At 33.7% G+C, this 72,089-nt stretch overlaps 1 long non-coding RNA gene across 1 annotated transcript; it reads right to left on the bottom strand.

The window, feature by feature from the left end:
- Positions 1–50,709: 50,709 nt before the first annotated feature.
- Positions 50,710–52,093, bottom strand: LOC112723877 (uncharacterized). The gene is made up of 3 exons (XR_011868135.1): positions 51,991–52,093; positions 51,358–51,554; positions 50,710–51,249 (listed from the first exon to the last, which is right to left on the bottom strand). It is a non-coding gene; the product is annotated as an uncharacterized lncRNA (long non-coding RNA).
- Between the last annotated feature and the right edge of the window lie 19,996 nt (positions 52,094–72,089).

The following is a 72,089-nucleotide window of genomic DNA, read 5'->3' as shown; positions in this document are numbered from 1 at the left end:
GAGAAAATGCATGTTGTGATATATGCTTGATGAATGATTAAGGTTGAATTGGTGGGTGGTACCATGTTGATGGTGAGTATGATGTTGATTATGTATAATGATGGTTGATTGGAAATGGTATTATTGGAAATTTGAATGAGAGAGGATATATGACATGATATTGTGTTTGTCCTTTAGCCATTTGAATGAGAAGTGTTAAAAGGGTTGGATGGTGATTTTGGAAAATTTGGTAAAATGTCAATGTGTGAGTTGAGGATGGCTTGATGTTGATTTTGGTATATTTTGATTGATTTCAAAGAAAAGGGATGAAATTGGCATGTTTTGATTGATTTTAAAAAGAGTTGAAAGTGGCTTGTTTTGAAAATGGCACTTTATGGTTTTGTATGAAAACATGGTTTTTGGGCATACTTTGACGAGACATAACTTGGACTACAGATCTTTTATTTGTGCCAAACCTGTTTAGAAATGAAATTGGATCCGGGATGTCCATGCCGTTCGAAGAACGGGTGAAAAACGATTTAAAATGAGAAAGTTATGTCCGTCGAAAGATTGGGGGTTGAATCTGTAAATTCTGCAGCTTTTAACTTAGAAAATTGTTAGCAGAATGACCCTTCGCGCGTAGGCGCACATGGCGCGTACGCGCCGATCTTCAAGAAAGCACCATCCACGCGTGCACGTGGTGTACGCGAGCGCGTCGATGCGCTGCACCAAATGCCCAGCCATTTTCCAGAGAGTTGTGCCAGAGTTGTGCCAGTTTTGTGCATGGGGCGCAAGAGCACCCACGCGTACGCGTGGTTGACGCTCGCACGTCGTTTGGCTATTTTTCAACCCACGCGTCCGTGCGTATGACGCTTGCGCGTCGATGAGATTTTGTGGCCATCCACGCGTGCGCGTGGAGTGCGCGTACACGTGGCCCTGTTTTCATCCCAAAGTTGATTTTTGAGTTTTAAAAGCCAAATTTCATACTTCTAAGCCTCCGATCTCACCACTTATGTCTTAAATCATTTTGACATGCCTAGCAATGAGAGAAGGGTCTAGTGAATGTGGTTACTTGCGAGTGAAGCAAGGGAAAATGGATGATCATTGAGGATCAAAGATGATTATGTGAGATGCGGAGAATGGCGGTGGAAGTGCTTGTTATGCCATGGGCCGAAGGGCCGTAATTGTTAATGAATTGGCTGGTTATGGATTTAACCGTAAGCCGGATGGCTGGATTATCGCCGTGTTATGGCAGAGCCATGTTTATGGCTAAGTATAAATGCATATATGTTGTTGAATGAATTGTGAATGTTTGCACTTCCACCATCGGAGATGAGAGTTTCCCTGGGAGGAAGCAGTGGCTAGCCACCACGTGCTCCAGGTTGAGACTCGAAGCTTTTTTGACCCTATGTCGTAAGTGTGGCCGGGCACTGTGAAAGGCCCAGATGAGCTCGCCCCCGTAAATATTCACCAGTGAGGGTGATGGATATGGATCATGATTATGATCAAGTTTATAATGAGTATAACTCGAGTTGGGGATGCGCGACAGAGGGACAGTCTAATGGTTAGCTACCAGGACTTGTCGGGTTGGCTCTATAACCGACAGATGATATCATTAGCCACTAGGGACAGGCATTCATCATATGCATACTATATGAATTGTTTGAGATTGCCTATTTGACTGCATATTACTTGCTAATTGTCTAAATGCCTTATCTGTTCCTATTTGTAAATCTCTTGTCTGATATAACTGTGTTTGCTATATTATACTCCTGCTGGTGATAGGGAGGTCTGAAGGAATTGGAAAGGGAAGTATTAGTTAGACTGAAGAATCTTTAGTCAGTTGCCACTTACGGTTTAGTTTTTTTATAAGCTTTGATATTGTCTGGAGGAAGTTCTAGGATTGCCTTCGGCTTTCCTCTATTATGATGTATTATATATGTGGAAGCTGTTACCATGCTGGGGACCTCTGGTTCTCACCCATGCGGATTTTGTGGTTTTCAGATGCACGACGTGAGGTTTCTCGTTGAGGCATGCTGGAGACTTCTGGATTAGCGAAGATCCTTTATTCTCGGGACTCTGTTTTGGTTTATATGTTTTGCTTAGATACTTTTATCTCCACTAAATAATACAAACTGTGATGACTCCTCTTATAAGAGATTTTTGGAGAATAGGGTTCTGTATTTGTGTCCCTTTGGGTTTCCTTTGGGGTTTCCTTATTTTATTATATGTATATATATGTTGCTATGCTCGGACCGGTTATCTTCGCATCCGGATTTGAGTTTTGATATTCCCGTTTTTGACACTCTTTTGTATATATATAATCTCGCGTTAGCTTATCCTTTGTTCGTTGCGTTATCGATCGGAGGGTTGCGCTTTCGAGTTGCGATTTTCGTTTACCCCTTTTTCTACAAAGGCTCCTAGTTATAATCAATCATTCAAACTACTATACGTACTAATTTTTTTTGTTTTAGAGGTCGTAATACCTTGCCATCTCTGAATTATGACTTAAGCATAAGACTCTGTATGGTAGGGTGTTACATTATGATATCAGAGCAGTTCGTTCCTGTAGAGCCTGAGGGACGGACTGACTATGCTTCTGTGCATTCTCTGTATGTGTGTTATGTGCCATTAGTATATCTGCTTGATATAATTGGCATAAATATTCATGAGCATGCATTTGGGACTTTGAAGCACTAGACTTCCGATATTGAGACTGATCAACTTAATATCGATTGTTTGGTGTGTATAGGAACCAGATGGCGCCTCGTGGACGCGGTAGAGGTCGTAGGAGCGGTCATACAAATGCTCGTGCACCGGAGATTAACCCTAATGACCCGGTGAACTTTATGACTACATTGGAGAACATGGCTGCTGCTATACAAGCCACTACTGAGGCTCTTGGTCAACAGATGAACAACCATGGTAATGACGGAGGTGGAGTTCAGGGCCCGATGACACTGGCAAACTTTTTGAAGGTTAATCCACCTAAGTTCAAGGGAACCACTAGCCCGACTGAGGCCGATACATGGTTTCAGGCCATGGAACGAGCACTGCAAGCGCAGGTGGTACCTGAAGAGCAGCGTGTGGAGTTCGCTACCTATTTGCTCACTGGGAAAGCGTCACATTGGTGGCAAGGAATCCGACGCCTCCTGCAGCAGGGTGATGATTATATCACCTGGGATGTCTTCCAAGAGAAGTTCTATAAGAAGTACTTTCTGACTTCTGCCAGGACGGCCAAGGAGCTTGAATTGTTGCAGCTGAAGTAGGGTACTATGTCCGTATCTGAGTACACTGACAAGTTTGATGAGCTGTTCAGATTCTCTCGTATATGTCAAGGGACTCCGGTGGAATATGAGGAATGGAAGTGTGTTAAGTACGAAGGAGGACTCCGGAGCGATATTTTCGGTTCGGTGGGGCCAATGGAGATTAGGACTTTCTCCGAGTTGGTGAACAAGTGTAGGGTTGCTGAAGAGTGTGTGAAGAGGGAAGCCACTGAGAAAGGAAGTCACAAAGGATCATTTCCACAGAACCGAGGGAAGATTTTTGCACCTAGAGGTCTGCCTTTCAAGAGGGGAGGTTCCTTTAGGAGGCCCAACAACAACTACTCCCAAGGGAAAAGATTTGGGAAGCAGCCTCAGAATGATCAAGCTTGTACTAGGTGTGGGAGTCACCATCCGGGAGTACCATGCAAGGCCGGATGGGGTTTGTGCTACAATTGTGGAAAGGCGGGGCATAGAGCCGCAAGTTGTTCGGAGCAGCAGAAGCAAGGTGCTGGGAAAGCACAACAGACCGGTCGGGTGTTCACCACCTCAGCTAGGGGTGCAGAGGGATCTGAGACACTCATTTGAGGTAACTGTGAAATGGCTGGTTAAACTTTAAATGCTTTATTTGATTCGGGAGCATCGCATTCATTCATTGCATTTGAGAAAGCCCATGAGTTAGGATTGAAGATCATAACCTTAGGTTATGACCTAAAAGTATATAATGCTACCCATGAAGCCATGGTAACTAGGCTAGGATGCCCGAAAGTTTCGTTTAGGTTCAAGCAGCGTGATTTTGTCCATAATTTACTCTGCTTACCAATGATCGGTCTCGATCTTATCTTGGGATTGGACTGGTTATCGGAGAACTATGTCCTGCTTGATTGTTCTACAAAGTCGGTGTACTTTATGCCGGAAGATACAGAAGGACCGGTTGTGGTGAATAATTATTACTTGAATTCGATGATGGTGAACTGTTCCGGAATCGAATGTCAGGGTATCCTGTTGTTAACCGCGGGTGTTTCGGGTGATGACCAAAGGTTGGATCAGATTCTGGTAGTGTGTGTGAGTTTCCGGACGTGTTTCCCGATGATATTGAGGAATTTCCACCTAATCGAGAGGTCGAGTTTGCTATTGAATTGGTGAATGGGGTGGGACCAATCTCAAGTGCTCCTTATAGAATGTCACCGTTAGAGATGGCCGAGCTAGAGTCTCAGTTAGAGGAATTGTTGGGTAAGAACTTTATCCGACAAAGTGTTTCTCCGTGGGGTGCTCCAGTGTTACTGGTAAAGAAGAAAGATGGAAGTATGCGACTCTGTGTGGATTACAGGCAGCTGAACAAGGTCACCATAAAGAATAAGTACCCATTGCCAAGGATTGATGATCTCATGGATCAGTTACAAGGAGCTGGGGTTTTCTCCAAGATCGATTTGCAATACGGTTATCACCAGATAAGGGTGAGGGGTGAAGATATCCCTAAGACCGCTTTTAGGACTCGTTATGGTCATTACGAGTACACTGTAATGTCCTTTGGGTTGACGAACGCTCCTGCGGTATTCATGGATTACATGAATAGAGTGTTCCGTCTGTTTCTGGATAAATTCGTTGTTGTCTTCATTGACGACATACTAATTTACTCCAAGACTGAAGAGGAGCATGCGGAACACTTGCGGACCGTGTTGCAGATTTTAAAGGAGAAGAAACTCTATGCGAAATTGTCTAAGTGTGAGTTCTGGAAGAGTGAGGTGAAGTTTTTGGGTCACGTGGTGAGTAAGAAGGGAATAGCCGTAGATCCAACTAAGGTGGAAGATGTGATGGATTGGAGGCAACCAACCACAGTAACTGAGATAAGGAGTTTTCTGGGTTTAGCTGGCTATTATCGAAGGTTCATCAAAGGCTTTTCGCAATTAGCTTTGCCGTTGACAAAGTTAACCCACAAAGACACTCCGTTTGTTTGGACTCCTGAGTGCGAGGAGAGCTTTCAGACATTGAAGGAAAAGTTGACCACTGCACCTGTGTTAGTGTTACCTGAGCCGAACGAACCATTTGAGGTGTACTGTGATGCCTCACTAAAGGGTCTAGGATGCGTGCTGATGCAGCATCATAAAGTGGTGGCGTATGCCTCACGACAGTTGAGACCTCATGAAGTTAGTTACCCTACGCACGATTTGGAACTCGCTGCGGTCGTGTTTGCCTTGAAGGTGTGGAGGCATTATCTCTATGGGGTTAAGTTCCAAGTCTTCTCCGATCACAAGAGCTTGAAATATCTCTTTGATCAGAAAGAGCTTAATATGAGGCAAAGGAGGTGGATGGAATTGTTGAAGGACTACGACTTTGAGTTGAATTTCCATCCGGGAAAGGCAAATATAGTGGCAGATGCGTTAAGTCGGAAGTCGTTTTATGCGGCTTGGATGATGCTTCAAGAGGAGAAGTTGCTCAAGGGATTCGAGAGTCTAAAAATTGGTGCTCGAGAAGTATCTGGAACCTTGTGTTTGAGCCGATTAGAAATCTCGAGTGATTTTAAGTCCGAGCTCCTAAAGGCTCATGAGAATGATGAAGCGTTATGGAAGGTGTTACCGGCTATCGAGCAAGGAAAACAGTGGATAGTGTCGGAAGAAAAAGATGGGTTATGGAGATTCAAGGGTAGGGTCATTGTGCCGGATGTTGACACTTTGAGGCAAGATATCTTAAAGGAGGCACACAAAAGCGGATTCTCCATTCACCCGGGAAGTACTAAGATGTACCATGATTTAAAGGCGATGTTTTGGTGGCCAGGTATGAAGAATGATGTGGCGGAATATGTTTCAAAGTGCTTAACTTGCCAAAAGGTAAAGATTGAACATCAAAGACCTTCTGGGATGTTGCAACCTTTAGAGGTTCTGCAATGGAAGTGGAAAAGTATTGCAATGGACTTTGTGTCGGGATTGCCAAGGACTAGGACTGGTTTTGATGCTATCTGGGTGATTGTGGACCGACTGACGAAGTCAGCTCACTTTTTGCCCATTCGGATGACTTACACCCTTGAGGAGCTAGCTCGGTTATACATAAAGGAGATTGTGAGACTCCATGGTGTACCTGCTACTATAATCTCTGATAGAGATCCTCGTTTCACTTTGAGGTTCTGGGGTGCATTTCAGAAAGCTTTTGGAACCCGATTAAGCTTGAGTACAGCGTACCATCCTCAAACAGATGGTCAATCCAAGAGGACGATCCAAACACTAGAGGATATATTGAGAGCTTATGTTTTGGATCAACCAGCGAGTTGGGATCGGTATATGCCGTTAGTGGAGTTTGCATACAATAATAGTTACCATGCGAGCATCGGAATGGCTCCATATGAGGCATTGTATGGGAGGAAATGTCAATCTCTGCTATGTTGGTATGAAGCTGGAGAGAAAAGGCTTGTTGGGGCCGGAGATGATAGCTGAGACCACTGAACAAGTCAAGAAAATCTGAGATAGGATGCTTACGGCGCAGAGTCGCCAGAAGAGTTACGCCGATCAGAGGCGGAAGCCCTTGGAATTTGAAGAAGGAGATCATGTTTTCCTGAAGGTTACTCCAACCACAGGAGTAGGTAGGGCGTTTAAAGCGAAGAAGTTGAATCCTCGATACATTGATCCATTTCAGATCCTGGAGAGGATTGGACCGGTAGCGTATCGGATGGCTCTACCATCTCATCTTTCGAACTTGTACGATGTGTTTCACGTGTCACAGCTTCGGAAGTACACTCCTGATGCTAGCCATGTATTAGAACCTGAGTCGGTTCAGTTAAGAGAAGATTTGACGCTTCCAGCGGCTCCAGTTAGAATTGACGATACTAGTATCAAACGGTTGTGTGGAAAAGAGGTTTCATTAGTCAAAGTGGCTTGGAGTCGAGGCAGTGTTGAGGAACACACTTGGGAACTTGAGTCGGAGATGCGAATGGATTATCCGCACTTATTCTCAGGTAATTGAATTCGAATTTTGTGGGCAAAATTCCCAATTAGGTGGGTAGGATGTAAGACCCGGTTAATTAAAGGCTAATTAACCCATAAATGAGAATTTATTCTAGAAAGCCAAAAATGTTATTTTTATGGCTAAATGTGATAGAGGAGAGTGAGACGAGAATTTCGGTACCAATTTTATAGAAATCGGACCAAGATTGGACCGAACGGGCCAAACCGGTCCAACCGGATCCAAAGTGGGCCCTTGGCCCAACTAAACTAAACCTAATACACTCATTTCAGCACTCTCTCTCCTCACTACACTCAAGAAACACGCTGAAATGGAGTAAGGGAGGGGAAGAACACTCTCTCAAGTTCTCTCCCTTGGTTGATCTTCAAACCACCATAACTTTTGATCTAGAGCTCCAATTGCCGCACCGTTTGCGGCCACGCGTTCACCGCGGAGAGCTCTACAAAACCCATACAATCAATCTTGAGGTAAGCCACATTTTTCTGTTCGAAATTTCAGCCCTTGTTTTCGAGTTTCATGGATGAAATGTTGAGATTTTGGGCTCTTTGATGTTATAGGACCCAACTCTCTTGAAGGAGAAGGTTAATCTTGTCTCTTTGAACCTTGGGTGTGGTAAAATTCTCAACCCTAGTGTAATTTGTTATTCTATGATGTTGGGTATTGAGATGTTGTGTATGGGTATGATGATTGTGGCTTAGGTTGTGTATATGTGAATATTGGAGCTTGATTGGTGATTTTGGAAAGCTTGGGAGAGGGTTTTGTGTGATAAAATCTGTTCTTGGAGGTGTTGAGACCTTGAGAGCTTGTGGACATGTGGTTTGGAAGTGCTCCGGTTGAGCTTGGGAAATCGGCTAAGGTATGGTCTCGGTTTCCCGTATCTAATATGTAATGTGGTAGGAAATACTTAGGCTAGAGGCCCTAAGATAGGCATTGAATGGTTGATGTTGTTAAATGGTTGAGATATATGATGTGATCATATATGTGATTATGAATATTGATGCCTTGATTTTGTGATATATGAGAAAATGCATGTTGTGATATATGCTTGATGAATGATTAAGGTTGAATTGGTGGGTGGTACCATGTTGATGGTGAGTATGATGTTGATTATGTATAATGATGGTTGATTGGAAATGGTATTATTGGAAATTGGAATGAGAGAAGATGTATGACATGATATTGTGTTTGTCCTTTAGCCATTTGAATGAGAAGTGTTAAAAGGGTTGGATGGTGATTTTGGAAATTTTGGTAAAATGTCAATGTGTGAGTTGAGGATGGCTTGATGTTGATTTTGGTACATTTTGATTGATTTCAAATAAAAGGGATGAAATTGGCATGTTTTGATTGATTTTGAAAAGAGTTGAAAGTGGCTTGTTTTGAAAATGGCACTTTATGGTTTTGTATGAAAACATGGTTTTTGGGCATACTTTGACGGGACATAACTTGGACTACAGATCTCTGATTTGTGCCAAACCTGTTTAGAAATGAAATTGGATCCGGGATGTCCATGCCGTTCGAAGAACGGGTGAAAAACGATTTAAAATGATAAAGTTATGTCCGTCAGAAGATTGGGGGTTGAATTTGTAAATTCTGCAGCTTTTAACTTAGAAAATTGTTAGCAGAATGACCCTTCGCGCATAGGCACACTTGGCGCGTACGCGCCGATCTTCAAGAAAGCACCATCCACGCGTGCGCGTGGTGTGCGCGAGCGTGTCGATGCGCTGCACCAAATGCCCAGCCATTTTCCAGAGAGTTGTGCCAGAGTTGTGCCAGTTTTGTGCCTCGGGCGCAAGAGCACCCACGCGTACGCGTGGTTGACGCTCGCATGTCGTTTGGTTATTTTTCAACCCGCGCGTCCGCGCGTATAACGCTTGCGCCTCGATGAGATTTTGTGGCCATCCACACGTGCGTGTGGAGTGCGCGTACGTGTGGCCCTGTTTTCATCCCAAAGTTGATTTTTGAGTTTTAAAAGCCAAATTTCATACTTCTAAGCCTCCGATCTCACCACTTATGTCTTAAATCATTATGATATGCCTAGCAATGAGAGAAGGGGCTAGTAAATTTTTTTCTTAACTCTCCCAATTCATTAACAATTACGGCCCTTCGGCCCATGGCATAACAAGCACTTCCACCGCCATTCTCCGCATCTCACATAATCATCTTTGATCCTCAATGATCATCCATTTTCCCTTGCTTCACTCGCAAGTTACCACATTCACTATGGTCATCCAAAGATACTTATATATTTTTTTTCTTACAATCAAAATTATTTATTCTAAAAATTTTAACAAATATAAAGATATATAAATAATTACATCTTTAACAAATTTTGATAAAAGAAAAAAACTAATAATAAACAAAAAGATAAAGACACAGTAAACAAAAACATAAAAAATTAAATTAAAAATACAAAGTAGAAAACAAAAATGACATATTATAATTGAATAAAAAAATTATTCTATTTTTTATTCAATTTTTTTATGCAACACGAAAATGACTCATTCAACCTAACTTGTAAATACTATAATTTGAAAATCCCATAGAAGGGAATCACTCAACCTTCTACTCAATTTTTCGATATAACAAGAAAGGAGCTAACTCAACCTCACTTGTTTACATCATATTTTCATTGTGAAAGTAAAAAGTGTTTTAATATTCTTCTAATTTTTCTATGACGGCTACAATAATTTAATACATATTTATAATCTCTTATTAGGTCAAAATAAAAAAATTATAAATTTACTAATATAAAAGTCAATGTAATAACTAAATAAATAAAATCAAAATATATAAAATTAAATTGAACATTTTAATACTTAAAAATACAAACTACATTGAATACCTAATTTATTTTTCTTCCTCTTTCTCACATGCTTTATTTTTTTATTTTTTTATTTTTGAAATAGCATCACCAAATCAAATCAACTAACAAAAGTCTCTCACACTAATTTTTTTACAAAGCCCATATCCAAAAAGATTCACATAGACCACCGTAAAACAAAATTAATCAAGCCCAACAAGAGTGAAAAAAGGTCCCACCACCAAAAAAAGTCCATTCTTTTTGCATAACCTTTGAAATTAGGGGAGTTCTATGGTGTGGATGCATTAAACATCCATACCTGTGGATATTATGTGGATGCCTTGTTCAATGAACAAGTTTTGGTTGCCCATGCTCACAAGTGCAGCTGAAGGGACAACATGTCAGGGAGAAGCAGTGGTTTTGCAGATGTACTGCACAATGTAGGAAAATTAATAAGTGTAATGAGATGCTAATTATTTTTGGCGAGTTGGGGCTATTGGAGAAGTTGTAATTTTTTTTGTGTATGTGGCCATGACTGGGTTTTAGGCTTGGATCACCATTTTTTATGCAACTGTGCAGAAACAAGTTTTCTTGTGGATAAAAACAAGACAAAGATAACATTAAAAAGGTTATGTGCTAATGTGATTTTGGATTTGTTTGGGTAATCTGGTTTTTTAATTTTTAGAAAATGTGGTTAAGCCTCTGTAAGTTCTGAAAATCCTTCCGGGCCAGTCCACTGTGTAAGACCGTCCAATTGAAACCCATTAAGAATAGCTAAAGTGAATCGGTCTGTTGGACCGAATCTGAACCCGGCCGGTTTACAGAATACAACGTCGTTTCCTTCCTTGAATGGGAAAAATGGATTGCACATGTTATCCCCCCTTCTCCAACTCCTTCATGCAGCAAAGAGAAACTTGCCATAGCCTCCACTGAAGAAAGCAAACCCTAGCCGCCACCAATACTTGTCGCCGTCTGTGGGAGTGGGAGACTGTAGCTGCCGTCCCTCCCACTCAAGGAATTTCATCGTCGTGCTCTCGGGCATATCGCTGGTTCCTCGGCGTCCTGTGGTCGCTTCTCGAATTTCTCTGTGGTAGGCTGCTCGCGCCTCCCTTTGCCAGTGAGTGCTAGAGCTTTGCATGCTAGTTGCTGCTCGTCGTCTATGGTTGTATGTTGTCGATTCTGCCTCCTAGTCTCACTTGAGTCTCGTCTCAGTTACTGGCTTCTCGTGGTTCGTCTGTGTCGTCGCCGGTGGGAGAAAGAACTCGTGGGGACTCTTGCTTCGTCGCCTTCCGTGGGGTGGTCGCCGAGTCGCAGTCGACCATTGGTGAGTCTCTGCACCATCACTTCCCTGTTCCCTATTTTTCAGATTTTCCTTCTCCTCATATATTTGCATGTTGCTAAATTTCTATTCAATAAATTTGGCATGTTGCTGATCTAAATGTTGCTGTAAATTGGGACTTTACTGGGGTTTGTTAAATTTGTTGCTGTAACTTGAATTTGTTGCTGAATTTGTTGCTTCCCAATTACAGAATCAGAACATAATGCTCAGTCAGTGCTTGGTTGATTGGCTTTGCACACTGATTATATTTGATTATAAATTCTAAATTGATAACCTTTAAATTTTAAATTTGCACTGCCTATATAACTGATTCACTATTCGTTCTGTATTTTTTGTTGTTGTTAATCATTATGATGAGCTTAGTTAAAATTGGGGTGAAAACGGTTGAGTGTTTCTTCATTTTTCGTTGTTCGTAACTTCTATTCTTATTAAAAAATTTGCAATTGGTGTTCTTTTGATTTATTATAGGCTTCATATTTTTAATTTCACTCTGCTTCTAGGCTTTGAAATCAGTTTATGATAACTATGGTGCAATTATTTGGTTGAATAACTAATGTAATTATTGAGTTCAAGAGATTGAGTTTTTCTGTTCTTATTATTAGTAAGACATGGATAGTTTTTTCACTACTTTGGCACATTTATTTATGAGTTTGCTGTGGAATTCGGTGCTGTGTGGCAATTAGCACTAGTCACTTTTGATGGAGTTCCTTTGATAGCTGTCATTGGAGGCATTCACATAACCACTTTGGTCAAGGCCATGCAAATTTGTAGAAAGTAGTAAAGCATTACTTGCCTAGTCCAGCATGTATGCTCTCTGGTTCCTAGAGTAAATATTTTGTGAATTCATGAATATTATAATGTTTCTTGGAGACAAATCCACAGGGGAGCATTGTATAATGTCATGTTAACAAAGGAGAAAAAAATTCAACTCACCACACTATATAATCATGCATCTAAGCTCATTAATCATGCTAAGTGGGTAGAGTTCGATGTTGTTAATTCTCTAAGTTAGCCAGGGTCTGTTTTAGTTTTGAGTTAACAGGGATCTGTGTTTGTTGAGTTAATAGAGTTGATTTTCCTTTGTTGATTAATTGATGCTCGCTTTGTTTTGGCATGGTTTAAGGTTAAGGTAATTTGTGCGGGTAACAAAAAATAATTCAGTTAATGAAAACTGATAGGAAAAAATTATTAGTGAAGAAAGTTTACGTTTATAATCTGAGCCGTTTAATAAACGATGAAATATGATATTCATGTAATTATTAAAGTGTTGGGTACAGAACGCGAATCATGATGTATTTCAGGGTATTGTTGCATGTTTTTAAGATAACAAAATGGTATATTGTGGTGGGTTTATAGAGCAAACAACATAATATTTTATTTGGGGGCCACGAGATTTATGTGGTTGGTTTTGTGCAATAACGTTGGATGTTTTTTTTCGTTTCATCTTAATTTGTAGGCCTGATTTAAGAATTTGGCACTGTGTTGTGAATATTGCAATGGACATCCCTCAGGTTATTGACATTAATAAAATATGTGACGATGAGGTTGGTCTGACGGGCGCAGTTGATTTTGGAGATGTTGCCGATATAAGGGAAAATGATATTTTAAGGAAGGTGTTTCATAGCGAAGATGATGCATACGAGTTTTATAAAAAAATTAGGAAAATTCTACGGGTTTGGTATTAGAAGGGGAGAGATGTTCAAGGATGAGAAGGAAAATTTGGTTTGGAGAAGATTTTCTTGCAATAGAGAGGGACAGAAAGATAAGAAATGTTATAACAGGATCGATAGGAAGAGGCCTCACAAGCCAGAGACAAGGACGAATTGTGAAGCAAGAATGTGTATATATTTATACAAGGAAAGCTCGTTGTGGAGGGTCAAGAAAATCATTTTGAACCACAACCACGACATGACTCATCTTGGAATGGTTCATCTAATTCCAAGTTTTCGTTCCATAACAGATACTGCGAAAGCCCAAATAGATGGGTTTCATGGTTGTGGCATCTCAACGGCGAAGACAATGCGGTATATGGCTGGAGTATCTGGAGGGTATTCATTGGTAGGTTTTTTGAAGAAAGATGCTTACAACTACGTCGATAAAAGGCATCGTGCAAAGATAGTTGATGGAGACGCGAACGCAGCTATAGTGTACTTGGAGGGTAAAGTTGATGCAGACCCGACTTCGATAGCAAGGTATAATGTGACGGAGGACGATATGCTAGCGAATTTACTCTGGGCCGACGGTGGCAACAGGATAGATTACCAATACTTTGGAGACGTACTTGCATTCGACTCAACCTATAAGAAGAACAAATACACGAGGCCGCTGGTGATTTTCTCAGGATGAAATAACCACAAGCAAACATGTATTTTTGGGTTTGGTTTGGTGTTAGATGAGAGTATTGCATCATATACATGGATGTTGGAGAATTTTTTGGAGGTCATGTGCAGCAAGCAGCCGTCTATTGTTGTCACAGACGGTGATGATTCAATTCGAGAAGCCATACGAGCAGTTTTTTCAAACGCGACGCATAGGTTATGTGCTTGGCACTTTGAGAAGAATGTCACGTCAAACGTGAAGGATGAAAATTTACGTCGGCTATTTAATCGGTGGATTTATTCTGATATGATGGTTGAATACTTTGAGGTGGAGTAGGCCCAGGCTGCAGCCGATTATGGCTTCAGGACGCACTGTGGTGGAACCAAGTGTATGGGAAAAAGGAGATGTGGGCAAATGCTTTCCTGTACGAGAAATTTTGTGCCGGGTATCAGACAACATCACGGTGCGAAGGGATAAATTCGGTGTGCAAGAATTTCCTTGAATTAAAACACAGTATGTTGGAGCTTGTTCAGAATCTAGAACTTCTTGTGCGGGAGTATAGGAACAATGAATTGCTGGCACAGTTCAGGTCTATTTATAGTAAACCGGTGCTGACAACCTCGCCGGACTCCCTTGAGCGTCATGCAGCTTTGCTTTACACAAGAGCGGTATTTGGAGATGTTAAAAGGGAGATTGAGAGTGTATCTTCAGTTAATTTTGTTGGGGTGAGGAGGTCATTGACCACGAAGGTGTACATAGTTGAGGAGTACGGTCATCCAGGCCGTCATATTATAGTTTTATATGATAAGAATATGGGTAAATTAGAATGTTGTTGTAATTTTTTGGAAAATTCAGGGGTTTCCATGCGAATAGATGTTTTTTGTGATGAAGCATCACTTGTTGACAACACCTAGTAGTCTAGTGTTGAAGCGTTGGACCAAAGAAGCAAAATCATTAGCGGCATACATCGAGAAAACAGATGACAGGGGTGATAGAGGATTCTTGTTTTGCCATGGAGCACTTCATTCGGCGTCACAATGGTTGTTCTTTTTAGGTGCCCAGCAGGTTAGGTTATTCACTGTTGCTTTGAAGGGCATTCGCCGACTATGTGCAACCTTGGAATCAGAGTTGGCCAAAGGTGTCCATCCTACAAACTCTAAGGCATGCGGTGAAATTCGAGATCCTATTGTTGTGCGAACAAAGGGAGCACCAAGGCGTCATAAGAGGAAGGCATCGAAGAGAAAGTGTGCTAAGTGCAACAAGCTGGGGCATACTAAAAGGACTTGCACAGATGGAAGGCCTCGAAAGGGCAAAAGGGCCCGACTGTATACATTCGATTCGGATGAAGACGAAGGACAAAGTGGAGGTAATATAGATTGTTTTATAAATTTCTTTGTTGGTAAAGCGTGAAGGTTTTTAATTTGCTTAGATACTTGGCAGCAACGGCTTCTTACTTAAGGTTTTTGATGTGAAGAACCTTTTAGTGATACAAAAATTGGTAACAATTGTGAGTTATTTAGGTTGCTGAACTGGACGTCACTGGATCCAATGATCAAATGATCGGGGTAGAAGAAGTGTTCGAAGGTGGGTCTCTTTGCATGCCCGAGGTAGAATCCAAGAAACCGGTTCCATTTCGCAGATACCGTAGGCAAAAGTCGTTCGGAACCAGCAACAGTGTTGGTCCAAATCAACAGGTGTGTAACTGAACGCATAAACAATTAGTATGTTAGACTAATAATGTTTGGCATCTTGATAACGAGTTTGATGAATGACACTGTTTTAGGTTCTGGAACTATTCCACAACTTGTCTAAACTGGTGTAGATGAGTGAAGCTTTTGTTCGAGGGTTCCATCCAACCGCATGTTGGTTAGTATGGACTACTTTTGTGTGATTATGATGTTACCGCCATCCGTAGCCCTTTAATGTTACTTTCATGTTAAACTAATCCATGTATACTTGCATGGGGACCACTATGTTTGACCTTCTCTTGTTTGTCCTCTTGAGTGGTTTGTCGTTGCATGAAAAGGATTCAGTATTTGGCAGAAGTTTGTGTAATATTGTTAATTACTGTAGCGAGAAGCTATGTTGCATGTTTAGTCATACTTATATGTTCAACTTTTTCATAGGTTTTATTAAAGAATTTAAATAAGGTTTAATTACTCTGCTGATCCCTATAGTTTCACAAAATTTTCAATTAAGTCCCTATACTTTTTTTCTTTGGGTAAAGTATATTTTTTGTCCCTAAAGTTTGACAAAAGTTTCAAAAATACCCCTAAGTTTTATTTTATTTTAATTTTGTCCCAGAAGTTTTTGATTTGCATCAAATATACCCCTGACGGCTAATTTTCAAAAAATTAAAGACCAATTCAACAACAATTTCATAAGAACAACCCTCAACACAAACAAATCAAGCATAATTTTCATGCATTATTGTTAGATTGATCTTAATTGTTTTGAAAATTTAGCCGTCGATGGTATATTTGATGCAAATCGAAAACTTTTGGGACAAAATTGAGACAAAATAAAACTTAAGGGTATTTTTGAAATTTTTGCTAAACTTCAAGGACAAAAAGTATACTTTACCCTTTTTTCTTTTAATTGAGTCCTTGCACTAAAAATTTTTTTTACTTGGATCCCTACACTTTTTTTCCTTTTATTTAGGTCCCTATACCAATTCTTTTTTTTAGTTTGGTCCTTATAAAATTAAATCAATTACTACTAAAAGGGACTTAATTAAAAAAAATTTGGTGTAAGGACCCAATTAAAAAGAAAAAAAGTATAGGGACCTAATTGAAAATTTTACGAAACTATAGGGACCAACAGAGTAATTAAACCTTTAAATAAACACTTAATGTAAATACAAAATAGGTGCACAAATAGCCAATTGTGTAGGAAAAAACGAAAAACTGGATGCATGACTGATAGGATATGAAGAGCTTTCTTAGGTTGGGAAAGGTTTGTTGCAAGGGGCTAAGTAATGGTTACACAGTTATGTAGCAGAGAAAAGTGTGAAAATTTTCCAAAGTAAGTTTTTCACTTTGTTGGTGGTTTGCTGTACTATGATCAAATTCCTATTGATTATTAGGTCCGTAGCTAATAACAAGACGGTGACAACATATCAGTTTTCTTAGTTCCTACTATACGAGCATCATTGAAAATTGAGTCACCATAAATGATTTATTTTTTACAATCTGCAAACAACCGAGAAGAAGTTTTATTTAACTGAGTAGTATCACTGCGATATTTGGTGAGTAACATTAGATATTTACTTGATAACTTATGAATGTAACTGCAAAATAAGAACTAGATAATGTAACCGCACAACCGACCTCATTGTTAACCGCCTTAATGTACAATTTAACTGGTAATGCGATGCTAGACAAAGGTCATAGAATGAAAAACTTTCTGGAATTAAAGTTTGGTATAAGCGTTACCCACTGTTAATAGCTTAGAAGATGGAGCGTACTTCACATTCAGCCTAGGCATTTGAAAAATTTGTTACAAGAACGTTGTGACAGCCCAAAAAATGAAACCATACTTCCTCTTGTGAAAAGTGGACCCAGATACAACAATCAACCCACTGAATTCCAAGGGACCAAAAGATGGACACAACAAAAGGGCCTGTTTATATAAACCCATCAGCCAAATAAAAAGACACACCAAAAGGGCCTCTTTATATCAACCAAACAGCCCATCATTAGAAACATGTTGGTTGGAACTAAAGGGGCATTTTACATCAGCAGCTCGTGTTATAATGTTTAAATATTCCACCTTACATGACCTAAAAAAATCCAAAAAAAATCCTATAATTGGCCACCAAAAATGGTACATCTTGGTTGAGTACATTCTATATGGTAGGACTTGTATTAACATCCACTTGGCCAGTCATCTTCTTAGTCTTTCTGGCTGATTTTCTATATCTTTTGTCTTAATATTCTACAGCTTTCTGACCGATTTCAGCTCGATAGGGATTGTGTCTCCCAAATACAATACAACTGCTAACCTCATTCTTGTATGTTCGTTAACGACGTACAAAATGGCAAATGTTACAACAAAAACAGTATTATGAAATGGTGATTTTGCTAACAAATTGACGGACCATAATTGGGGTTATGCAGTTACCGGTAGGACGTAGTTACTCCATAGATGGGACTGGATCATCCACTGGACGACCCACACTCTGCAGTCATCACTGAAGTTAACAACATTAGGCAACAAGGACGCACGATACATCAGTCCAATAAGGAAAAATGATTGGTAGTGTTATACCCGTACAAGAAAACAACTAAGGATTAGGTATGTGAATTTTTTTAAAGAATGTACATAATATGATAGTTAACATGGTTCTGCCCACCACTTGACCTTTGATCTATTAAATTAACAACGCAATAAATTTTCATAACATAAAATTTACAAGTCAAACAAAAATTAACTTGTCACATAGAGAACCTGATGCACCAAAGTATATCATAACAGGTGCTTATATGCTTGGAAAAAACGTACTCCCTTTTGAGTGGAGAATTTGTGATTGGCCACTGATGAGCGAAAATTGTCGTGTCGGTCTATATTTTCTTCTTATAGAAAGAATTACTTCATTGTAAGCATAGCTCCAAACCAACAAACAATTCCCACATCAAAAATTTGAGTTGTCACATGTACAAAGCCCAATGAATTTATAACCGGAGTATTTAGACTCCGAGTCATCTCACAAGGAATTGCAATGAAGTGCTCAACTATTGGCTATGAAAATGCAAAGGGGGTTTGATTTGGTAATTAACAAGAAATTAAATGACAAGAAAATAAAATAACAAGAACTAATGAAATAAAGGAAAGAACTCTTGGCTAGACATAGGTAATTGAGATCACCATCCTTGTCTACAAACCAAATATTGATAATTATGAGAGGCCAACCTATTAAGTCTACTTCCAAAAGCCTTAAGTACGTAATATCTACTCCTAGGCTTGAAGTACGTCAAATAGGCTTGATCACATCAACCCATAAGTCCCAACCTATCTACTAATTAGATTAGTAGTGGGTTGGTGTCAATGAGTATCAAATTGATCACCAAGAGTTCTCAAATCACCAATTCAATGAGACCCAATGACTCAAGGTCACTCAATTCCCTTACCCTAGGCCAAGAGTAAAGAAAACTACTCAAAAACTAGAAGAAATATTTTATCAAACACTTAGAATGCAAGAAAATTAAACATCACCAATTGTAAGAATTAACAAGATCCATAACTATCATCAACAAGAAATCAATAATAGCAAGCAAGATCAATCATAAAAGAAGCATAGAAACATGAAATTGCATTAAAAGAAAATTAGATCCAACAATGTTCATCAACATAAAAGAGAGCAAAACATGAAATTAACAAGAGAAACTAAGAAGATTAAGACAATATAACACTAAAATGTAAAGAGAATTGAAATCAAAACAAGAATTGGAAGATAAAATTGAGAGTGATTAACCTAACTTTACCCTAATTGCTATCCTAAATCTAGAGAGAGAGGGGAGAGCCTCTCTCTCTAGAATTCTCTCCTAAAACATGATGAAAACTAAACTATGACTACTTGGTTCATTCCCCCTTCAATTCTTGGGTTCAATAGCATCAGAAATGAGTTGGATTGGGCCCAAAATGCTTCAGAAATTGCTGGGGGCGATTTCACTTTTAATGGGCCATGTGCAGCATCGGCGCGCACGCGTACATGGCGCGTGCGCGCCCCTATACATAAAGCAAAATATGGAAAATTTTATATCATTTTGAAGCCTCGGATGTTAGCTTTCCAACACAACTTGAATCGCCTCATTTGAACCTCTGTAGCTCAAGTTATGGTCTATTGAGTGCGAAGAGGTCAGACTTGACAGCTTTACGGTTCCTTCATTTCTTCATGAGTTCTCCCACTTTGCATGCTTTTCTCCTCACTTCTTCCATCCAATACTTGCCTTCTAAACTTGAAATCACTTAACAACCATATCAAGGCATCGAATGGAATTAAAGTGGATTAAATTTAGCTATTTTAAGGCCTAAAAAGCATGTTTTCACACTTAAGCACAAATCAAGGGAGAATTGCAAAACCATGCTATTTCATTGAATAAATGTGAGAAAAGTTGATAAAATCCCCCAAATTAAGCACAAGATAAACCACAAAATCGGGGTTTATCAAATCTCCCCACACTTAAACCAAGCATGTCCTCATGCTAAGAATAAAGAAGGACAAGAAAAGGGTTATGAACATTTATTCAATGCAAATAAACTATATGCATCTATCTATATGAATGTAACTAAATGCAAAATGATTCTACCTACTTGGTCAAAAGCAAATCAATCTCCAAGAGCATGTATGAACAAGTTGGGCTAGGATCATATGATGATTCATGAACTCTACCAATTCAAATATCAAAATGAAGTACAAGTAGACTTGCAAGAAGAAAAGCTCACGAAATCCGAGAACAAGGAATTGAGTATCGAACCCTCACTGGAAGTGTATCCGCTCTAGTCGCTCTAGTATATAGAGTCGATCACTCAATTCTCTTCTAATCATGCTTTCCATGATTTGGTTTTCATCTAACAATCAACAATTATTCAATGCATGCATACACTCATCATGAGGTCTTATTCATAGGTTGTAATGGGGCTAGGGTCAAGGTAGGGATGTATATGGTCAAGTGAGCTTAAAAATTTGCATCTTTGATTAGCCTAAGCTCTCACCTAACACATATGACAACCTATACAATTCTAATGCATTACCTAGCTACCCATGATTCCCCCTTTTTCACATACTCATGTATTCTTTTTAATTCACCACACATATGCATTGATTTTTATTGAACTTTAGTTTGGGGCATTTTTGTCCCCTTTTTATTTCTTTTTCTCTTTTTCTTTTCTTTTTCTATATATATATATATATTCTTTTTCTTTTTCTTTATCATCATTTTTTTAAAGTATATACAAACGTATCAATGCATATGGTTTTACATATAATGCATGAATATGTACCCAATTCCTAATATTTTCAACAAAAATAAAAATTACACTTTTACCTCAACCAATGTCCCAAGTTTCCCACACCCAAATGATACACACCCTCACTAGTCTAAGCTAATCAAAGATCCAAATTAAAGACATTTATTGTTTTTCATTTAGGGGTAGTGATGTGCTATAATTAAGAACAAAAGGGATTCAATAGGCTCAAATTTTGCTAACAATGGTTGATGAAGGGTAGGCTATTTGGGTAAGTGAGCTATATGAAATGATGGCCTCAATCATATAAATGCATGTATACATGGAACAATGGACATAAAGAATCAAACAAATCAAAGATTACAATCATAGAAAGAGAACAATGCACACAAGAATTGGGATAAGTAGTTATATGATGTAACCACACAATTGAGCTCAAAACTCACATGCTTGTGTTCTTAACTCAAAAACCATGTTCCAAAATAAATTCTTCAAGCAAGTTTATCACAAAAAAATTTTTCAAATTGGTAGGGTGCCCTAAAAACAGTTTTTCTTGGAAAAGAAATCATCACCCTAACCAAGTAGTCCTAACATAAAAAGAAGTGGTAAAATATGTACAAATTCTAACTATCATGCAACCTATCATGCAATGCAACAACTAACTAAAAAAGACAAAAATTAAGAATTGGTGTTGAAAAAGAAAGTTGTTACCCATGGAGGTCGGTCGGACAACCTCCCCACACTTAGAAATTTGCACCGTCCTCGGTGCATGCAAAGAAGAACAAGGTGGACGGGTAGCTTCAATTGATGAGCTCCTTCAAAAGCTTGTGCAGAAGGACTTGTTTATTGCCCCATTTAAAAGCTTTCTCATTCCTTCCTTCTTGGTGGCCAACCTAAAAGGAAAGAAAAAGAAAGAAAATTAAGCCTACAACAAAGATAGCAAAGCAAGTGGAACATAGGCGGGGGCTAATGCCAAATAAGAGTAAGGTTCTCACTACATGTTAGCTACGCATGTAAGTGAGAAAACAATTCAAGCAACAGCATATTAACTAATACTTGATGCAAGAACAAGTTAAAGCATGAAGAGCACATTGAGCATCAAGTTCAAACATAAATTGACACAAACAAGATTAGGGATAACCATGAGAGTAATTGGCCCTATCCTAACACAATGACAACAATGTATAAAAACAAGGGATCATGAGTTAGGAAGGATTAAAGCACTAATCTTGTGTGTAGAGAAAATATTACACTTAATGTCAAACAAGTCACAAAGCACCAAGATTAACCAAGAAATTCTCAACAATTGAGTAAAAGAATTCAACACCAATATTAAAATAAGAAACTTAGAAAATAAAAGGAAAAACAAGTTACAAAAATAAAATTAAAATGCAATGAATGAAAACAAGCAAATGCAATAAAAGAAAATGAAAGAAAAGAAAAGAACAATTTTTATTTTATTTTATTTTTTATTTATTTTTTATTTTTATTTTATTTTTTATAAATTTTTTTTTAAAAGAAAAAAAAATTTTCAAGAGAGGAAGAAGAAGAAAAAGAAAAAAGAGTAGAAAGAAAGAAGAAGAAAAGAAGAAAGAAGGAGAAAGGAGAAAGGAGAAAAACAGGGTGCAAATCCGTGCATATGCGCCATGCGTGCTTAGGCATGGATGTAGCAGGTACAATCCGCGCGCGCGCGCCATGCGTGCTTACGCGCGGATGCGGCAGGGACAATCGGCGCGCACGTGCCATGCGTGCTTACGCGCGGATCGCCTGGCACAAAGTAGGCATAAAGTGGGCACAACTCTCGGGTTTTAGTACTAGGAGTTGTGAAACCACAGCGGCGCGCGCGCGCATTGTGCGCTTGTACGCGTATGCCCTTTTTTTTTTTTTTAGAGAAACAGGGCACTTTCCTAATCTACAAGCATTCTAAAACAATCAAAAATCAAATTTAACAATAAATCTTTTTTGTTTTTGAAAAATTTTCAAATACACTAAAAACAAAACTTATACTACAAGCAAAACACTACTCAACAACAGCTAAGCTACAACTTAAGGCAAAAATCTAATCAAAGAAACCAACAACTAAAATATTAAAACAAGAGTATGTAAAGAAGAAAACTACCTAACAATGGCAACCCAATTCATCCATTGATTATATTTACAAGAGAATGGAAAGAGTTTACCATGGTGGGGTGTCTCCCACCTAGCACTTTTAGTTTAAGTCCTTAAGTTGGACATTTGGGAAGCTTCTTGTCATGGTGGCTTATGCTTGAACTCATCTTGAAACTTCCACCAATGCTTGGACTTCAAGTAAGCTCCAAAATTCAAGATCAATGGCACCAAGCTTTGATGAAGTTCCACACAAGCTAAGGGCTTCTAAAATTTGTCTTCATATATTCACGGATCCCAAATCTTGTTTCTACACCCATCTTCAAGTTGATCATCACAATTCCAATTGGGTGGTTTAGCCTTAGAATTCTCAAAGAAGCCTCCAAACAACTTCCTAGACCCAAACAATCTATCTTTACACCAACCTTTGCAATTAAACTTTGAACATATAACCATAATGAACCTAGAATGATGCTTCCAACCACTAACCATCTCTCTCCTACTCTTGACTCCACAAAGAGCTCTAAGTTGACTATCATTTTCTATCAAACCATATTCGAGTGGGAAAGTAAATATTAGAGATAAGAGTTTTACCCACTTGAATGTTGTGTAGGATGGTGACTTAGGAAGGGGTGGTCCCAATGATCTTGTAAGTTTCACTCCCTTGTGCTCTTCTTTGACTACCTCCACCTCTTCACAAGCTTCTTCAATTTCAACCTCTTCCTCTTGGTAGCTCTCTTCCAATTCAATCTCTTCTTCATTGCTTACCAAGGGCATGGGAGGTTGTGCATCTTCTTCTTTAATCTCAATTTCAAGCCCAATGGGAGAAGATTCAATTGTAGATAAGAAATTCTCACTGATTGAATCCATCTCTTGATCAACCTCTTCCAATCTTTCATCACTCATACTATGCCTTGGAGGTTGCGCATTATCCTCTTCAACATCATTTTTAAGCTCATTGGAAGAAGGTTCAACAACTTCCACAAGATCATCAACAATATCACTTGCTGTGGAAGTGTTTTCAAGCTTAGAATCCACCTCTTGTTCAACTTCCTCTAGCTCTTCAACCGTTTCTTCTTCTTCAACAATCTCTTCACTCTCCACTTGTTGCAAGACATACCCCATCTCCTTGTCCTCATGTTGAGATTCTAAAATCTCTTTCATGCTCCTTTCTTCGATTGATTTCTCACATTCATCCGTGGAGATGCTTTGCTTGTTGCATGAGTCCCATGAGTCCAAGTTGGCTTTAATTTTGGCAAGGTTAGCCTCGATAGCTTCATAATTCTTTTGGGCTTCCTCTTGATCCTTTTAACGGATTATTTCTTGAAGCTGATCCATTGCTTCCTTGAGATGATCCATTGGCTCTTGGATGGATGGATATGGGTGTTCTTCCATAGAGGGTTGTGGTGGAAAGGGAAATTCATTATGTGGTTGAAAGTTATCATACATGGGAGGTAATTCATCTTGGTGATAATATGGAGGTGGTGGTTCTTGATGGTATTGGTGGTGGAATTGGGGTGGTTCTTCATATGGTTCATATGGTTCACAAGGTGGTTGGTATGGTGGATATGGGTTGGGGTCATATGGAGGTGTTTGGTGAAAAGGGGCTTGTGAGTAAGGTAGTGCAAAATTATGTTGAGGAGGTGGTTCATAGGCATATGGTGGTGGTTGTTGACAATCACAATAATGGTCACCATATCCATTAGATTGATATGCATTAAGATGAGAGTTATACCCATAAGAATCCGGAGGTTGTTGTTGCCAAGAAGGTTGATCAACCCCTTGAGGCTCCTCCCATCTTTGATTGTTCCATTCTTGATGCATATTGTCATTATAGCTCCCATTTCCTACAACATAATTTGAACCAAACTCATAGCCAAAGTGGTGAGAATTCATAATAGCAAGAGAAAATAAAAAACAAAACTAGTAAGAACTAATAAAAACTAACTCCTAAAACAAGCAAAAACTAGCAAAGAAGCATATTAACATATATACAATAGCCAATAACACAACACCATTGCAACTCCCCGGCAACGGCGCCATTTTGATGAGCAAAAATTGTCGTGTCGGTCTAGATTTTCTTCTTATAGAAAGAATTACTTCATTGTAAGCATAGCTCCAAACCAACAAACAATTCCCACATAAAAAATTTGAGTTGTCCCATGTACGAACCCCAATGAATTTATAACCGGAGTATTTAGACTCCGGGTCATCTCACAAGGAATTGCAATGAAGTGCTCAACTATTGGCTATGAAAATGCAAAGGGGGGTTTGATTTGGTAATTAACAAGAAATTAAATGACAAGAAAGTTAAATTACAAGAACTAATGAAATAAAGGAAAGAACTCTGGGCTAGACATAGGTAATTGAGATCACCATCCTTGTCTACAAACTAAATATTGATAATTATGAGAGGCCAACCTATTAAGTCTACTTCCAAAAGCCTTAAGTACGTAATATCTACTCCTAGGCTTGAAGTACGTCAAATAGGCTTGATCACATCAACCCATAAGTCCCAACCTATCTACTAATTAGATTAGTAGTGGGTTGGTGTCAATGAGTATCAAATTGATTACCAAGAGTTCTCAAATCACTAATTCAATGAGACTCAATGACTCAAGGTCACTCAATTCCCTTAGCCTAGGCCAAGAGTAAAGAAAACTACTCAAAAACTAGAAGAAATATTTTATCAAACACTTAGAATGCAAGAAAATTAAACATCACCAATTGTAAGAATTAACAAGATCCATAACTATTATCAACAAGAAATCAATAATAGCAAGCAAGATCAATCATAAAAGAAGCATAGAAACATGAAATTGCATTAAAAGAAAATTAGATCCAACAATGTTCATCAACATAAAAGAGAGCAAAACATGAAATTAACAAGAGAAACTAAGAAGATTAAGACAATAGAACACTAAAATGTAAAGAGAATTGAAATCAAAACAAGAATTGGAAGATAAAATTGAGAGTGATTAACCTAACTTTACCCTAATTGCTATCCTAAATCTAGAGAGAGGAGAGAGCCTCTCTCTCTAGAATTCTCTCCTAAAACATGATGAAAACTAAACTATGACTACTTGGTTCATTCCCCCTTCAATCCTTGGGTTCAATAGCATCAGAAATGAGTTAGATTGGGCCCAAAATGCTTCAGAAATCGCTGGGGGCGATTTCACTTTTAATGGGCCATGTGCAGCATCGGCGCGCACGCGTATATGGTGTGTGCGCGCCCCTATAACTAAAGCAAAATATGGCAAATTTGATATTCTTTTGAAGCCCCGGATATTAGCTTTCCAACGCAACTGAAACCGCCTCATTTGGACCTTTGTAGCTCAAGTTATGGTCGATTGAGTGCGAAGAGGTCAGGCTTGACAACTTTACGGTTCCTTCATTTCTTCATGAGTTCTCCCACTTTGCATGCTTTTCTCCTCACTTCTTCCATCCAATACTTGCCTTATAAACCTGAAATCACTTAACAACCATATCAAGGCATCGAATGGAATTAAAGTGGATTAAATTTAGCTATTTTAAGGCTTAAAAAGCATGTTTTCACACTTAAGCACAAATCAAGGGAGAATTACAAAACCATGCTATTTCATTGAATAAATGTTAGAAAAGTTGATAAAATCCCCCAAATTAAGCACAAGATAAACCACAAAATCGGGATTTATCAGCCACGTAAGGGGAAAGAACTGAAAAAAAATAAACCAATTACTTACGATCCATCAGCTTGTTGTCCGATCTCAGGCTCCACTATTTCATAAGTGGATGGCTTGTGCATTTCATTTGTAGTTCCTTCGTAGAAAAAGTCATCACACAACAAGTTCTCCAAGAAAAAAGCCTGTTTCATCCACAAGCCAAGATGCATTATTTTAATTTAACAAAATGCATCTTTCCGTTGTTTCACAGAAAAGTAAATTGAGTAAAAAAAATTTTCCATCAATTGTGCTTACCACATACAACATCTGATCCTCACGGGACTTTGTAAGCTTAGAATCTTTCAACGAGTCAAGATACACTAACTTTCAGTTGAAGAAATCAATGATCATCAGATACCAATGATCCTCCGTGTGCAAGGGAATGTAAACCTGAGGATGTTGAACAAAACAGTGTGTTTGCCACCTATAGAGACATTTAACATCTGATGAAAAATGCAGAAAGTTACCTTAAATAGTTGGTCTGCCTTTCCCATGAACTTGCGCTTGATGTATTCCAGCGTGCTTGGACAATAATTTGTTGGATTAACCGCGATTTGCTGCAATTGTAAGAGTCACATATAGTAATTTTGTAACACTTAGAAGGAGATGTGCTATACATTCGTTACCTGGAAAGAGGTGGGAAGCCACCACCTCTTGAGAACAGAATTCAACATAGCTCCTTCGGTGCACATGACAGCAACCAGACTGATCACCTATCAAATGGGAGGAAAAAATGATTTATTCACGATTATGATAAGGGTCAGTCAATGGCTTTCTTGAGTATGTATGGAAAAAAATCAAACGGAATCAATGTTGTATATAGTTTGTACGTTGTCCATGAGCCGTTCACCAGGACAGAGGGTGTGTAGGGCACGCTTGTCTCCAAGACAGTGCTTGGTTGGGACGAGGACCTCGCTATTAAGTAACAAGGAAAGTATTTGAAAGAACTGAAGATTGATGGTTTAGAGGTTATAGCAAACTCTCGTTGTAAGTATAGTTACTAAACCAAGCAATCAACCTTTCTTACAAACGTTTTGGTTGTCACAAGTAACAAACCCCTTTTTAAATTGTTAACCGAAGTATTCAAATCTCGGGTCGTCTTCTCAAGGAACTGCAGGGAGGTATGTTCTTATTACTGGTTATGGAGATTGTAAATTTGGGGTTTCAAGAATGAGAAACAAATATGGCAATTAATTTAAATGGCAATTGAAAATAAATAAATACTGTAAAGCAAACTTTTGGCAAGGTATGAGAAATTAGAAGTTCAGAATTAGTTATCCTTATCAATAACAATGAAAGTTGAATCTTAATTCCACTTAGTCAACCTTTGCTAAGCAAAGGAAAGTCAAGGGACTAATTAGTTTGACCTTCGAATCCTATTTATTTCCTAAGAAAAGATTGGGATTATTAAAGTTCAGTTTAATTAGCAAAGATAACAGTTATCAATTATATTGAGCTAAGATAACTCCCGAGTTACTGATTTCTTAACCAAGACCAAAAGGGAAAAAGAGTAAAATTGCTGGAATAAAACTATCCTCAGATGGGAATAATTGCAACTAATAAATAAGCTAAAGCAATCATAAACTGAAATACCTCATATAACATTAATTCAAAATAGTAATCTGTAACATGGAAAAATTCATAAATCAAATAGCAAAAGTAATTAATCTACTAAATAATGGCATGAATAAAAGTAAAAGGAAAACTTAAAGCAAAGGAACATTAAACCTGGGATCGAGAGTCACTCTTAAAACTAAGAGAAGTCCTAAATCCTAATCCTAAGAGAGAGAGGAGAGAACCTCTCTCAAAACTAAATCTAAATCATGAAAACTAAACTAAAAGTGGAGACTCTCTCTGAATGGATGCATTCCCTCACTTCATAACCTCTAGTCTATGCCTTCTGGACTTGGATTTGGGCCAAAAAGGGCCTCAGAATTCGCTGGGAGCGTCTTCTGCAATTTCTGGTGCGTGGCCTCTGTCACGCGTCCGCGTGGGTCACGCGGTCGCGTCATTCGGAGCTTTTCCTTACCACGCAGTCGCGTCAGTCATGCGATCGCGTAGATACCAGTTTCTTCAGAAGCTCCATTTTGTGCTTTCCTTCCATTGTTGTATGTTTCCTTTCCATCCTTTAAGTCATTCCTACCTTAGAAGATCTGAAAACTACTCAACACACTAATCACGGCATCGAATGGAATTAAAGGTGATTAAAATAATTAATTTAAAAGCATAGGAAACATGTTTTTCACATACATCACATAATAAGGAAGGGAAAGTAAAACCATGCAATTAACATGAATAAGTGGATGAAGGATTGAATAAATCACTCAAACTAAGCACAAAATATATCATAAAATATGGGTTTATCAGTATTATGTCGACATATCAATTATAGAAAACATCCGACGCAAACAAGAGAATCGAAATCGTTCAAGATAGATAGCTAAACCTCTTCGGCAAATCTTTTCCAAAAACATAGGCGGCAACTGCAAGTTCCATTCCAACGAACTCCATTCCCTCAGGTGGTGGGAATAGTAATTCCATACACTATTTATCAAATCATACTTAGGAGAAACTCTAATAGGCAAAGAATATATGATCCTTATATATATTCATCAATAGGATGATAATGGGCATACCTTAGGTGTCTCAGCACCATCCATATAGGTATTAGAATGAGTGTAATAGGTGAATGGAGTTCCATGACCCTGCTGCTGTACCTCCAACATGACATCGGTGCTAGACTCTTCTTCCTCAAAGTATAGCTTCCGCTAAGAAACATGACCATAAATGAAAAACACATGGTATAAACACATGAGGCTCCATGGAGACCAAAGTACCTAACAAAGAAATGTAGCTAATCACACATGACAATCATTTCAACCCAATCTGACCTTCAAGGAACTATTCGCAGTCTTCGACTTTGCCGATTTCAACTCTGGCGTCCTCCTTGCTACCACCCTTGTCCCTGTCTTCTTGGTGGCATCGCTGGTCTTTCTAGGTCAGTCACGTCTCTCTTTTGCTGGAGCGTTATTTCCCTCATTCTTCTTGGCCGGCGCAGGATCTTCTTTGGTTGACACATTCTTGATCAAAGCTCCGAGTATGTGGCTGTGGCCTTCAACCACTTATGTCAGCTTCTTGATTTGGTCTCCATGAGACTGCAGAAGGGCCTTCGTTGTTTTCTCATCTTTATCCAGATGCTGCAAGTACAACGAATAAGTATCAAATTAGCACATGAGTAACCACATCAAACCGACTATAGTACAACCCTCGTGACATCTACATCTCAACAAATAAGCTTGACCAAATAAGAACTCATACCTCTCTAATGCTACCAAGGAGACATAACACTTGTTGGTCCTGCGTTGTCCCATTCTCACTGGCATTAGTTCGTCCTTCCCTACAAAAAAAATAACCCGCCATATGAAGGCATCATTTTACACAACTTAGTGTATCTATGCTCGTACAAACTAATAATCTATACATGTCAAGTTCAGACTGTGATGCTGGGGTATCTTCGAAAAATTTCAACACATCTCTTTCCTTGCCAAAGGGTGAGACACTGTTTTTCTCCATCGGTGTTGGTTAGCAGTAAGCGTCCTTGCTGTGTGGAAAGAAAAAGCAGTTGTATGAGTAGTGTTAAGCTCTCCAAGCGTGCATGCATTCCTTTATCAAGACAATGATGCAACCATAGTTACTGGGCTTGGGCCTTGTGCATCTTGGACCGGTGAAGTCAGGGAGGCCCAACACACAGTCTTGCTTACATTGAGGGTCACTTCCTGTAGTGTATCATTCCTAACTTGTACATGTCCTAACAATTATTTTTTTATAAAATATTTGCATAGTTTTATTAACCCTTAGCATACTCACTCTTCAAGAAAGGTTAAGTGTGAGAGAAACCCTGCTTTTAAACGTATTGTCACATCATAAGACACCCATCATCCCTTTCTGATGCGCTCCCATCAATCAATGAAAGCATCATATCCTTTCTTCACAAGAAAAAATCTAAAAGATTTACCCATTGTATCACCGAAAGCGTGGTTAACAAAATAATTAACACTCGCGCCAACTAAGAACATGAGTTCTTCCTAACCACTTTGAACCACTGCTAAATTAAATTAATGTTGTTAGATTAAGTGATAAGAATCTGGTTCCCCCTAAAACTTGGTATGCCTTCTTTAATTTTATTTAATTTTCCCGCCATACGTAACTTACCGGAAAAATTCAATTATAATAAGATTTTATCATCCACAATAATAATAAAAATATAACTCGTACAAAATTAGAACCTAAAATAATAATAATAACAACATTGTTGAGAGTACATAAAAAGAGTACTAAAGTATGTTATTTTATACGTTATTATTATTTTAACAAGTACATATTAGTTTTTATTATCAAAAGAATACTTAAAAAATTGTCTATTTTTGTATGTTATTTTTTACATAAAAAATGAATATTATTTTTTATTACAAAAGTAAAAATTCATAATATACCCAATTTGGGTACTGTAAAAATAACTATATAAAAAATATAATGAACGAAGTAAAAAAATGGAACTAAATATACTAAACAAAATAATATCATAAATTAATATTATATTTTTTGAATTATTAATAAATCATCAACTTACAGGCGATGTAAGCATGTTTTTAAGCAAATAGCTTGCTAATAAAAATATGAATAAATAAATATCCAATTCAGTATTTTTAAAAACAAATATCCAACTTTGTTGTCAATGTTTTTTATTTTTCTGTCTTCTTTTAATTTTCATTACCGTAAATTTCATAATTCGTTGATGATAAGTAAAAATCATCATGACAGGATTCCTTCTTTAATCGATAATTCCGAAGTTTGCTCAAAATCATCTTTTTCTTTAGTTTGTGATTCTTTATTTTAATTATTACTCATACCATACTATTGTCTACATGTTTCATAACCAACAAGTATATGAAGGGAAATATGTCATATTCTTGATCACAAATACAAGTACCTAAAATAATTAAAAAAGAATAACAACACAAAAGCAGGATGCATATAACGGTAGTATACTTTTTGTGTGACTAGTATTCTTGATCATTTCTTTTTGTGTTTAATTTTAACTAAAACCTATTATTTCTAACAGCATAAAGTTACTTGTATAAAGTTATCTTACTAATTAGGAAATCTTTACCCAATTACTTTCTCTAATGAAAATCACTTAGGACGTGATTAAACCTGCCTCAAACCAACGTGTAAATTGTATCCCATCATGATCCAGATTAAGCTTGTTTCAACCATAAAGCCCAACTAAAACACCTGCACAATACTCAGTTACAACCAAAAGAATGCAAGTCTTCCATCTACTCAAAACAAAAGAAGAGATTAAAACTAGAACCAAATACACGAACACAATCACATGGAGCCTATTCGTCCAATATTTCTCCAAACATTTCAACTTGTCCCCTAAGATCTTCGTTTTCAACTGCTCTGTGACACAGCCAAGAATGCGATAATTGTAATCACTAACAGTATATCCCGTAGCAAAAAGAATCTTCTCAACCATTGTGAATGACACTTCTTGACAAGCAAAACGTTTCTCGTAGCATAAGGGACCATGAGCCACAAGATCTAGACCTCTGTCATTCTATGGAAGAACAACCGTAAACCCAAAAAGAACATCACCATCCCTTGAGTTGATTTCCTGAGGAACAAAAATCGGGGGACCAATCCGGAAGAAAGAGCACGCTCGCATCAACATGAGCTCCATGTCTTCGACATGCATGAACGCACTCTCTATCAAAGGCACCACCACTCCACGACCCAAATATGCATGGTCTAACACTTACGCACATCAATAACATGACAACTCCTTCGACATTAAACGTTTCATAAATGAAAATGTTGGAAAATGCTTAAAAAATATATTTTAACATCTTACCTCCCTCTCCACCAGAGTTGCTGCCACCACCACAATGCTGGCTGTTCGCTGCCACTACTCCCGAGCATCCTTGCTAAGATGATGGGAGTGAGCAAAAAGCCCCTTCTAACAATCTAAACGGTCTTCTGCTCACTGGTTGAACAGCATGTGCTGGCTGACGGGTGGAAGGAGTTGCGGCGCTGCGCAACCAAGCCAAACCCTCATCCAAATCCTGAAAGCCACGATATTCACAGTTTCGGTAGCCATTCACTTGTTGGTTACACTCCTTCCATGTCCTATAAACACCAGGGACACGACCCCTGCGCACTACATAGACGGGAAAACAACCAGCTTCAGTGCTCATCACGCTTAACGCATAGAGGGAAAAATGTATATTTGAGGAGGAGGGGAGGAAGCAACACTGACACCACTAATATCTTCTCTCACATCTGACCCTAACTCATTATAAAGCCATTTTATATACCATCCCTATAAGATACATCCCACGCTCGCAGGAGTTGCACCCACATCTCATGTGAGTGTCCACTTCTGTACACAATAATATAGTAATTGTAAATATTAAAAACATTAATAAAAATAAGAACAATAACAAAAAAAATAATATACAAACTAATATCTTTATTCGGATGAATAAAAATATAAATGAGAAAAAGTGTTAAATATCTTTATTTATTTATTTTTTAACGCCTTTCATAAATATTATAATAAATTGCGTACTCATAAAGATTTTATTATTAATATGACATATGTAATGTTTAAAAGGAATTTTCTATATTTTTAGTTCACTTAAATGATGCAAATTTATGCTATATAAATAATTACTAATAACAACACGATAAAGGACAACATTTAAAAAATAATAGAAATATTATTTTTCTGTCTTAAATATTATTTTTCTGTTTGGTTAGTAGCATACATCACATATTTATTTATTTATTTAATTTTTTAGGTTAAATATCAAAATAATGCACTACATCCTTTTGTTTTCTTTATCCATTTAACAATATACAATCCCTTCCATTTTATGTGAACACGATGACAAAATAAAAGTTAGAGAAGCTTAGTCACATTCCCTGAAAATTAAAAAATCAGATCACCCAAACAAATCCAAAAACACATTAGCCCATTCCCTTTTCAATGCTATCTTTGACTTGTTTTTATCCACAAGAAAACTTGTTTTTACACAGTTGCATAAAAAATGGTGATCCAAGCCCAAAACTCAGTCATGACTACATACATAAAAAAAATACAACTTCTCCAATAGCCCTAACTTGCCAAAAATAATTAACATCTCATTACACTTATTAATTTTTCTACATTGTGCAATACATCTGCAAAACCACTGTTTCTACCTGACATGCTGTTTCATCAGCTGAACTTGTGAGCATGGACAACCAAAACAACATGTTCATCGAACAAGACATCCACGTAATATCCACAGGTGTAGATGTTTAATGCCATTCACACCATAAAACTCCCCTTAAAATTAAACACCAATTGCAAATTTTCAACAATCAAAGAACTCTACAATTTACTGTCCACAATCTACTGTCTGCAACAGGTCTCCTCCTAGATTACTATGCACGTCTACATCACACACTCACTCTATTAGGTCCCTTGGAGAGGAGCACTTGGAGGTAGACGTGTACATTTAGTCATTTACACATGTAGAAAAATTTTATTTCTACATAGTAGCAAACGCCTTAAAGAAATCATTGAAATTGAATATCCTGAATATGAATTGAATAGATTAATATTGTTTAAGTGTAAATGATTTAATTGTATTCTTAATCATAAAGTCAAGATTAATAAACAATTTGACATTGTGAAGGTATATCATAATAGAGAATATTTAATATATGATCTTTTTATATTTGTTCAAAATACAATTCAAATTTATTATATCTCATATCCTAAAAAGATAAGAAAAAAATCAATTGGTTGGTTGTTATCAGAATTAAATCAAGACACAGTTAATGATCACACTAGAACATGCATATTAAGATGAAACAAAACCTGTAGAACCGATAAAGAATGATGAATAATTAAGAGGTTTAAGGGTGGAGGATAGTGTATATGAAAAAGTTCAAATGAATAAAATAAATGCAATTCACAGACATAATGGAAAATTTAAATTTGACAATGAATCTAAAATGACGGTGAAGATGGATCACATAGATGCGTCACATAAATACATTATTTGATAATAATAATAATAATAATAATAATAATAATAATAATAATAATAATAATAATAATGAGAATCAAAACAACGTTGATGACAATGATTATGATAGTGATAGTGATGATGATTAGTCTATCTCATTCGGATTTGGTCAAAGTTTTATATACATATTCATTCATACTATATAACATTAGTAGAACATTTACAGATAGATTATATTTTTATTAGTTTAATTTTGATAGTAATTAATTATAGTAGGAGTACATAAGATTAGTCATAAAATAATTTTTGTGCAGTTCTTTTTATTGTAAAAATTTTAAACGGATGAAAACAGAAAAACTACAAAAATTTGTAGCTAATCTTATGTACTCCTTATTTACTTTTATTATAATTAATTATCATTAATATTAAACTAATAAAAAAATATAATTTAGGTAACACTTGCGTCTATACATGCTAACTAGTTTTAAATTCAACTCACCTAACTCCAACTCATGCGATTTCGAACATTATTAAAGGACATTATTCTCAATCATGACCTTCGTGGAAAAAAAAATACTTAATGCTACTAGAAAATTTTTGTAGAAAAAGTTTGAAGTAAGTTGTAGATGAACATTTAATTCTTTGATAGATTAAAAATTTCTTTTAAGTCTAGAAATTTTAATTTATATCAACTTACAACTCCTCTTACTTGTATTGATTATTCAATGCAAATATCAGTTTGTTCTTTTAGACTTTTATTGGATTCGAAGTGCTAATTTACTCAAAAACTTGTTAGAAAAAATCCATGTAAACAGTGCCAAACTACAATGGATAAGTGCAGATATCAGTTTATTCCTTTAGACTTTCATTTGGCTTGAAGTGCTAATTTACTAAAAAGCTTGTTAGAAGAAGTCCATGTAAACAGTGTCAAACCACACTAGATAAGACTTAACCGCGATGTTCTTTGTATTTATTGGAAAGAGTATACAAGACAAGTTAAATGGAGCTTCTAATTGTCTTTTAATTTTATGTTAGTTTTAATTTATATAATTTTATTCTGAGTACGTACTCTCTAGGAATGTTATATATAATTTAGTCTTGTTCTAATTATTTTATTAAAAAAAATTTTAATCATAAAAATAAATATTATGTGTAAAGATAGTATTATTTTTTCTGTTTTTCTTTTTGATTCTCTTGTATTATTTAATTTTATACTAATCTTGATTTATATTATTTAATTTGTATAGGTACTCTTATTATTAGTATTGTATAAAGTTTACTTCACTTAATTATTCTATTAAAATTTTTTTGTAATAATAAAAAATACTATTTATAAAAATAATATTTTCTCTAACAATAAAACTTGTGGCTTTACTCATCTCTCTAGCCTAAACTCACTATCTTAGATTTTTATTTTTTTCTTAATTCTCCCTTTTAAATTTGGTTCAGTTTTATTCACTTTTTAGTGGTTTTTATTTGAGAAACCCCTACTTTTTTTTATCTTATGTCTTGCATTTGGACATTTGTATCACTTTTATGATGCAATAAAAATCTTTTTTTAACTTTAAAAAAAAAACTTGTAGCTTTAACCGTGAAAAGAAAAATTGAAGTAATATACGATTTTGTTGATTGGATTTGAGAAAAACCTGCAAATCTAATGAATCACTATTGCACAGATTTCAGAAATAAAGATTTTCAGAGAATTTTATACAATAATTTTGATTTTTCATCTCTTTTTCTTCCATGATGATTGTCATCTCCTCCACTTCTAGTAAGGAATGAATTACTTTTATATTTATATTATTATAATTATAAATTTAATATTAATAATTAAAAATAAATTATAAAAATAAAATATTTTAAATTATTTAATACATATAGAACGTATAAAATAAATAAATTTAAATTAAAAAAATAAGATTTAAAAAGCATTTGGTTGTTATTATGTATAATAAAATAAAAATTATTCAAAAAACTTATTAACAATGCTAAAAACTTACTAACGTTTACATTGTTATTATGTATAATTGAAAAAATATTATGTATCTTATTTTAATAAAGAAAGTAGAAAAAATGTTACCTTTATATAGTATTTTTTTATGATTACAAAAAAAATTAATAGAATAAATAGAGTGAAAGTAAACTTTATACAATATTAATAGAATACCTATTCAAATCAAATAATACAAATCAAAACTAACATAAAATTAAATAATATAAGAGGATCGAAGAGAGGAGAAGAAAAAATAATATTTTTATACATAATATTTTAAAGAGAAAATTTTATTATTTTTCTTTAAAAGATATTGAAATGACATTCCTCTCCTCTCTACTTCTAAAATATATATTTTCCTCTTTTATGGCTTTTAAAAAAGAGAAAATTTCACTTTCCTCCCTTGATAAATGCTAAAATAATACTCCTTTTCTCTCTATTTATAAAATATACACTCTCCTCTCTTATAACTTTTAAAAAATCTTATCTTTAATCTATTTTAAATTTTTTTGTATTAACTAACGTTAATTTTATCTATTTTTTAAGAAAAAATAAATTATTTTTTACAAAAATACTCTTTAGCAAAAATTTTATTTTTTTGTGATTAATTTTTGTTTACTAAAATACCTTTTAACAAATTATTTATCTATTGATTAAATTGTATTTTTATCAAAATATTCTTTTAAAATTTTTTTAATCATTAAATTATTTTTCCTAAGACACCCTTCAATAATTTTTTAATTATTAAATTGTGATTTTATCAAAATTTTTGTTAACAATTATTTTTGTATTTTACTATTAATTTTTCGATATCAATATATATTATTTTAACATTAAATGAGAAAAATCTTACCACTGTTAATATGTATAACAATTAATATTAATAAATAATTTATTTCATAGAACTATTTAGGAGTGTTCATGGATCGGATTCAATGCATCCACGGTGTTTATCCGAATTTGATCTGAAAATTGCGGATATGGATCCGATTAGCACACTAATAGGATCGGATTGCGAATTTTGTGTAGGTATCCGCATATCCGATCCGCATATCCACGTATCCGCAAAAATAAAAAAATAAATAAGTAAATATTCTTTTTATATTTTATTTCAACTAATAATTGTCATATATGTTGTATTATTTTAATTTGTTATTTAAGAAAAGTATGTTTAATATTATTTTAAGAGTAAACATACTTAAAAGAATAGAAAAAATGTATTTTATTAATATTTTTTAATAAAAATAAGCTTTTAAAAATATTTGTGTGTTTTGCGGATATATCCGATATCCAATCCGATCCGCAAATGTGCGGATCGGATCGGATCCAAGCTTAAAAACTACAGATATTGGATCCCATCTGATGATTTTAGTGTGGATCGAATCGAAATTTTCGATTTGCGTTCACCCACCTTATCAAAACTTAAAAGTAAGTCGAGATGGATAAATCCCAAATTTAAAAAATTAATCTCATTCCTTCACATCTTTACAAAACAAGTTCTTTAATAATTAAAATATTATCGAAGGATATCTTAAGAAAAAATAATTTAATCATTAAAAAATTTCAAAAATAATTATTTTGAAAAAAAATATAATTTAATCAATAAAAAATTAATTTGTTAAAGGATATTTTAATAAACAAAATTTAATCAGAAAAAATAAAATTTTTGTTAAAAGATATTTTTATAAAAAATAATTTAATTTTTTTTAAAAAATGGGTAAAGTTAATGTTTTTTTTTTATCAAAGATAGGAGATTTGAATTCGCAATTTTTTAATTGAGTATGGGAAGATTGTGTCATTTGAGTTATAAATTATTGGCAGGTAAAGTTAATGTTAATTAACACAAAAAAAATTAAAATGAATTAAAGAAAAAAATTTTTAAAAGTTATAAAAAAAGGAAGTGTATATTTTATAAATAGAGAGAAGGAGAATAAAATTTTTTCTTATTTTTATTGTTACAAAAAACTCTAATAAAATAAATTATAGTGAGACTAAATTGTATACAACACACGTACTTAAGAATAAAATTATATAGACTAACACTAATATAAAATTAAAAGACAATGCATTTACTGTATTATGCTTGCTTTTATACTGTGCAATGATGTGTGTTATAATTGAAGAAAGAAAAAACGAAAAGATGTATTATGCTTGCTTTTATACTGTGCAATAATGTGTGTTATAATTGAAGAAAGAAAAAACGAAAAGATAACTGTTACACTTTGTGGAAAGAACAGAAAAAAGTTTGAAGTTATACGTCCAGAATTTTGTAATGAATATCCATGTCAATATAAATAAAAAAAATAAAAATGAAAATGTAAAAAAAATATTGCTAATGATATATATAAAAAATAAGAATACAGTAGAAATAATAATAATTGAACACTAAATTCTTATATTTTTTTAATTTATTAGATATTAAATAAAATAAAATATTATTATTTACAGTATAAATTAAATAAACAATATTTAACATTTAGTATTATAGTTATTATTATAGAAATCAAAGTTGTTAATTATATAATAGGACTATGTGCATGTTTGGGCGCTATTATTTTGTTAAAAAAAGATCTTTTTTCAATGAAAAAAGATCTTTTTTTATTTTTTAACGTGTTTGGCAAATTTCTAGTAGTAAAAGTAAAAGCACTAGTAAAATCAAAAAAAGATCTTTTTTGAGAAGCTGTAATTTACATCTTTTTTTAAAAGATCTTTTTTCCTTAAAAAAAAGATGTTTTTCATGTAATAAATAAACAAAAAAGTACTTTTATATTGTTATACCCAAACATAATTGATTGATAAAAAGACCTTTTTACATGAGATATCCAAACATAAAATTACTTTTACTTCTCTATAAGATCTTTTAAAAAAAGATAACTCGAAAAGATTCTTAGAAGCTCACCCAAACAAGCCCTATTTCAATTTAACTATGTTAAAAAAAATTAAATCTAAATTTATTAAGTATTAAATAAAATAAAATAAAATATTATTATTTACGGTATAAATTAAATAAAAAGATGACCAACACTTAGAATAAAAAAAAAAGTAGATTCTTAAAAATAATAAAAAAATATTTTATACATTAACACTACGAAACGTGATTTATTTCGGTAACTGTATATAGTTTAGAATGTGATTTACTTTAAAGAGTAAAATGGAAAGAAAAAATTGGATACCAATTTTTTATATCCTCTTTATATATTATTATAGTATATTGTTATAGATATATTGGTTTTGTAAGATTTTTATCTCATGAATTTTATTTGTAACTAAAGGACCAAATCCTGAACCTTCCACTTGAAGGAATGCAACTTGGACATATCCTTTAGTAAAATAGATTATGTTTCTAATCTATTTGCTTTAAGTATGATTAATAGTAACATATATCGTTATATCAGTTTGATATTATTTGTCAAATATTTTAACATTAATTATTTTAATATGTATTAGTGAGAATCTTATTTCTATGTATATGGACTAACTTGTTTTTCATAACTTATTGCATTGAATGTTCCAAAACTAAGTTCTTTTTCTATTTTAAAATTTAAATTTTTATGTTATTCAGTCTTTTTTTTGTATCACTTTAATTTTGATAGTCAAATTCAATGATTATAATCAATGCTTTTAAAATTGTAATTCGAATATAAATTGTTAAATGCATTTAAATTGAGTATCACCATAAAGTACAGTAAAAACTAAAAAGCTAGTTGAATTTAATTTTTCTAAAGTTTTAATGACATACCGACTTTTAATTTATTAATGGAGATAATATTTAATTTGATCTTTAAATTTGTAAGCAAATTTTAATTTAGTTCTTAAAATTTTAATTGTTTTTATTTAGTCTCCAAATACGAATGTGATTTAGATTAGTCCCAAAAATAATTTTTGACTTACAAACGTTAATGGAATGTTGACATAGACAGTCGGATATCACACTTAATTATGTAAAATGACATCAGTTTGATTTTGGCACTTAAATAGCCCAAAAACATTATAAATAATATTTATTGAAACTTTACCTCCTAATGTAAGTAATACAATGTCACTTTTAGACTATTTGAGCTTCAAAACAAAAATTACATCACTTTATAAATTTTAACGTGGTATTTGATTGTCTATGTTAGTGCTCTATTAATGTTTGAGCGTTGAAAATTATTTTAAAAATTAATGAGTCATATTTATAAAGTTTAAGGATTAAATATAAGCAATTAAAATTTTAGAGACTAAATTAAGATTTTAATATAAATTTAAGGACTAAATTAAGTATTAACTCTTTATTTATTAATGGTTTATTATTCATTGGTAGTTTATTTTTAGTCCCGTTTAATTTTAAGGGGTAATTTGAGTTTCAATAATATAATTTAATTGTTTATTGAGAAGAACTTAGTGAGTAATTTGAGTTTCAATCATATAATTTGACTTTTTAATTAAAGTCAGGTAAAGTTAGAGGTGGTAATGGGGTGGGTAGGGGCGGATTTTACTCTATCCGATTCTGCTCTATCCTACAATAATACGCATTGAACCTGTTCCGTTTTTATCAGCTAATAGTAAAAAGTTAAATCTTCTGTGAGTATTCGTTTAGCCCCTATCCGCTCCTATAATTATTAATTATTTTACTAATTATTAATCATTTTACTAATTATCTTTTATATATATATATAGGGGCAGGTTTAATCTAAAATTGACCCTCGTATCGCTCCGCTCAAGAACACGTCCCATTAAATCGTCTCGGTAATAAGGCAGGTAATTACCCGCCCCAGGCATATAAAAACGGATGGGTATTTACGAATTCGGGTAATATTGCTACCCTTAAGTAAAGTTAGTAAACTTTTATAGTTTTATGAAGTGCATGATTTTTTAAAAGAAACTAATATTTTGTTCTGTTCATTATAGCCGATGTATAGTCTTGATTGCTATCAGGAAGAAGATTTTGGTCACGTATTGATGAGGAGGTATATGTCGGCCTTTTTAAGAATATCGAAGGTCAAAGGAAGTGGATACCTGTAAAGATATTTTAAGTTAGTATAATAGTAGAGAAATGAGTGAGAGCTAAAAATCGATATTTTTTTCATACTTTTTTTGTTTACATAATTACCTTTAAGAAAATTTTCAAGTGTATCAATATATCGGTGTTTTAATGATTTTAACGGTAGATTTTAATTATAAAAATATATATATATAATATATAATCAAAATAAATAATTAAAAATTACTGAAACACCGGTATATTTGAAAACTTTTCATGCCTTTATATAGTCGTATGTTTCGGTTGATAAGACTAGTTTTTTCATTATTTGATATTTACAGTATGAGATTGTTATGGGAATCTCTCATTTAGTGGATGAGTGGCTCCATTTGATTAGGTCATTGTACGTAATAGTTATTTTTGTTGTTTATTTGATTCCGACTAATAAGCAACGTGTCCGAGTTTATCGGCACGAATAATGTTCAATAGCGGAATCTTATTTTAAAAGAATTAATGGCTCAACAGTCAACCGCTTTTTAATATAAAATTGAAATAGCCAATGCCAATTTTCTTTCTGTTTTTTTAATTTTAAAAATTTTAGAATTCAAGAGTTCCGATCTATTCAAATCAAAAACTTATAAAATGATTTGTTTTATTCTCTATTTGCTATTTCTCCACTTCTTTGTCTTTCTGTTAAATTTTGTTCATTCTTCTTTTTTAGTAAGTATTTTTGTTCTGTTTGTGTGTTGAGTGATAATAAGAAGTAAAATTAAAAAAAATGGTGATATTACTTTAAGAGTGTATTATACATAGTTATAAGAACTGGATCGGATCGGTCGAAAAATCGGTGTACCAGACTCTTAATCGATCCGGTCCAGTCTTCGAACTGTCTAAAAAAAATAGAACCGGTCAAAGCCGGTAAGAATCGGTTCAACTGAATTATTCGAGAAAAAAATTTAAAATTGATAAAGATGTAAGAACCGGTTTAACCGAACCGTTCAAAAAAAAATTTTAAAATTAATAAAGATGTAATTTGAACTTGGGTCTTTTTTGTGCTCGCATGCTTTCCTTGCTAATAAATTATGTTTTCCTTATTATTTTAAGAGTAAAGTACACTTTTTGTTCCTGAAGTTTGACAAAAGTTTCAAAAATACCTCTAAATTTTATTTTGTTTCAATTTTGTCCCAAAAGTTTTCGATTTGCATCAAATATACTCCTGATAGCTAATTTTTCAAAAAATTTAAGACAAGTTCAACAACAATTTCATAAAAAAAAACCCTCAATATAAGTAAATCAAGCATAATTTTCATGCATTATTGTTAGATTGGTTTTAAATTTTTAGAAAATTTAGCCGTCAGGGGTAGGGGTGGCAAGCAGGTAAGCCCGCCCCGTCCCGCCCCGCCTAACGGCAGGCTGGCGGGCCGGCGGGCTAAACCCGCCAAGTATTCTCTTTTTTTTTTTTTACTTTTAACTATTAAATAATATATATAAAGACATAAAAAAATCTCTTCTGTTTTTTACTTTTAACTATTATAATTTCTAAAAGTATAAACAAATTATAATTTTTATATTCACAAACATTAAAGTCTTTGTAATTATAAATATCTAATAAACATAATTATAAACCAAGTTTTCATCCAAAACATAATTATAAATATTGTTACCAAAGCAAAATAAACATAATCCAAAGCATAAATATAAATATTGTTTCTAAACAAAATAAACATAATCCAAAACACTCAAATTTTATCTTCATTCTCCTATAAGTTGGGTTGGGAAAAGTTGGATTTTGGCAAAAAAAAATTATAAAAATACCCTTTGCCAAAAAAATACTAAGTCTGGCGGGGAAGCCCGCCCCGCCTCGCCAAAGCCCGCAGTTTAAGCGGTGCGAGTTAGGCGGGCTTTTGCTATTTGATGGTCCCAATTTTCCAGCCCAACTCGCCTTTTTTGGCAAATTACGTGGGCCGGCCCAACAGGTTTAGGCCCGTTTTCCACCCCTAGTCGGGGGTATGTTTGATGCAAATCAAAAATTTTTGGGACAAAATTGAAACAAAATAAAACTTAGGAGTCTTTTTGAAACTTTTGCTAAATTTCAAAGACAAAAAGTATGCTTTACCCTTATTTTAAAAACTAATTATCAATTATATAGTAAAAATGTATAATAATTTTTTAGATATTATTTTAATTTTATACTCACTTATATTTAAATTAATCATATTTTTTATTATTCATAATTATTAATATAAATATAATTAAATATATATACATAAAAATATCAAATATTTTTATTAATTATAATATAATTATTTTTTTATGATTATATGATATTTATTAATATTATTTTTTAATAAATATATATAGTATATAACAATATAATGAATATAAAGTAATTAGTTAGTTATTAAAATAAAAAATATTTACTCTAATATGAAAATAAAATTAAAAATATTTTATTTTGAAAAAATACTAAAATTTTATATACTTATTTAATAATAACCAAATTATAACTTGTTGATGATAATTTGTTGAACCTTAATTGTTTTTAAAATAGTAGTGAAAAAATATATATTTTAAATTTTAATTTTAGTTTTGGACAATTTTATATTTTTTTATTTACGTAGAACCGATTTTACTAATTTAACCAATAACTTATCGGTTGAACCAATAAACTAGTAAACCAATAGTTTAACCGATTCGATTATCGGTTCAATTCTGACAATTATAGTATTATATGATAATCAGATTTTATCACAAAAGTTTAAAAACTAAATTAGTCATCAAATCATTTTTGTTACTGATTTATTAATTTAACGATTCAACCATAATTCAACTAAAATAATCAAATTATAATAAAATAATATATAAAATTATAAGTAAATACGTAAAAATAATTATATGAATATAAAATTATAAATAAATACACAAAAGATAGAAGTATAAATAATTATGTTATATTTTCATTAAATAAACATACCAATATAAGTGATCTTTTATAAATATAAATATTTTATTATTATTTTTAGTCTATCAATTATTAATTTTATAACAAAATTGAGCTTAAATTAAACCCATTAAAAATCTTATAACCCATAAGTTGTCAGAAATATATATATACTTCTAGGCACATTAAAATTATATATATGATCATAAAAATGAAAGGTATATATGAACACAATTCTTTTTACAAATTCACAAACTAAAAATCGAAAAATTTTTATCTTAATACTGAATCACTTTTTAATCTAATTAATCACACTATTAGAAGAGTGTTTTAAAACCTTGCAATTATTCTTTTTTCAATCATATAAACTTTACAAGTTACCTACTTCATCTTTCTGATACGAAGTTGTATCAAGAACCAGAGAGAATTAGATATAATAAGAGAGAATAGAAGAAAAATTCCTAGAATTAGGGTCAAAGAGAGAAAATAGAGTTTCCAATTACATCATGCATATCTCCCTTCATGCATGGTGTCATCTCCCTCCACCTTCGCGACGACACCGCTGGCTCGAGGTAGACCCGTAGCTTCGCAAGCGCCAGTTGCTGTCGCCTGGCCAACCGCCGCCTTTGTAAACGAGTAAGGTGACTTTGGCGGTGGGCGATTCAACCCCTCTGTTGCTGATCAGCCGCCCTAGGCGACAACTTCTTCCTCAACTGGAGCCTTTTCCTCCAAATGTGCCAACACAAATTCGGACCACGTCGATCGCTTCCGGTCCACACAATATCGCCATCATCAGGTTTGTGTATACGTTCTTCACCGTTCTTGTTCGTAAGTTTTGGAACGACACTATAATTCTTTGCCACTGAAATTGCCAGATCTGCTGTGGTTGGAATACCTGGAATTGAGTTTTCAAATGTGTATTCTGCTGGTTAACATTCTACTTGAACTGCAAGTTCTGTTGATTCTTCAAGTAGAAATTCAAAATTGAAATTGACTTCTTCTGCTTCTTCTGCATCTATTTGTCGTTGTTGCTGAAAATGTGTTACTGCTTCTTTGTAATTACAATTTGACACTAATGAGAGCTGAATTGTCGCTTGATCTGGAGTTTTTGTTGATTTGCTTGTTGTGGTTGAAACTCAAACTTAAAATCTGATGATGATACTTCTGCTTCTGTGTGTTCTGCATTGCTGTCGAACTCTGGAATATTTGTTTCTGTATTCTCGAATGCTGCATCTGCATATTCAGAATCTAGATTTTGTAAGTTTAGATCTGTGATTAATAACTTTATAACTTTTCTGCTTCCAGATTTGATGAATTGTTGCTGAATAATTGAAAATCTACCTCTGAAATAGCTTGAATGTTTGGATTTAGATTGTCTCCTAATAAATTTGTTTCTGATTTTGCTTGAATCTGGAAAATTGGAGACTGGAGTCGTTGATGATCGTGCAAGGTTGCACAAATTTTGGTGCAAATTGCTTGAATTTCTTTTAGTAGCTTCGTCCGTTTTTGATAATCTAAATCCAAGTGTTGTAAACTAATTTCAAGCTGGTCCCAAATTGAATCCGATGAATCATCATGGGAATTCGGCATGGTGTTCAATGAAAGTACCATTTGATACAAATTTGTATCAAGAACTAGAGAGAATTAGAGATAATCACAGAGAATAGAAGAGAAATCCTTAGAATTAGGGCCAAAGAGGGAAAATAGAGTTTCCAATTACATCATGCCTATCCTACATTATTACATCATACTCTTATTTATAGTATAATTCTCTAATTGGGCTAACCCAATACTAATCCTATCACTTTCATCATTTTTTTGAAACATCAATAAAGTTCTACAACTAAATAAAATAGTTAATCAAATCCAACAAAATTCTTATAATGAGTGTTCACATCCCCACACACGCTCTTTTTCTTACTACTTACATTTCTCTTGGTGCTTCTTCTTCTTCTCCTCATTTTTTCTCATCTTTTTTTTATTATTGTCATTGTTGTCACCACACTACCTCTTTCTCCTCTTCCTCTGATCCTCCTTTTTGCATTTAAATTTCTTCTCCTCCTTTCTTTTCTTCTCCTCTTCCTTTTCTATTCATTCTCTTTCGAATTTTTGCACTTATTCTAGTTAATTTTGCTGTGTTATCTATAGATTTTTTTACTTTTTTTTTTTTATCAAAATTTATAAATCTCAGATCTTCATGAAATAAATTCTTAGTTCCATCACATCATTTAGTTGAAAAATTCAGCGTTAGAGTTAAGACATTTCGGTGTTATTTTTTAAAAATTTATATGTTATTTTATATATTAGATACATCAACTTCTTCTTATACGTAAATATCAATGTTCATTCTCTTTCGAAATTTTGCATTTCTTCTACTTAATTTCAATGCGTTAACAACAGATTTTTTCATTTATTCTTTTTCTATTAAAATTTATGAATCTAAAACAAGTCTTCAGAAAATAAATTCTTATTTCTATCATATCATTTAGTCAAAAAATTTGATAATAAAGTGAAGACATTTTGATATTATTTTTACAAATTTATGTGTTATTTTTTATGAGGTAAGCACTCAAATCATTAGGGATTTCATAAAAAAATCAAATTGTGGTTAATCGGTTAAAAAATCATAACTACATTTTGGTTAACCAGTTTAATAAAATAATTTTAAAAATCATATCCATATTTTTTAGAATTGGTTAACCAAAACCAAAACCAAATTAAAATCAAAACCTAATTTCAAAACCAAATTACACACACACACACACACACTCTCTCTCTCTCTCTCTCTCCCCTTCCTCTTTCTTTCTCTCTCCCTCCCTTCTTTCTCTTCTTCTCTCTCTCTCCCTTCTCTCTCTCTATCTCTCTCTCTCCTCTTTCTCTCCCTCCTCTCTCTCTCTCTCTCTCTATTCTTTGTCGCCTTCTCTCTCTTCTTTTCCTCCTATTTCTCTCCCTTCTCCCTCACTCTCCCCCCTTCCTCTCCTCTCTCTCTCTCCCCCTTCTCTCTCTCACTCATTTTTCTCTTTATCTCCTCTCCCATTCTCTCTCTCCTTTCCCTCTTTCCGCTTCTCTCTCTCTCCTCCTCTCTCCCCCCTCTCCTCTCTCTCTCTCTTTCTTTCTCTTTCTCTCTCCTCCTCTCTCTCCCCTCCCCCCTCTCTCTCTCTCTTTCTTTCTCTTTCTCTCTCTTTCTCTCTCTCTCTCCCCTCTCTCCACCTCGTCTTTCTTTCTCTCTCCTTTGTCTCTCTATCCTTCTCTCCCTCTCTCTCCCCTTCCCTCTTTCTCTCTCTCTCTCCTTCTCTTCCTCTCTCTCTTTTTCTCCTTCTCTCTCCTTCTCCCCTCCTCTCTCTCCCATATCTCTCTCCTTTCTCCTTTCTCCTCTCTTTTTCCTTCTATCTCTCTCTCCCCTCTCCTTCCTCTCTCTCTCCTTTTTCTCCCCTCTCTTTCTCTCTCTCGCTCCTCTCTCTTTCCTTTTCTTCTTTCTTTCTCTCTCTCTCTCTCACATTTTCTCTCTATCCTCTTCTTCCTCTCTTCCTTTTCTCTCATTCTCCTCTTTCTTTTCTTACTCTCTCTTTTCTCTTTCTCTCTCAACCTTTTCTCAATCTCTATCCCTCTTCTATCTCTTTTCTCCTCTTCTCTCTAAAGCGAGAGAGAAGAGAGAGAGGAGGAGAAAGAAAAAAAGGAGAGAGATAAGAAGAGAGAAGAAGGATAGGAGAGAGAGAAGAAGAGAGAAAGTGGAAGAAAAAGAGGACAAAGAGGAAGAAAGAGAGAAGGGAGAGAGAGAGGATGGGGAGAGAGAAGGAGAGAGAAACAGAAAAAGAGAAAGAGAAAGAGAAAAGAGAGGAGGAGAGAGAGAAGGAGAGAGGGAGAGGAGGGGAGAGAGAAAGAGGGAAGGGGAGAAAGAGAGCATGGGGAGAGAGGGAGAGAAGGATAGAGGAAAAGAAAGGGGAGGGGGAGAAAGATGGGAAGGCAAGAGAGAGAATGATAGATAGAGATGAGGGGGAGAGAGAGAAAAAAAAGAGAGAAGGAGAGAGAAAAATGGAGAGAGAGGGAGAGAGAAAAGGAAGAGAAGAGGAGAGAGAGATAGAAATGGGAGAGAGGGGAGAGAGAGGAAGAGAAAGAAAGGGGAGGGGGAGAAAGAGGGGAAGGGGAGAAAGAGAGAGAGAGAAAAGGAGAGAGATGGAAAGAAGGAGATAAGAAAAAGTTATTCGTATCATTTAGAAAGAAAATTATTTATATTAGAAAAAATTATTTATAGAAAATACTGAAAAGAGATAAGAAAGAAAAAGGAACGAAAGTAATGGAAGGGATTTTATTATTTACAAATGTTACTCGTATCATTTAAAAAGAAAAAAATTTAGATTAAAAAAATTCAATTAAAAGAAGGTTTAAAATTTTGGGTTTTTGTATGTAAAAATATTAATTTTTGTGTAAAAATCTATTTTTACATGTAAAAACCAATTTTATGGTATAAAAACTAATTTTTTAGTATAAAAATCGATTTTTTAGTACAAAAATCGATTTTTCTATATAAAACCGGTTTTGAATTTCACTAACCGATTAATAATCGGTTTCATAATGTAAAACTAATTTGGTTAATTAACCAATACTATATTTTTGGTTAACCAAAAAACTGATTTGGTTTTTGGATTAACCATACCATGAACACCCCTACAAATCATTGAATGTGTAATATTTTTAGAAAGATTCAATATTTTTTTTTTGTATTGTGTTACTAGATTCTAGTGTCAATTTTAAGTAATTTTAGTGCTATTTTATTTTATTTTATAGAGTCAATGTATAGGGGTGGCAACGGGGCGGGTAGGGGCGGGTTTTTGCTCTACCCGACCCCGCCCTGCCCGACAAAAAATCCGCATGAAACCTGCCCCGTCCTACCCGCGAGTAATAAAATGTTAAACCCTAACCCGCCCCGCTCCTACCCGCCCCTATAATTATTAAATTCAACAAATAAAATAAAAATTTAAAAATTATATAACCACTATTTACATACATAACATAAATTAAAGTAAAAATTTATATATGATATAATATTATTAATCATTTTACTAATTATTTTATATATGTTACATATATTATATATTAAAAATATATATTTATATATATATTATATATACCGGGACGAGTAGGGACGGGTTTAACCTAAACCCGACCTCGCCCCGCCCCGCCCAAGAACCCGCTCCGGTGTGGGGGCGGGTAATTACTCGCCCCGAGCGGGTAGGGGCGGGGTGGGTACCCGCGGGTTCGGGTAGTGTTGCCACCCCTATCAATGTAATCTTTTATAGTCAATTTACTTTCTACATTCTGTATTATTGTATTTAATTATGGTGTCACTTTAAACAAATTTTGGTGCTTTTTATTTTTGCCAAGAATTCAATCCAATAAGTGTGAACATATATTTATTCAATTAAATAAGATTTCAATTCAGTACGAACATATTTATTCAAGTCTAATATGAAAAAAATACTCCTAAAAGAAGAAGAGCAACAAAAAAAAATATGTAGCATTACAAAACACATTTGTGTGTTTTATAACAAAATATCAGTATCAAAATTAAGAATTTTATATATTATTGCTAAAAATTTTGGTATTATTTTTTTTTATAAATTCTGCACAATTCAAAATGCTTCCTCCTCTTTTTCATCATCTTCTTTTTTTTTCATCTTTTTTTTTCATTTTTTAATTTTATTTTCTCATAATTTCTTTTTATTTTACCGTCTTAATAAAAATAAAAAAATCAAATAAAGAATAAGAAATAACTGCAATAATACATAAGAAAGAGAAAGTGAAAAAGAAATAAAAATAAAATATAGCAACAACAGCATTAATAGAAGAAGGAGGAGACAGAAATAATGCACAAAAAAAAAAAAAAAGAAAAAAACATAAAAAAAAAAAGTGTGATTTCATGCGCATCTTGTATGAGTGATTTTTATTGGATTTAAGCCAACTTGATTAAATTTGGGTGTCAACAAAATAAAAATATGTAATGAAACTATCAAAACATTATCCACACTCATCTTATCTAAATTCTAGAATCACTCTAAAATATAAATACAATTTTAAAGATCAATCTAAATATGAACTCTCAAAAAATTATATTATCTTCTAGTGAATACAAATTTCTCACTCTCCTTTTACAACATATAAAAGAATTTGTCAAAAAAAAAATTTTTAAACACTAAAACCAAAAGCAAGAGAAAACACACGAAAAACAAATTGACTAATATCTTACATGAATTGGTTAAAAAAAATCTTTAAACACTAAATTTAAAGCAAGAGAAAACACAGGAAAAACAAATTGAATAATATCTAACAAGATTTCATCATGACATCACAGTTAGAAGTTCTTATCTACTCTAAAAGTAAGAGAAATATAAATTTGGACGGAATATAAATCTTGACGGACATACAGTCACTAATGTTTGAATTAGAAGAAAAATCTCTTCTTCTAAGATGATAGCCAACCAAATTTATTTGTGTTTTGGTTCTTTCTGTTGGGTATTCTTATTCTTAATATGAATCCTTGTTCTAAGATGAAAGCCTCCATGATTTACAGCATCAAGAAACTCTTCCAAGCCAAATTGATTATCTGAGTTTTTCTCTGAATTTTGCTCCTTTCTGTTTCCACCTTTTACTCTTACAATTCTTTCAAACGGCTTCTTTGGGTTCATTGTCAAGAATTTTATTATTTGAAATTCCTCCTTCTCCTTCTTCCTCTTCATTTTCTTTTCTTTTTTCTTATCAACCCTCTTAACAACGATTATGCGTTTGGCACTCTTCTTCTCTATGTAATTCAATGTCTTCAATAAATTACTAAAGTCATAGCAATCTGTTACACATGTTAAGTTTAAATTTATAATTAAAAAATAAAAAGATACTCACAATGATTTCAAGATTATTATTGAATTTAAATTTAAAAAAAAAATGAAACACTAACCTTTTGAGAGAGATTGAATTGAATTAGGATCTTGATTAGTTGCAGAACCAAGAATAATGGAAGAACTTTGGTTTCTTATGGTGATATCAGAATTTAACAGAGCGTTTGACATTTCAGCAAAACTATCAAAACATGAAGGTTTTTCATGGCTACAATTGTGGGCTTTGTCACTCTTTCTTTTCGATTCTGGTTTCATTCTGCAATGCGAATTCACGTAAAGACATGAGAATTTTGAAGGATTCTTTTATTTGTACATTTTCAAGGAGATATAAATTAGCCTATAAATTTAATTTTGATGCACTAAAACAGTTTTTAGGTATCCAATTCCAATTACATAGTGTCAAGTCATAAAAAATAATTGAACCAACTGCATAAATTACTTTACTTAACAGTATATCAAAATTAAACTCTGGAATATTACTTGTATATTTTTGTAGCTTTAAAATGTGGAAATATTGATCCGTCTATGTCTAGAATCCTAATCTCAATTTGAAGCACAAAAAATACTAAATTCACGACCAAATTAAAACTATTAACAATAAAATAAGGAAACCAATGATGCAATTAGAGAGTGATTGGAATGTCTCACAGGCACAGCCATTATTGAAGAAGAATAAGGGAATGGAAACATACCTTAAACAACAGAAGAAGCGATCGCAATACGCAAACTATTATCGTGGTAAGTGGTAACTGCTATGCGTCAATATACACACCGCCTCAGAAACTTTAACACTCTGCTACTAATCTTATGTGTGCTTTTTTTTTTTTATGTGTGCTTTTTGGGTTTCGCTTTTGTTCTTTTCTTTCTCTTGTTGGGCCTGTAGCCCACTCATGTAGCTGAAATAAATCTCTCAATCAAGATTATTTTGCCTTGACCAAAAAATAAAAAAATCAAGATTATTTTGCGAGTTAGGTCCAAAAAAAACAATGATTATTTTGCGAGCTAAACGAGCTAATTGTTGACCTGCTAATAAATCTCAGTCATTGATTCAAATAATTAAATATTACAATTAGTAAGAAGTAGATTAACTATGAGACCTTATTTTTAACGTAGAAGACTTGTGCTGCAATAACTATTTTATAGTTATTAGGGTTTATGTGTTATTAAATCTGACATAGTTTAAATTTTGAAATATGATAGAAGTTAAAATTTTAAAATAAAATATAACAAATTTTGAAAAAACAAACTTAAATTTACAATAGAATTCTGCAATAATAAATAACTAAAAATACTAGGGAAAGAAAAGCAGCTTACGTAGCAACTTATGATTCATTACTAATTTTTGGGTTTAAAGAGTTTTATTTAATTTATTGTGATGACAAATATTTAGTTTGGTTAATTAAGTTTGGTTAAATTAATTTTATGATTGGTTGTGTATTAAGTATTTTGGTATATAATAAAGGCTGAAGATGATGATTTGATTATATTGAAAAAGCTTTATCTCATCAAGAGCAAGAATTAATAGAAATCTAGAAGAGATTGCAGTTAATATTAGAAATAAAAATTGTGTCAATAATGATTATTCATTGGGAGAACAACGACTATTAAGATCAGGAGCTGCTGTTTTGTTATAAAAAGATGATCAAAAATAAAGAAAAAAAAAAACAGAAGAAAATAAAGAATATACAACCAGCAGGTTTGAGAGTCGTGATTCTTCTTTATTTAATTTCAAATTGATATATTTGAGTTTTAGATTATAGAGTCTTTCTATTTGAAAAGAAAAATACATGTTTTAGTATGAAAAATTGTGAGTGAAAACCAATGAAAGAAAAGACATGTCATAAGAAAAAAAGTCAAATAATTTCTGTTTAAGTTTGAGTCTTTATTATTGATTTTGTTTGGTTTTGAGGATTCTGATTTGTCTTGGTTTGTGAAACTCATAATTGTAGCTTTGTTTTTCTTGGGGTAGAAACGATTTGGATTTATTTGTCTTTATCTCTATATTTGAATTGGTGTTTGTAATCTTGTCGATCATTATAATAAAGTTGCACCATAATTGTAGTAAAAATTAGACATAGATCTCACTACACTTTAAAATTGAACTAAGATATATGTTGATGCCATTTTCTTTCATTCTTTATTTTTAAACTTCTGTAGTTGCAAAAGACAAATAAAATTTTTCTGTTTGTTCAAAAACTCTTTCTAAAACTAAAAGCGTCTTAATTCAAAAATAACCTTCCTTTAGAAGTAGTAGAGCAAAAATCTTTACCCTAAACCGAGAGTACATGGCAATTTAGTAATTATGACTCGAATTCTTAAATGAATGTGATTTATAATAATCAAGGTTTTGAGAATCGGACTAGGGGCGGAGCTAGATTAACTTTTAGGGAAGGGCTAAAAAAAACTTTATAATTAACAAAAAATAAAATAAAAATTTTAAGAAAGGCTAAATTAAAATTTATGCATAATTTATAAAGAAAACTTAATAGTTGGGGGAGGCCATTGCCCCCCTTGGCTTGTATGTGGCTCCGCCACTGAATCGGACGATCATCAAACTATTTTAATTATTAATTTATTGGTTTACTAGTTTAACCGGTTCAACCGGAAAAATCGTTTTGTAGTTATATCTCTAAAGTTTCAAATAATAGAAGCAGCAATCATTTAAGAAATGAACCCTTTTCTCTTCAAACTCTCTACAATTTCAGTAAAATGAACTACTGTTCATGTATTTGCGTACAGTTTTAGTCCAAAGCTTAAAAAAATATGCTTTTAACTAGCTTCTTAGTACAATCAGTTTTTAACATGTAAAATTAGAAATACAAAAGTTGTAAAATCCTTAACCTTATATTTTAATTAAGACTAAGATTAAGTAGCCCAGCTAGTATACAAAATATACTGAATTTCAAGTCCAAATCTAATTGACTAACAACTGCTGTATTATACATGTTTGCGAAGTACTCCAAAAGTGTATGAAATATTGAAATGCACCATTCAATGCAACAAAAACCTATGCAGGATGCAATGTACAACAAAAGTATAGTTCAGGACTTGTATATGGGAAAATAAGATAGTAAATAAAAAATAAAATTTTTTCACCATATCACCATATTTAAAAACTCATATATCCACCTTAAATAAAGACAAATAAATTAATCTCAAAATTAAGCCAGTCATAATGCAGCATGATTTGTGAAGCTTAATGACACACAAAAGTCAGTCTTAAGACCCAAATAAAAGGGTGCTTATAGAACATAATTCATATTTCCTAGCACTAGTATAACCTGACTCCTAATAATTCGAAGGCTAGATTTATTAATGGTATTGTGCTAGAATAAAAGCTCTAATTTCCGCAACCCACGCAGAAGCAGTCTATTTCCAGCATTCAAGGACAGCAAGGTTGGGAATGTTTTGAACAAAATATTGGAGTTGAATTAATTATTAAGACAGTCACAATTTATGCATAATTAAATCACAAAACAGTAAAACACAAACCAGCACATCAGCAGCAGCACATCACTACCCAAAAAGATCACAAAACACAAAACAACAGCAGAACAGAGCAGCCAGAGCTAATCAATAATCATTAATCAGATAATCATTCATTAAAAACATAAACATTCAATAATCTTTCAATGATATCTGAAAAGAGCATAAAAAAGAAACATGAACAAGTGAGCACTGTGCGGCCGACGAAGACTCAAAGAGACAAGCCCTGACTGCGGCGGACGGTGGCAAACACGGCTGCTCCTTGCGATTGGTGAATCTGAGACCGGACAGCGGTTGGAGACTTGGAGAACGCCGAAGGACGAAGAGAGAAACCTCGGACAACGACGGACGACGGCAGTGGCTCACTCCGTTCGGCGGCAGTGGAGGCTACCTAGGGTTTTCACTTTTTCTTTCTTTGAGTTGAGCTTTCCGATTACTTGATTAGTGAAGAACAAAGGAACGAACGAAAGAGGGGTAGTGGGAGGCACAGCACTGGGCACGCGTTCTTTTTTTTTTTTCCTTAAGAATTTAACCGAAACGACGTCGTCCATCCAAACAGGCCGGTTTTCAGTCCGGTCTAACCGTCCAGTTTCGTGCTGGTTCAGCGGTTTGTGTTTCGTTTTAAGATGATCGATTTTGAGTAGAGAACCAAATTATTTGTATTACCGGTTCATGGTCGGACCGGTTCAACCGGTCGATCTGATCCAATTTCAGAACCATAATAATAATTGAACATCTTCTAATTACAGTTAAAAAAATTTTAAGATTAGAAGAGTAAATTAAATACTTAAAATATAAAATCATATAAAGATTTAAATCGTAAAATTATTAAATTTGGTAAAAATTTTGTAAAATGGACTTACACATTTAAAATCATAATAAAAAAAATTTAAGAGTTAAATTGAAATTATAGCTACTATATCTCTTTTCTTTTTTTTTTTTCATCATTCGCGTTTATTTCACAACCAAAGCGAGATGTTAAGATTGATTTATAAGTACTTATATAAACCCATACTTAACTTTGAAGAGATACCCTAATCAATGTATTTTGCCACATTTCTCATGAGATATTCAGCTTTTTGGCACAAGAAAAAATCAACTCCCAAAAATTTCAACCTCTATGAGACTTATTACCATTTATATTGTGATTTTTTTTATTAGGTGATCATTTGTAATTGAGATACTAATTTATTTTTATAATATTTAAATAAATAAAAAATAATTATATATGTTTTTTCAAGCATAAAAACAGATAAAAAATTTTAAAATTTTTATTTATAATTTAAAAAAAATAATTAAGAAAATAAATTAGAATTTTTAATATTTTTTAATTCATTTTTTTAACTATTCTAAAAGCAAGAGATATATTAATTTGAATAGTAAAGTGACAAATAAATCTTTAAGAATTTATATTTTGGATAAATTAATTTTTAAAAAAATACGAATAATTTTTTTAAAATAGTAGATATAAACATATTACTTTTTAATTAGTCCTTATGATTAAAGTAGAAGATCTTAATTTAAACTAATTTATTAGATAGCTTTATTAGTATTTTTTGTTTAAAGACTAATATATTTGAAATGTAAATTCTAAAGGTTTATTTGTCACTTTACTCCAATTTGGATGAACATCCTGGTTTCGAAGACACTAGTATTTGAAGGCAAAGGATTTGATGGTCCCAGAATGTTTGGACCATTAAATGGTCCCAGAACAAAACATGTTTTTAAGTTTTTTTAATAAATGCTAAATAGTCCTTATCTAATTTTAATTACAAATTAACCCCATATATTTTATTAAATCATAAAAACTATTTTTTATTTTATAAATTATTATTTTATCATTAATCTATTATATTTATTAACAATAAAAAACAAAACAATAACGAATTAGATCTTCCATTGATCGTAATAAATTTTTTGGCAATCTCAATCGATTAAAAGATTATATTTGATCCGTGACGTTTGTCCAGGACTGTGAAATCGTGTTTCTTTAAAAATCAATCGATTGGATCATCAAAACAATCGATTGAATTTCAGGTTTCCCATAACTCAATTGATTGGACTACAGGTTGTTATCACAAAACAATCGATTGAAAATTGCAAGGCAGCATAATTTTCGCAAAAATCAATCGATTGGTCATATTACCCAATCGATTGAACGATGACTAAAATGTGGGTTTTTAATAATTTAATCGATTGCTTATACTACCCAATCGATTCAATGCTTCAAAACAACCTGAGTTCTCACAATTCAATCGATTGGTTGTGTTACCCAATCGATTGAAGTCATCAAAACAATATGGATTTGTCGAATTCAATCAATTGGTTGTGCTACCCAATCGATTGAAGTGTGTACTACGCCTATTTCAATTTTGTTATCGTTTTTATAAATTATTATCTTATTATTCATCTATCTTATCTTTAAAATTCTATCTTCAATTTTTAAAGTTTTATTTTAATTTAGATACTCTAATCTTATCTTTTCTTCAAATGAATATGAAAGAGTAGCACTCTGGTCTCTATAACCGTTCTATGTATGAAAAGAGGAGATTAATATCAGCCTCAGTTCTTTCCATTAATATCAAGTTTCAACTAGTTATCAAAGCACTGCAATACTCCACAGTTTAGGAACAAAATGCGTATTAGCCTCAATTCTTTCCATTAATATCAAGTTCCAACTAGTTATCAAAGCACTGCAATACTCCACAGTTTAGGAACAAAATGTGTATTAACATAGCTATTAATCTCCTCTTTTCATACATAGAACGGTTATAGAGACCGGACTGCTACTCTTTCACATTCATTTGAAGAAAAGATAAGATTAGAGTATCTAAATCAAAATAAAACCTTAAAAATTGAAGATAGAATTTTAAAGATAATAATTTATAAAAACGATAACAAAATTGAAATAGCTGTAGTACACACTTTAATCGATTGGGTAGCACAACCAATCGATTGAATTCGGCAAATTCATATTGTTTTGATGACTTCAATCGATTGGATAACACAACCAATGGATTGAATTGTGAGACCTCAGGTCGTTTAGAAGCATTCAATCGATTGGATAGTATAAACAATCGATTGAATCATTAAAATCCCCACATTTTAGTCATCGTTCAATCGATTGGGTAATATGACCAATCGATTGATTTTTGCGAAAACCATGCTGCCTTACAATTTTTAATCGATTGTTTTGTGATAACAACCTGTAGACCAATCGATTGAGTTATGGAAACTTGAAATTTAATCGACAGTTTTGATAATCCAATTGATTGATTTTCAAAGAAACACGATTTCACAATCTTGGACGAACGTCACGGATCAAATATAATCTTTTAATCGATTGGAATAGCCAAAAAATTTATTACGATCAATGGAAGATCTAATTCGTTATTGTTTTTATTTTTTATTGTTAATAAACATAATAGATTAATAATAAAATAATAATTTATAAAATAAAAAATAATTTTTATGATTAAATAAAATATATGGTGTTAATTTGTAATTAAAATTAGATAATGACTATTTAACCGTTATTAAAAAAATTAAAAAACATGTTTTGTTCTTGGACCATTTAATGGTCCAAACGTTATGGGACCATCGAATCCGGTGCCGTATTTGAATTAGGAAAAAAAATTTTGTTATTCTAAGACAATACATAATATTTAATCTTATAAGTCGAATTTATATACATTTAGAACCGGTTTTGAAACAGCAGACTTTCTTTTTTTACTTTTGAATTATGAAAAGTCATAATACGTGTGTTTGGTATCATTTAAAAAAAAAAGCTCTTAACTTTTCGAAAAAGTTAATTCACAGCTTTTTGAAGAATTAGGAATATATGACTTCTCGTTCTTCTCGTTCTGGACAAGTCATTCTACCACTTTTCTAAAAAAAATTGACTTCAAAATAAAAAAATCTATTTTCATTCTTGGTTCTGTGAAAATGTTTTCTGTTTCTGCTAGAAATATTGGCCCTCTACCACCATTTTTACGCAAGGTTCCATCTCTTAGAAGTACTGTCATTCTACCATCATTTTCACGTAATGATTCATCTGTTGAAAGTATTGACCCTCAACCATCATTTTAAAACAAACTACCTATGCATATATTTCTTCCAGTTATTTTTTTTTTATCATTTTACCACTCTATTTTTATTATTAAATTTGTATTTAATTGTGTGTGGTATGAAATCTCAGTTTTAATTTTATTTTTTTCACATGTGATTTTATTTTTATATAGGTTGTTATTATTTTTATAGTTAGTTATAACAAATTAACAAGTTCTTGACCTCAATAAAAGAGGAGGCTAATAGGAGTAAAAAAAATAAAAAAATAACAACAAAATATACATTGACACACATTTTATATTTGTTTTTTATGTTCACCTACCATATCATATACAATAAAACAGTAAATACTAACTACATAATAATTTCTTTGGCATTGTCATTAAAGTTATTGTGAATTAAAATTTTATTACTATTCACCACATACAAGAACCAATTTCTAATGATATTACGTAGTAAAAATCAATTGTCTAAAAAATGGAACTAATAAGAGAACAAATAAAGAATCAATTGTCTAAACGATTGTAATATTAGTGATTAGGTTATGTAAACATTCAATATTAAAAAGTATTTGTTATCATCGTTATTTTAATTTTTATTTTCTTGTGTAAAAAAAAGGTATTTTTTGAATTATTTATCCAAACGCTACAACTTTAAAATAAATACTTCTATAACCAAAAATTCAAATACAAAATAACTTATTTATAAGTTGCTATTAATAAAAGTTCTTAAAGTTTAAGCTCTTTTTTCAAAAGAATTTATTTAAGTTATTTACCCAAACTGTAGTTAGTTCTTTCTAACGAAGAATCTTATTACTTTTAATATAAATCCTTGTTCTAAGACGAAAGCTTCCATCTCTTGCAGTATCCAAAAACTCTTCCAAGGCAAATTCATTATCTGAAATTTGTTCCTTTTTCGTTCTATTTATTACTCTTACATTTTTTTCAAAAGGCTTATTTGGCTTCATAAACATGAACCTTATTAAAAATTTTTTCTTCTTCTCCTTTCTTTTTATTTTCTGAATTCTTCCAATCTGGATCAAACGTTTAACGTTCTCTTCTCTATGCAATTCAATGTCTTCAGTAAGCTACTAAAATTATAGCAATCTATTATAGAAAAAAAATAAAATAAAAAATCACAATTTTTAAAAAAAATTAACTAATAAATCATCAAAATTAGATTCAGTCATAAGATTATTCTATTCAAAATCATAAATTTAAAATTCTAAAACAGTTTTATATGTTTAGCCAACCACTACTTTTATGACGTAAAATTATTCTTTGATACATTTTACGAAACAACATCAAAATTAAATTCTAAAACAATAAAATATTAACCTTTTGAGAGAGATTGAATTGCTTTAGGATCTTGAAGAGTTGCGGAACCAAGAATATTGGAAGAACTCTCATTTTTTACGGTGACATCAGAATTTATCAGAGCCTTTGTCATTTCACCAAAATTATCAAAGCATGAAGATTTGTTATCCCTGTTTCTTTTTTATTCTGGCTTCATGGTGTAGTGTGAATTCACTTGGAAGGGACTTCTTGAAGAATCTTATATATATTTTGAGAAGAGATTTGAATGGAATTGGAATTGACTTTAAATTTAAATACCGAAAATAATTGATATCTTGAAACAGATTTTTATTTTATCTTTTTGGGGTTAAAACAGCTTTTTAATTATCTTATGTGATAAATATATATTATTTGGATTTAGTTTACTTCCTTAAAAGGAAACATTGTTTTTCCGAAAAAGAAAAGTTGTTGTTACTACTTTAATTCATAGAGAATTATTTCTAGATTTTAAAAAGTTAAAAATTATTATTTTAACAGAAGAAATTACTTATAAAATACATTAATTATGCTAAACATATATAAAATAATATATATAAATATAGGATTTAGATCCTTTAAATTTTGAATTTCACTTTAGAAAATAATGTGTGATCTCTCACTATTTATTTCAAGGTGGGATGAGAGAAAATATGAGAGAGAAACTATTCAATGGTGAGAGATTATACTTTACCCTTTAAAGTAAAAATTTAAAATTTAGAGAATCCAAATTCATAAATATATAATGATTTGATAAGAGATTATTGGAAATTTAGGGAGTTTAATAAAGACGAAACATTAAAGTCCCAACGGAAGGGTTGGAAGAGGGATATAAGAAAAAGAAGGACACAAAAAAGGATTATTGGCATAAAAAGACACACCCCTAAAGACACAACGGAAACATAAAAAGATAGATAAGAGTTTTCTTACTAGACCTCAAGATACCTGCTCTTAGCACCGGAAGAGAATTTCCTACTAAATCTTCAAAGAACCTGTCTTCGAAAACAGAAAGAAACTACCACGTAGATTCATCTTAGGTTGGATCCTTCAATTTTCTTCCTGCAACAAGCGAAACAAATCACTCACCTCACTTAATCACACAATAAAACGTGCATAAAGTTACTAAAAATTTTATTCATCAAAAGTGGTGTAAATTGTCTTACTAAAGATATTTAAATAGGTCCCTAACAAACTAACTAAAACATAACATAAGATAACTTAATTTAGATCTTCTAAAGATAAGATAACTAATCTAAATCAAAATTGATCTTATTGGATTAGATTATATTTTATTTAAATTTAAAATTTCTAAAAATACTACTAATCAAATCTTCTAACAAACCTTAACAACAAAGTAAACTAAAATAAAAGCCTACAAATTCAAAAATTAATAATAAATTATGCCTCCATTGAATTTGAAAAGTATTATTGGGCTATTTGCTATCCTGACTTAGCCCAATAGACCTTGTCCTTTCTTCCTTTATTAGAACTTAATGTAACTCCTCATGTATAAGTATTGCTAAGTTTTCAAAACTCTCATTGAACTTCTTTGCACGTGCTCTAGTAATGGAGCCCTCTGGAAGTGTAAAATTTCTATTCTGCCATTTTATTTTAAAATATTCCCATTATCCTCCCGAACATATCTTATGATTGATTCTTAATTTGAAGATACTACTATATTATAAAGTAAATAGATAAATGATTGCTAATTTATGATTAATAAAGATATTTTATTTTCAAAATATATCTTTTAATTTTTAATAATAACATTCAATGTTAATTTGAATTTACCTAAAGAATTTTTTAATTAAAGTCATTATTAAAAGATTTAAAATAAAGAATTTTGCTAAAAAATAGTTTTAGAATACTTATTGAAGTATTAAACATAGAAAGATAATATAAAAATTGAAAATATCTAAACTTTCTAATATATTATGTGTTTTATTTATTAAAAAAATTTAAAACCTTAAGTAATCTTAGCATATACTTAATAAAATATTTAAATAAAAATATTTATAATTTTTCATATAGTAATCCCATTTGAATTCACCTATTTCATATCTTTCTATAATTTTTTTCACCAAAAATATTAAAAAAAAATAAAATAATTATGAATTTTGGGTATACAAAAGATATGAAATTCTGGATCACAGAATATTAGAATTCAGAATGTAGCTAGAATTTCTAACAGTTACAGGCATCAAAATGATTAAAAGAGAAAAAAATCATGATCAAAAGAATAATGTGTCAATTAAAAGAATAAGAGATGGAGGAATTGTAGTGTGTGAACCCCGTTAAATTAGTAAATAATTAGTCAATAAATTAAATTGTAATAAAAAATTAAAAATATAAATATTATATTAAATTAAGATAGAGCTCATTAAAACGAGATTGTTGACACTAATTTCAAAAAATTTGGCCTAAAATTGGGTCGAACGGACCGAACCGGTTGAACCGGACCCAAAATGGCCCAAGGGCCCAACCAATTCATAAGAAACTGAATGAGCTTAGCTCATTCTTCATCCACCAAGTGTTCCACACTGAAGAACACAAGGAGAGGCGAGGAAGAGTTTAAAAACCCTAACCTCCAATTGAATCCACAATAACTTCTTGTTCCAAGCTCCGATCGCTACACCGTTTGTGGCTACGCGTCCACCGCGTCGATCTCTACGAATCTATTGGAACAATTTCATAGGTAAGCCTCATTCTCACTCCAGTTGCTCTACCCCTTTGATTTTCGGAAACTTTGAATGTACATGTTGAGAATTTGTTGGCTTTGATGTTATAGGTTCAATTTAGCTTGCGAAACTTGTTGGATTTAGTTCGTTTAGTCCGTGGGTACGGTAAAGATCCTAAACCCTAGCTATTTCTTGTTTTGAGTAAATTGGGTATTGAATTGGGTACGTATGTGTGATATATGTAAAATTAAGTGTATATATGTGTGTGTTGGAGCTTGCTTGAGTACATTGGAGGCTTGGTGGAGTTTGGGAGACCTTGCCTTGGAGATTTTGAACCTTGAGGGTTGTGTTTGGTACCTTGGTGGTGTCTCAGAAAATACGTTGAAATCAGTCAATGTATGGTTTAGGTTTCACGTATGTAATATATAACGTTCTGTGAAAACTTAGGCTAGATGACTATAGGATAGACTGGATGTATGATTGTGCTTAATGTTTAGTAAAACTTATGGAGGATGTGGAATGAGTGTGAGAAAGGGAATGATGACTATTGCTTATGGTTGATGGTGATTTAGTGAGGATTATGAATATGAAATTGTTATTGTTGTTTCATTAATATCTTATGATTGCTTTAGATATAGATTACTTGGTTTTGAGTAGTTGAATGATGTGTTGTATGTTGTGGAAAGAATGAGAATGTGGAGAAGGTAAATTTGGATTATTTTAGTGTTGTGGGAAACCTTGGAATTGTTTGTAAAAATCTTGTTTTGGTAAAAATTGAGGTTGAGGTTTTTGGTGTAAAATTAATTTTTGGCCGAACTTCGGCGAAGCATAACTTGGTATCCAGACCCCCAAATAATTACAAATTTGTTTCATATGAAAATTGGGTCCGTGAAGTTTACGCCATTCGAAGAATGGATGAAAAATGTTTTAAAGCGAAAAAGTTATGCGCGTCGGAAGTTGGGTACTGAAAAGGTGAAATTCTGCAACTTAAGCATTTTTTGATTTCTGTATAACTCGAGTACGCGAGCCACCACACGCAACGCGACCAATACCTACGGGTTGGGCATCTCGTGTACGCGAGTTGGTGCATGCGTATGCGACCAAAGGGCTTTAGAGGGTTGCGTACGCGACTACTTACACGTGAAGCGATCAATCCCTACGGGTTGGGCATCTTGCGTACGCGGGCAAGTGGGATGCGTACGTGAGCAAGGAGAAATCAACCCTTGCGTACGCAAGCAAGGTGCTTGCATACGCAAACCCTCTATTTTCAGCAATTAAGTTTTGTGATGTAAAGCTACATTTCGAACCTCTAAACCTCTGTTTTTATCCTTTAAGTCCTAGAACATAATGATAAGCCTAGTAATAAGTTGGAGCTAGAAAATAAAGGTAACTTGGGGATGAAGTAAAGGTTAAAAGTGATGATGAGTTATATGAGAAGAATGAGTATGTTTGGAGGATATATGATGCTACGGCTATGACAAACGATTATGCAATGAATATGAATGATTGTGAATACTTATGTGGCTTATGCATTCAATGTTATCTGAGATACGAGTTTCTCTGGGTTAAGTACCGTGGCTTGCCACCATGTGTACCAGGTCGAAACTCAATACTCTATTGACCTTACGTCGTAAGGGTGACCGGGCACGTATAAATTTCCGGGAATGGTAACCCCCGTTGAGTAAAGTTATATATGAATGTATGAATTATGAATGAAATGAGAAAAAGTTATGCATAGACTCATGGGGATGCGCGACAGGAGACAGTCCAAGGGTTTAGCAAACCGGACTTGTCGGGTTGGCTTGATAACTTATAGATGAACCTCATCAGCCATAGGACATGCATACATCATATGCATTTTGTTTGTTTGTTTGCTATGCATTAATTGGAAATGCCTAAATGAATATATTATACTAATTGCTATATTTGCTACTTGCACTACTTGTCTCCTACATGTGCTTGAAATTGTCTATTTGTCTGTCTTTGCAAATTCACCGAAGAGGAACGGAGGAAAGGTGGAAAGGTTTAGAGTTGTGATTAAGTTTAAGCTAGGTTTAGAACTCCCTAGATGACCACCCTTTCTATGGTTTCTGTTTTAGTTCTGTAAGCTTGATATCTGAGTGTCGGTGTTCTAGGATTGCCTTTGGCATTCCCAAGACCTTATGTCTTATATGCGTGACACCTTTACCATGCTGAGAACCTCTGGTTCTCACCCTATACTGTATTGTTGTTTTTCAGATACAGGTCGAGAGGCACCTCGCTAGGCATCTGGACTTCTGAAGTGGAGTGCTTTCTGGGTTTCATTTTGATGTATAGTTATGTATATATGTACTTAACTTTCTCTCCGACTAACTTGTTTATTTTGCTCCTCTTAGAGGTTTATGGAGAGCTAGGATTTTGGCTATGTATTTTGGGTTTGGGATATGTATATATATATGTAAATATTCTCCGGCTAGCCTTAGCTTCACAGACTGAGTTAGGAGCTTGTTATTTTGTACTTTTGGCTCTCTATTCCCACTTTCTGTTTATTAATACTTACGGACCTTAGTTTTCTTCTCATGCAAGTAATCTCGTTTCTGAGCGTTGTGCTTTTATTTTCGCAATTTTTGTTTGACCTGTTTTTCAATACTCCTAGTTTATTATATTTTTTCTGTTATTATATGTATATATTTTATTTTAGAACCACACCACCTCTATTTTACGGCTTAAGCGTAAAGCTCTGTGTGGTAGGGTATTACATAGTGCAACATACCTTAACAGAAGAAGCAATTACAATCTTTACCTCAAAACTATTGTGCCATGGATATGAGGAACAAAAAAACACAGTTGATGTTGGGTGCTTCTCGATTTTTATTTTGACAAATATTAGGATCACTATTTTTAATAAAAAAATAAAAATTTAATTAGTGTTAATTTAAATATAAAAATATTTATTTTCAAATAATTTTTGTTATTTTATTATTTTCTTTCTTTTATTCGACTTGTAGCCCTTCCATATAAATTTTAACGCAAAAGAAAATTTTCTTTCTAGAGCAATACATGGAACATGGATCAAGTTCGGCCAATCCAAAATATATCTTGAATCCCAGATAAAATTCATTGGGTAAGACCGTAGTACATTTGAATTAGAGATTTGAGTTCTATTTAAAAGATCGTCGCTAGTTAATGAATTGTTGTATATATAAGGCATGATTTAAACTTTTAATACGTTCTGAAACGGACAAATGAGTTAACCACTTAACCAATAAAAAAATATAAGTTTACATTTGAATATAAATAAAATTTTATCTCTTCATTTTTTAAGAAAAAAATCATCTAGGAAAATAACTTTTTCTAAAAACTCATTCAAACAAACTCTACATAACATTAATATTTTCACAAAAATACAATATGCATATAAAAAATCAATCATAATATATTTGTGCATAAAAATATGTTGTTTAACTCATTTTAATGTGTATTTTATATTTTAATATATATTCTATATGGATAATTAATTTAGTAAATAATTTTTTGTGCACACATAATATAAGAATTTTTTAATAAATAATTTAATTTTTTTATTTATTGGAATAGGTAATTTGGAGAGAATTTACATTTTTGCGTCCTTTTACATATCTCGTTTATAGTGTAAATGAGTTGATTATGAACGTATCTTGTTTACACTGTAAACATAATAAGATACATATTTTAATAAGAGGAGTGCTAGGAGGATAGCAGGTTTTGTGATTTGTAACCATCAATTAGCCATCATTAGTATTTTTAATGGTGTGAGATTGCATATAATGGTATAGGATTACTCATTTTTCTTTTGCTGGTTAAGTTTTAGCCAGTTTTTAATAAAAATGCTAACCCCCTAGACTTTCTCTTTTAACAAATAAAACAGGTGCACCTGTGACACGTGAAAGACGAAGAACTCCGCGTATCTCGTCTACAATATAAATGAGATACGTGCATACTCAATTCGTCTACTCTGTAAACGAGATATGGGCAATATTAATTTGTTTACACTGTAAATAAGATACGATACGATAAATTTAAAGTAGTTATAAAAAGATCTGCAAGTATTAGTTTTTCTCACAAACATATCTCTCTTTCTTCTCCTTTCTTTTAATAAGTATAGTAAAAATGTCTAGTAGTGAATATATTTTTGTAAGTGTATATCTTAATTGTCACATGATAAACAATGATCATGGGATTGTATTTGAGTGTGATACTCTTATCTTTTTGCGCACTCGTCGTTTAAGTTCTCTATTTGAGTTAAAGAGCCTAATATTACGAGAATGGGTGCTAACTGGACAAAAGAGGTTGGAAGATTTGGATATAGGTTATTAGCACCAATGGAAAATACAATATTTTGGTTTCGTGTTTTTGTCTCGATGGCGATGACCATGTGTGCCTGGTGTTTGATGACCAATGGAGCTTTCTGCGGAGGTTGGTGATACAGGTGATAGAGGTTCTGAACATTCAAATTTTGTCTAAGATAACCTACCTCTTACACCACCGCCTTTGCACTGTGCTAGTCTACTGGAACACATGGACATGGACAATGAAGAGTTGGATGAAGAATATGTCACCGACAACAATGAAAATGATTCTACTGAGTATGAGGAGGAGTTTGTACCAAAGATGTAAAATCCGGTCAAACCGCAATTAATTAAGGAATTAATTAAATATGGGCGAAAATGGTTAGAAAATTTAGCAATTGAAATTCGACAATTTAAATGTGATATTTGAACTCAGTGGATTTTTTCGAGTCGAAAAACATAGTTTTTTGCATAAAATGCGCACTGAAAATTTGACCGGCAGTACCGCCTTAAACTGTGGTGCACGAATCCTCACGCTTCGTACAACTGAACCAGCAAGTGCACTCGGTCGTCCAAGTGATACCTGAGCGAGTCAGGGTCGATCCCACAAGGATTGTGGTTTGAAGCAAGCTATGGTTATCTTGCAGGTCTTAGTCAGGCAGATAGAAGAGTTGTTGGATTTGTGAGATCTAAACTAGGTTGACATGTTTAATTGCAAAAAAAAAAAAAGGAAATAAAGAAAATGGTATAAAATACTTTGTAAATTGAATTATAATCAGGGATAAGAAGATGGTTAAGGCTTGGAGATGCTTTGTCTTTCTAGATTAACTCTGGTATTACTGTCTTCTTCAATTGTGAATGATTTCTTCTATGGTAGGTTGTATGTGATCAACGCCGTATGGCCGCCGTCGCCAATCTCCTCTGCTTCAGATCAAACGCCGTATGGCCGCGGTCATCCAATCTGAACGAGGGTGAAGCTCTAACAGTCTATTCCCTTGGTGATCCTACTCAAAACGCCACAGACAAGGTCGAATCTTCTGGATCAGAGAATGCTGCGCCTTTGGGTTCTAGCCTCTACCACAGAGACCCTAAACTCCCCATACCTCGACTGAACTGGTGTCTCGAGAAGTCCCCAACGAAGTCGTGGATTAGCCGTCTAAGAGATGTATAATCAAGCTGGTGGTTCGATGCTTTCCAGTCACGTATTCAGACGAACCCAAGAAGACATGGGTAGTTGTCAGGCACACGGTCTTAGTATGAAGAACGGAGCTAATTGTCACAGATCATCCCATTCATCATATTGAAGAATAAATATACATCTTAGAATTGAATCAAACATGGATTGAAGAGAAACAGTAATACTTTTATTAATCCATAAAACTCAGCAGGGCTCCTCCCCTCAACCTAGGAGGTTTAGAAACTCATACTGATAGAAAATACAATGTGAAAAATGACATATGGCAGATCCCCCCTTTGAAGATCGTGTAAAAGTTCTTTAAATACTAAGCTAACGATTAAGGATTACATATGAAAGGGTAAAATAGTCTTTTAGTTCTAAAATCCACTTCTGGGGCCCACTTGGTGAGTGTTTGGGCTGAGCTTTGATGAGATCCACATGCTAGGAGGCTTCTAAGACATTGAAAACCGGCTAGGGAGTTCTCTTTGGGCGTTTGGACGCTGGTCTCTTCTCCTTGGGTGCTGGACGCCTGAAAGGGGGCAGGAGGCTGGCGTTGGACGCCAGTTTTGGGCCTTCTAATCTGAAGCAAAGTATAGACTATTATACATTTATGGAGAGCTCTAGAAGTTAGCTTTCCATAGCCATTAAGAGTGCTCCATTTAGACTTCTGTAACTCCAGAAAAGCTCTTCCGAGTGCAAGGAGGTCAGATACGGACAGCATCTGCAGTGCTTTCTCTGTCTCTGAATCAGACTTTTGCTAACTTTTGCTCCAGCTCCTCAATTTAAGCCAGAAAATACCTGAAAATTGCACAAAAAGACAAAAACTCAAAGTAGAATAAAAAAATATGAATTTTGCACTAAAACCTATGAAAACTTAATAAAAATTAAATAAAACATGCTAAAAACTATATGAAAATGATGCCAAAAAGCGTATAAAATATCCGCTCATCACAACACCAAACTTAAACTATTGCTTGTCCCGAAGCAACTAAAAACACAGTAGGATAAAAAGAAGAGTAAGATACAATAAATCTCAGAGTTTCCAATAAAGCTCACTTTCAATTAGATGAGCGGGACGTAGTAGCTTTTTGCTTCTGAATAGTTTTGGCATCTCACTATCCATTGAAACTCAGAATGGTTGGCATCTTTAGGAACTTAGAATCCAGATGATATTATTGACTCTCCTAGTTCAGTTCTTTTTTATTCTTGAACACAGCTTTTTAGAGTCTTGGTCGTGACCCTAAGCACTTTGTTTTTCAGTATTACCACTGGATACATAAATGCCACAGACACTTTAACTGGGTGAACCTTTTTGGATTGTGATTCAGCTTTGCTAGAATCCCTAGATAGAAGTGTCCATAGTTCTTAAGTACACTCTTTTTGCTTTGGATCACGACTTTAACCGCTCAGTCTCAAGCTTTTCACTTGACACCTTCACGCCACAAGCACATGGTTAAGGACAGCTTGGTTGAGCCGCTTAGGCCAATATTTTGTTTCCTTTAGGCCCTCCCAACCATTCATGCTCAAAGCCTTGGATCTTTTTACCCTTACCTTTTGGCTTAAAGGGTTATTGGCTTTTTGCTCTTGCCTTTTGGTTTAAAGAGCTATTGGCTTTTTCTGCTTTTTATTTATTTTATTTTTTTTGCCACTTTTTTTTTCTTTTTCGCATGCATATGTAACTTTTTTTTTCTTTTACAACATGCTTTTTCTTTTATTATTTTGCTGCTTTTTCCTGCTTCAAGAATAATTTTTTTTTGGATTTTTCAGATTACCAATAATACTTTTCCTTTTTCATCATTCTTTCAAGAGCCAACATTCTAAAATTCCAACTTCAAATATGCACTGTTTATTCATACATTCAGAAAACAAAAGCAATGCCACCACATCAAGATAATCGAACTATTCTTATTATAAACTTGAAATTCATGTATCTCTCAATTCTTTTCAAACAAATTTTCTTTTTAAGCAAGGTGAGAGATATATGGAACATTTTACAACTTTAAGACATAAATGCAAATGATCATGCAACAAGAACAAGAGAGCATATAACCTAACATAACAGAAAATAAAAAAATACAAAAGAAAAGGAGATAAAGAGAACGAATCCACCTTTAATGGTGGCGGCTAGTACTCCTCCTTGAGGATCCAATGTCATACTTGATCTCTTCAATGTCACTCCTTTGTCTTTGTTGTTCTTCCCTCATAGCCCTTTGATCTTCTCTAATGGCTCTTTGATCTTCTCTTATTTCATTGAGGATAGTGGAATGCTCTTGATGCTCCACCCTCAATTGCTCCATATTAGTCCTTAGTTCTCCAAGAGAAGTGTGCCATTGATCCCAATAGCTTTGAGGAGGAAAATACATCCCTTGAGGCATCTTAGAGATCTCATGCTGAGGCGGCTGCACATGCTCTTATGCATGCTCTCTTGTTTACTCCATCCTCTTCTTAGTGATGGGCTTGTCTTCCCCAGTGGAGATATCTCCTTCTATGATAATTCCAGCTGAATTGCATAGATGACATATGAGGTGTGGGAATGCCAACCTTGCTTGGGTGGAAGGCTTCTCAGCTATCTTGTACAATTCTAGAGGACTCACCTCATGTACTTCCACCTCATTTTCAATCATGATACAATGGGTCATGATGGCTCTTTCAAGGGTCACTTCTGACCGATTGCTAGTAGGGATGATAGAGCGTTGGATGAATTCCAACCATCCTCTAGTTTTAGGCTTGAGGTCAAGCCTTCTTAGTTGAATGGGCTTACCTTGGGAATCCCTCTTCCAATGTGCTCCTTCCACATAGATGTCTAAGAGTACTTGATCCAGTCTTTGATCAAAGTTTACTCTTCTAGTGTAAGAATGTGGGTCTCCTTGTATCAGAGGCAAGTTGAACGCCAATCTCACACTTTCCGGGCTGAAATCTAAGATTCTCCCTCGGACCATGGTGCTCCAATTCTTTGGATTTGGGTTCACACTAGTGTCATGATTTTTAGTAACCCATGCAGTAGTATAGAACTCTTGCACCATTATAGTCCCAACATCTTGAATGGGATTGGTTAGGACTTCCCAACCTCTTCTCTGGATCTCTCTTTGGATTTTCGGATACTCATTCTTCTTGAGCTTGAAAGGGACCTCGGGGATCACTTTCTTCTCTGCCACTACTTCATAGAAGTGGTCTTGGTGGGCTTTGGTGATGAATCTCTCCATCTCCCAAGATTCAGAGGTAGCGGCTACTGCCTTTCCTTTCCTCTTTCTAGAGGATTCTCCAACCTTGGGTGCCATAAGTGGTAATGGAAAGCAAAAAGCAACGCTTTTTCCATACCAAACTTAAAAGCTTTGCTCATCCTCGAGAAAAAATAAAGAAAAGAGAATAATGGAGTAGAAGAAGAAGAAAATAGAAGTAGATTGATGAGTGGATATTTTATACGCTTTTTGGCATCATTTTTATATAGTTTTTAGTAGTTTTTGTTTAGTTTTTATTGAGTTTTTATAGGTTTTAGTGTTAAATTCACATTTTTGGATTCTACTATGAGTTTTTATGTTTTTGGGCAATTTTAGGTATTTTTTGGCTGAAATTGAGGAGCTAGAGCAGAAGTCTGATTCAGAGACAGAGAAAGCACTGCAGATACTGTCTGGATCTGACCTGCCTGCATTCGGAATAGCTTTTCTGGAGCTAAAGAAGTCCAAATGGAGTGCTCTCAACGGCTATGGAAAGCTGACTTCTAGATCTTTCCAGCAATATATAATA

This window comes from Arachis hypogaea, chromosome 11 (assembly GCF_003086295.3).
Source record: "Arachis hypogaea cultivar Tifrunner chromosome 11, arahy.Tifrunner.gnm2.J5K5, whole genome shotgun sequence".
NCBI classification, from domain to species: Eukaryota; Viridiplantae; Streptophyta; class Magnoliopsida; order Fabales; family Fabaceae; genus Arachis; species Arachis hypogaea.
Note: the sequence above shows the minus strand (reverse complement) of the source record. Positions and strands in the feature narration are given on the sequence as shown.